This window comes from Musa acuminata, chromosome BXJ1-6, assembly GCF_036884655.1.
Source record: "Musa acuminata AAA Group cultivar baxijiao chromosome BXJ1-6, Cavendish_Baxijiao_AAA, whole genome shotgun sequence".
Taxonomy (NCBI): Eukaryota; Viridiplantae; Streptophyta; class Magnoliopsida; order Zingiberales; family Musaceae; genus Musa; species Musa acuminata.
Window position 1 is genome coordinate 28,329,232 of NC_088332.1, and position 72,089 is coordinate 28,401,320.

At 38.6% G+C, this 72,089-nt stretch overlaps 1 long non-coding RNA gene across 1 annotated transcript; it reads right to left on the reverse strand.

Annotated features, from left to right (window-relative positions):
- Positions 1–19,654: 19,654 nt before the first annotated feature.
- LOC135676659 (uncharacterized) lies at positions 19,655–29,835 on the reverse strand. The gene is made up of 3 exons (XR_010514360.1): positions 28,014–29,835; positions 22,009–25,959; positions 19,655–19,955 (listed from the first exon to the last, which is right to left on the reverse strand). It is a non-coding gene; the product is annotated as an uncharacterized LOC135676659 (long non-coding RNA).
- Positions 29,836–72,089: the final 42,254 nt, after the last annotated feature.

Here is a 72,089-nt window from a genome sequence, read left to right on the forward strand (position 1 = left end):
CCTTAGGTAATTTAAGTTTGTACGCCACGGCTCCAATGTTAGGATCGGAGCGGCACTAAGAGGGGGGGTGAATTAGTGCAGCGAATTAAAATTTTGGTTTCGACAAATCTTTTGATACAATAAAAATCGAACTTGAAAAGCTTAACTTGAACGCGTGTTCGTAAAGGTATGTAGCAAAGGTAATGAGGAAATAAAGCAGGTAAGAAGGTTTGCAGTGATGTAAATAGCAATAATGAAATGCAAACCGGAAATCACGCCGATTTTAAAGTGGTTCGGTCAAATGACCTACATCCACTTGCGAGGCCCTCTTCGATGAGGCTCCCACCTTCCACTAGCAAATCTTTTGAAAGGGAAGGGCAAATACCCCTCTTACAACTTTTTACAAGCGGTTCATACTCTTACAAATTTCCAACAAGAAGGAAGGAGGTGAACACTCTAGCAAACTGAAAACAAGACTTGCTAAGACTTTTCTAAGACCTTTCTCTCAATCAATTGCTTCTCAAAAAGTTGTAATCTCAGTTGAGAATTGAGGGGTATTTATAGGCCTCAAGAGGATTCAAATTTGGGCTCCAAAATTTGAATTCTCTTTGGTTCCCGATGCTAGCGGTGCCACCGCCTGTCAATGTCTGACATTGATAGTGTACTGGTGGTGCCACCGCCCAGCCAAGCGGTGCCACCGCCTGGCTCTCGGGTGCTGGAGGGTGCCACCGCCCAATCAAGTGGTGCCACCGCTTGGTTCTCGGGTTCTAGGCGGTGTCACCACCTACACTATTTCAGCTCACTGGTTGGGCTCCAAACTTGGCCCAAACCAGTCCGAACTCGGGCCCGATTGGCTCCTACTTGAGTTATAGGATTAACACCTAATCTTAACCCTAATTAACGTGCTAACTACGAATTCAAAGACATTTTCTAAGCTATTACAAGGTCCGCAAGTCAAGACTTTTTTCGGCGAGCTTCCGGCGAACTTCCGACGGTCTTCCGACGAACTCTCAGAAACCATTCTACAGACTCCCGGTAAGCTCCTAGACTTCACGATTTGATCTTGGCGAGTTCTAATGAGCTTCTTCGGCAAGCTCTGATCTTTCTTGGCGAGCTCCGCGAACTTCCAACGAACCTTCCGGCGAGCTTCCGAAAAACCCTTCGGCAAGCTCCCTACTCATTCTCGGCTAGTTCCGGCAGCATTCCCGACGAACCTTTGGACTTTCTTCGAACTCTCGAACTCACAACAAATCCATCGCGCTTGACTCCGACACTTTGTTTCGCTTTATGTCTTCGTCGTTATCATAGTTAATCCTGCACACACAAGCCAAAACTCCTACTCCGATCTAGACAATTATGACAACGCGAATTGACATTCTATTGCCCGGCACGTCATTGGTTGGCGCTTCGTCCGATTCTTTAGCGCATCGTCCTCTCTTACGGCTTGTTGCCCAATTGGCGGTTGACCTCCGCAACCCCGATATCCTTGGCGCAATTTCGCTCTTGGCCCAATGCCCGACGTCCGAAGCCTTTTGCCATCCAATATCCTAACGTGATCTCCTCCGGCGCAACGTCAATTCCTCCTGCGTTAACTATCTAATCCTGATCGAGTAGACCTGCATCACTCAAAATGCAGTTAAATATATAAACACAATCAATTAGTTTCATCATCAAAATCCGAGATTCAACAATCTCCCCATTTTTGGTGATGACAACTAATTGATGACTAACGGAGTTAACCTTAACTCCCCGGAGTTTAACCAAACTCCCCCTATCAATATGCCATTGATAGAATACTTGGATTATCCCAAATCCAAGTAACATTCATCACATGTTATGAAAAACATTTAAACTATCATGCAAATATATATAAAATATTTAATTTAATACATGAAGTCATCAATATACTTCTCTCCCTATGTCATCAACAAAAAGGAGAAGTAGCTCTAGCTATTTTAAAATATATTCAAGTTTTTATAACATGAAGCTAGATTTTCATCACATAATATAAGCACAAAAGCATACCAAGATTCTTAAGTTCAATCATGGCAATTCAACACTTGAATTTTTGTGCAAGATTACACTTTGCTTTTCTTTGCAAGTAACAATATTTATGATGTTTGATATAGCAAATTTCTTCATTCAAGTGTGCAAGCTAGCAATAACTTTCTCCCCATTTGTCAATATCAAAAAGAAGGAGAGGATTCAATGATTTAGACTTTTACATCAACTTTGCATCAATCAATATTTCAATCATTACATGATGCATACAAGACAATAATGCAAAGAAATCATTTCATAATGGATATCAATGTGAAAATTCACCAAGGATCACATGATACAATCGCAAATCATGATATCATTATGCGATGCATCATGAGATTGATAATTTATCATATCAATGAAAGATATCAATTGTTAAACATGATATGATAATAGTTTCAAAAATTTCAATTTGCGATACATGTGATACATTGCAATACACTAAAAAATTTAATGCGATGATTTTAAGGATATCAACCTATTTTTTATACAAAGCATGGTAAGAGCAATTATATTGCAAGTTTTCTAAGTTTTACATTTTTTGCTTCTTTCGAGATAGCAATTCTTTGCTTCTCTTTAGATTGCAAGATTTGCAATTCATTGGTAGCGTTCATGATAGCAAGTTCTTTCAATGAAATGATCGAGCTAACAAATTTTCTTTCCTTTGAAATATGCAGGCTAGTAAACTAACTCCTCCTTTATCATTATCAAAAAGAAGGGAGAAACCAATGGCTAAAAAATTTAATCATTATACAAGCCATATTATAAAATCATGTCATGATATCAAGAAAATTCAAGGACATGATTCATTCGATAAATCTTTTTAATAGAGCAAAAGAATTATACAACCAAGGATCATGATTAAAATATATCAATATCATAGATCAAGTCATGATTCATGATTCATCATAAAGCAAATTAATTTTCAATCATCACATAAGGCATTTAAAGAATTTTTGAAACATAGGAGAATGATTAATTTAAGCATGCAATGTTTCAATCAAATTCAAGTCATGAATACCAATACTTTCATATTGTGAGTATCAATTCATGAATACCAAAAGATATTATTTGTGATTCCAATTTTGCAAGATCAAGATTATGATTTAGATAAAACTCATTCAAATCAAATCGTTAACTTGAAATTTATAATCAAGTCATCAAAATCAATTTCGAGATTCACAAAATATTATGAAATCATTAATCTCGATCATATGGGAAAAGCATTTTTTGAAGTGATTCTTTTTTATCTAAGCATGCCTTAGTCATTATATGCCAAATCAAGATAAGCATGAAAGTTCAAGACGTAAAGGCAAAATATTATAAAACAACTCATCAAGCAAGATTTTAAACATCTATTTTCAACCCAAAGTAAGTCAAGGATTAAATTATCTCATATCATGAATTCCAATAGGCATCTCAAATTATCAACATCACATTAAAAAGATATTTCAAAAAGACATATCGATAAGTGATTCATTTGTATCATTTCATTTTCGGAAGATTCTCCTCTTTGGTAAATAAATATAGGAGAACAAAATGAATTAAGGGAGATATAATATGATTAAAGCATTGAACATGATTCATATTTAAAATGTGTCTCATGTCATAAGTATGAATCAAGAATTTGTGAAATCCGAAATCATCCTCAAAATCATATTCAATAAATTCATACATGACAAGCATAGATTTATTGAAAAGTCGATAAGATAGAGGATCGTATTTTGTTTTTATAAATTTCTATTCATGTGATTTGCTTCTTATAAGCATGCCTTTACCTTTAATAAAACAAGTGTCAACATTTAAGGCGGAAAGGTAAATTTCATAAAACAAATCATCAAGCATGATTCCCTGATAACATCCTTTTAATATCTTGATATTCATCATCAAGTATGATTTCAAAAAATATGTTTAAGAGAAATCATTAAGACCAAATACTTGATACACTCATTTATTTTTAAAATATTCATCATGTTTATTTTCATGAAATTCACAAGATTAGTAAAATAAATTCATTAATTTCAATAGGATAGAAAATTCATTTCCATTTCATACAATTGATTTCATGTGAGGGTATTCAAGTCTTTTGTGAAAATATGTATCATTTTAAAATCAAAATATAAGTTTCGTCATGAAGCCGTCAAGACCAAACACATCATAATATCACATCTATCATCAAAAAATTATCAAGAAATTCATACATAGATGTACATGCACTATGTCATCTTAATATATCATGAGAATGTCATCTTAATTTATCATAAAAATGATTAGACCAAAAATAAGTTAATCTAAAATGAGAGTTTCAAATCAACATTTACTTCAAAAACTCATGCATGACATAAAATCATCAAGATACACATGCATAGATTAATCCTAAGCATTATCACATATCATATAATTATCATCCCTAATGTTTGTTGGGAAATCATGGGGGGCGACATCATATGCGCAGCGGAAGAACAAGAAAACAAAAATCCCCGATTCCCAAAAAGATGTTCGTCGTCGTGCGAAGATTGGTGCGCAAAAATCCGCAAAAACACAAAACTGCGTATAGAGATTGTGTTACCTAGGGAGATCGTATATCCCTGTTTCCTTGCAGATCCTTAGGAGAGGGTGAAGGAGGTCAAGCGTCCTCCTCTCTAGCGGTGATCCACACAGCAGGGTTGCGACGACGCTCCTCAAAACTCCAGGCCTACTCTGAGGTGGAGAGGGAGAGGAGAATAGGAAAGGCAAGCAAAGACTCTAGCCTATGAGGCTGTGAATCCCTCCTATTTATAGAGATCCCGTGTCAAAACCCTAATGGGTCCTTTCCCTAGTGGGTATTGGATCTGCATCCAATAAGACAAGGGCTCCGTCGGATATCTCATATCCGAACCTCTACTCATCGCAATGCCTACCATATGTGTGTGACCCTCTAGGCCCAATATCGAGCTGGCCGTGAGTCATACCTGTCAGAACTCCTTCTAACTTAGTGAATTATTATCTCTGTAATAATTCACTCGACTCATCGACTACGGAAGTACTAGGCCACTACGCCGTAGTCCCCAGACGATACAGGGGAATCCAATCCATTGGACCTGTCTGTCCTCAGTTACCATGTACCTATAGTCCCTCATCCATCTAATATCCCAGAGACCGTATATCGAGCATGGTGCTGTCAGACCCATACGGTTTCTACTCGAGTCTCGCTCTAATCGGATTCTCCCGGAGAACTCTTTCTCTCTCAACCCGAATGACCCTGGCCAGGGATTTGTCTGAGCAAGAACACATAGGATATTCCTCTCATGACGCCGAGAGTGGATGATCCTCTGTCGACACTCAATAGCCCTCGTAAGGTCGACTACCACTCCCAATGACCAGCTGTACTAGATCTGAGAACAGTCAAACCTATAAGTCTGGTATCAAAGAGTGGAGCACTCATACAGGACATCCTTGGTGTCTCAAGTCTAAGGACCAGATACACCACTAGGACTATGGAATCGCTGTCTGACAATAAGGCATCATCAACCATCCAGCATTCCGTAAGCGGATCAATCAGTGAACTCATTCTCCAATGAGCACCTGTACTGTATCCCTAGTGTCCCTACACGAGCAGCTATGAGACCAGCTGCATCCATCATATGGACGGGTATACAGCACACCAGTCTATCCGGTTATCACGATGTCCCTCTCGAGTAACCTATGACCGGGATTATTTAGGATATGTATTTAAAGGTGAATCGATCTCATTATCGTGATCTCATCACGATCCGATTCCCATTGCACAAATCCAAGGACATCACAATATATATGCATTTATGCAATAGTTATAAAGTGATATACGCCAAAATATAATAAGCAAAAAGATTCTGTATCAAGTCACACGTGCCATCACTCACGTGATTGGCTTGCTGGGCACCTATGACTAGCAATGTTGCATACATCATTCAATATTTCAAAACATAGCATGCAAGAAACCTTACCAATATACTTTTCATGATCAATTTTTTAATTTTTCAAAGATGCTAAAAAGAAAAACATGATATAATTTTTGAAACATAATTTTTTATTAACTATTCCTACTATCTAAATTAAGCACTCATGAAAAACTTCAAGTAATTTCAAAATAATTCAAGAGCGTTGAGTTACTTACCTTGTAGTTGAAGCCCAACAAAGCCCAATTCACTGTTTCGCCTATGGAAGTTTTTGATTCATCCTTGGTTGCCTTCCTCTTATTTGGCCTCTTCCGCCATTCAAGTTCATTGTTTATTTTAGATTTTTGTTTAATGAACTAATTAAGATTTAGTGTTCGAAGTTCAAATTCATCGTTGTCCTCATCACTTGAGTCATTGCTCAAGTGGTATTCATTTGTCCAGAGTTCCAAATCCTTCCTGTTCTTTGGAAGGTGATTTTGATCATCATGTTCATCATGTGTTTTGTATACCATTTCATATGTCATCAACAAACCAATTAGTTCTTCAAGTGGAAAAATATTTAAATATTTTGTTTCTTGCATTGCGGTTATTTTAGGATCCCACCTTTTTGGAAGGGATCTTAAGATCTTGCTTACGAGATCAAAATTCGAAAAAGATTTACCAAGAACTCTTAGATTATTGACGACATCCGTGAAATGGGTATACATGTCGCCTATAGTCTCGCTTGGTTGCATTCGAAAAAGCTCAAAATCATGTAATAAAATGTTAACTTTCGAGTCTTTGACTTTACTATTTCCCTCGTGCGTGATTTTAAGTGTTCGCCAAATATCAAAAGTCGTTTCATACGTTGAAATCCGATTGAACTCATTTTTGTCCAAAGCGCAAAATAAGGCATTCAAAGCCTTTGCGTTTAAAGAAAAATACTTCTTCTCCAAATCCGACCATTCGTTCATCGGTTTAGTGGGAAGTTGAAAACCATTTTCAACTATATTCCATAAATCCAAATTCATAGAAATCAAGAAAACTCTCATTCGAGTTTTCCAATAAGTGTAGTCCAATCCGTTAAACAACGGTGGACGAACAACCGATAAGCCCTCTTGAAAGCCATAAAGAGCCATTTCTCTCGGGTGTAAATTCGAAATGAGAAATACCGGGCTCTGATACCAATTGTTAGGATCGGAGCGGCACTAAGAGGGGGGGGGTGAATTAGTGCAACGGATTAAAATTTTGGTTTCGACAAATCTTTTGATACAATAAAAATCGAACTTGAAAAGCTTAACTTGAACGCGTGTTCGTAAAGGTATGCAGCAAAGGTAATGAGGAAATAAAGCACGTAAGAAGGTTTGTAGTAATGTAAATAGTAATAATGACCAACACTCACTTGCGAGGCCCTCTTCGATGAGGCTCCCACCTTCCACTAGCAAATCTCTTGAAAGGGAAGGGCAAATACCCCTCTTACAACTTTTTACAAGCAGTTCACACTCTTACAAATTTTCAGCAAGAAGGAAGGTGAACACTCTAGCAAATTGAAAACAAGACTTGCTAAGACTTTTCTAAGACCTTTCTCTCAATCAATTACTTCTCAAAAAGTTGTAATCTCAGCTGAGAATTGAGGGGTATTTATAGGCCTCAAGAGGATTCAAATTTGGGCTCCAAAATTTGAATTCTCTTTGGTTCCCGATGTTGGCAGTGCCACCGCCTGTCAGTGTCTGACACTGACAGTGTACTGGCGATGCCACCGCTTGGCTCTCGGGTGCTGGGCAGTGCCACCGCACAACCAAGCGGTGCCACCGCTTGGTTCTCGGGTTCTAGGTGGTGCCACTGCCTAATTTGGCGGTGCCACCGCCTACACTATTTAAGCTTAATGGTTGGGCTCCAAACTTGGCCCAAACCAGTCTGAACTCGGGCCCAATTGGCCCCTACTTGAGTTATAGGATTAACACCTAATCCTAACCCTAATTAACATGCTAACTACTAATTTAAAGACGTTTTCTAAGCTATTACAAGGTCCGTAAGTCAAGACTTTTTCCAGCGAGCTTTTGGCGAACTTCCGACGGTCTTCCGACGAACTCTCGAAAACCATTCTACGGACTCCCGGCAAGCTCCTAGACTTCACGATTTGATCTTGGCAAGTTCTAATGAGCTTCTTCGGCAAGCTCCGATCTTTCTCGGTGAGTTCCGTGAACTTCCAACGAACCTTCCGGCAAGCTTCCGAAAAACCCTTCGGCAAGCTCCCTACTCATTCTCGGCTAGTTCCAGCAGCATTCCCGACGAACCTTCGGACTTTCGTCGAACTCTCGAACTCACAACAAATCCTTCACGCTTGACTCCAACACTTTGTTTCGCTTTATGTCTTCATCGTTATCGTAGTTAATCCTGCACACACAAGCCAAAACTCTACTCCGATCTAGACAATTATTACAACGCGAATTGACATTCCGTTGCTTGGCACGTCATTGGTTGGCACTTCATCCGATTCTTCAGCGCATCGTCCTCTCTTGCAGCTTGTTGCCCAATCGGCAGTTGACCTCCGCAACCCCGATATCCTTGGCGCAATTCCGCTCTTGGCCCGATGCCCGATGTCCAAAGCCTTCTGCCATCCAATATCCTAACGTGATCTCCTCCGGCGCAACGTCAATTCCTCCAGCGTTAACTATCTAATCCTGATCGAGTAGACCTGCATCACTCAAAATGCAGTTAAACATATAAACACAATCAATTAGTTTCATCATCAAAATCCGAGATTCAACATCCAATACGCTTTGTGATCTGATAGGGCCCATAAAAACGTGGGGATAGCTTCATGGAGGCTCGAGTGTTGATAGATAGTTGCTTGTATGGTTGTAGGCGAAGATAAACCCAATCTCCCACTGAAAATTCTCTTTCACTTCGTCGTGTGTCGGCTTGTTGCTTCATTCTGGCTTGAGCGGTAGAGAGATTATCTTTTAACAGTTGTAAGAGTTTGTCCCTATCAATCAATTCTTGGTCAACCTGATCTACCTTGGCGAGTGTTAGAACCCTTGCAGATTCTAAACTTGGGGTTGATCTCTTTAGGGGATCGGCCTCCTTGGAACTCTATAGGGGTTCCTCCCTCCAAGTTGCTGCTCAAAGGCTGCAGAAAAGATTCATCTATTGCCTATCAAAAGAGGAGGAATATATGGCTATTTATAGGGTTTCTAAACCCTAACTCTTAATCGGACTCCTACTTCTAACCAACTCCTAATAGGACTTCTACTCAAGACTCCTATTCCTTTATAACTCCTAATTTATCTCTAAGAAACGACCTCCTAACCCTAGCCGGCCTCTTCACCTCTTTAATAGGGGTCGGCTTAGGTAGGTTTTACATGAATGTCCCTCTCAATTAGGACTCTCCTAGCTGGAGTCCTAACAGACCCGCCCTCTTTAAATCAGCCTTGTCCTCAAGGTTGACGATTCATGAATTTTGGGAATTTGATCTTCAAGTCGTCATAGTTCTCCTTAGTGACATCTTCTGTTGGTAGGTTCACCCATTGTATTAGCACTTTAGAAGTGGGTTGTCGTCGTCGAGTCACGATCCGTCGATCAATAAGGGCACTTGGCCAGGTCTGGAGTTCTCCTTGGATAGTCATATTTGGTGGGTGGCTTTGGGCTATCTCCAAGTGTAACATCCCTCATTTCTGAATTTTCGTATAAGTTTATAATTGTAATGTAAGTATCTATTTTAAGTTTGATAAAATTTCAAAGTATGAATCTGAGAACTTATTCATAAGAGTTGGAGGATTTGTTAAAGAAAAATCTGAGGACCTATATGTAAACCCTGAGGACCTAATCGAAAATATAATAAATACAAGGACTAAATTATAAAATGTACAAAATGATAAATCCCACCGTTTAAGCCTCTCTGCCTTCGTTCTTAAGGAAGCAGAGAAGGCAGCTGCGTGGATGATCAGGGAAAGAAAGAAAGAAGAAGAAGAAGAAGAAGAAGAAGAAAAGAAAAAGAAGAAAAAATTGGGGCTTTAAGGGTTCTTGCTCAAATCTTCTCATTTAGGGCTATAATTCTCAAGGCAAGTGTTCTAACCCCATCCTACAGAATTATTAGCCTTTGATCTCATATTTGTTCTGAATTATTCGAAAGATTTCAGCCTAGAACCGGATATTTCTCTTGTTGGATACAAAAATCATGGATCTGAAATTTTTCGATAAACTGACCCCTATACATTGTTCCAGTCATAGTTTTCAGTATCGAACATGGATTTAGGCAGGACCTTATTTATTTGAAAGTATACTCTTATATCTTCCTTTTGACACTGATTTTGAAAAATTTGGAATTCAAAGGCCTATCCTGCTATCCGTTGATTCCGCCCTATAGATTCAGCAAAACAGTGATTTAGTCTTTGACTTTTGGTCACTAAATCCATGGTAACTCCTTGTTGGAAACCTCGATTCGTATGAAACTTATTTCATCAGAAAATGGATTGATATATCTTTCAACAGTAGTTTTCTTATGGGTATTGGAGTATAATTGATATTCTGAAGTATTTGTTCTATGTACCACTTGAATTCTGTCAGAATTCGAGCTTTGGTCGATTTCGCGTATTCTATTCCATTCCTTTGGATATTGAATTCATCTAACCTTCTTCTTTGAATTAAGCTAAATATGATTGCTTGGAATCCCTGTATACCCTTGCTTTCATTTCATTCCAAATATGAATACATTGGTGGGAGATTTGTTCCTTGCATCGTATTGTCTCGAAAAGGCACATGTACGTTTTGTTGTTCCGCGTGTGCTTCCGATATATGCTACTTATTGTTAAAACTGTCCTCTTGTACTCTGGTGTTTGTGGGATTGTCTGGACCTTTGCCAGAAATGGTAAAGGGTATGTGTTTAGAGCCTGTGATGCTCTGCCGGCCCCCTCTGGCTTCACCTAGACGTGGGAGACTTCTATCTGGTGGTCATTCAGAAATGGATGAATCACGTTCTGTCTGAGGTCCCACTACACATTATGTATGTTTGATATGATATCCAGAGCTTTGGTTATGTGTTTCGGTACATGCTTTGGATAAGAATGATATGAATGCAACGTCAAAGACGACGTTTGAGCTTCTGTACGGTATTCGTTATTGATATGCTTCGAAATATTCCATACGCCATTGATATGCTCCGGAACCTTTCATATGCCATTGATAAGCTCCTATATGTTTCATTTGTTATTGATATGCTCCAAAACGTTTCATTCGTTGCTGTTATGCTCCAATTACTCTATGCCCCATCTGTTATGAAACAATTATGTATGATTGAAATGACAATTATGATTCTGCACCTAATGATATTACGTCTATGAATTCGTATATTCTGCCTTGCATTTTGAAACTTTATCTCTTTGGAAATTGCCCTATTTTGATATGGATATGTTAGTCACTTGCTGAGCTCTATATGCTCACCCCGTTTGTTGATAAATTTTTCAGGATAGCGTATCGCTTGCTTAAATGTTAAGATTTGGGCTGAGGCAGTGGAAAGTTAGAAGGTTTTGGGCAGATCTTTATTAGCATATATGTATTTGTTGTATAAGCCACTCTGTATCTAATGAAATGTTGACGATAAATCTAAACCTGTGGATTTAGATTTTGGAATGTTAAGTTAATTTCATGTAATGATATGAACTTATGGTAATCGTTGGGATGGTGACTGCATAGACTTTCCCACTTGTGAATTTATGTTGTGGTTATTAATTTCATGTAATGAGTGATGTGTGGTATGTTTATGAACTGCACAGGGTTATAAATTTATAGACTATAGAGGTGAAATTTTGATCTGAATGTTTTCTTAGTGACCTCAATTGTGTATTTGGATCCTGGATTAGTTGTGATGAAAATTTTAATATTGTCGATATTTTGAGGTGCGTGAGACCAAGCACCTATTTATAACTTTTGTCTAGCCGTTGATTTGTGGGTGATATGTCGTACTCCTTTTCAATTTAGTACCCTGCATATGGAATAACTTTGTCCAAAATCTGCTCATGAAGATGCAAGTAGAATTTATCATAAGCACAATGCGTCCCTTATAGTGTAATTCTTTTGAGTCCCAATTGTAATGAGCCATGGAGCTTGGTGCTTCCTCCAATTTTTTTATAATCTTACTAGTCTCTAAATCTTCCTGTAATTCCATCTTAATATCCTCAAGGAAGTCGCTGGTCAGAAGTGAAATGGCCGAAACTTCAGCTTGCTCGGGTAGTTGTGAAAGCATATTTGCAAGAACATTCTCTTTCCCCTTTTTATAAGTTATTTTATAATCAAATCCAAGAAGTTTTGTTACCCATTTTTGCTGCTCAGGGGATGATATATTTCGCTCCAAAAAGTACTTGAGGCTTTTATGGTCGGTTTTAATTTGAAATCGTCGACCAATCAAGTAGGGTCTCCACCTCGTTGCTGCGCGCACAATGGCGAGCATCTCCTTATCATATGTTGACTTATTTTGATGGGAGGGAGATAATGCCTTGCTAGTGTATGCAAGTGGTCGACCATCTTGCATTAGAATGGCTCCAATTCCGACTCCAGATGCGTCAGCCTCAATAATGAAGGGTCGGTTGAAATCTAGTAGTGTTAGCACCGGCGTCATCGTCATGGCTGCCTTAAGTTTGTCGAAGGCAGCGGAGGCTCCGTCTAACCATTGGAAGACATCTTTTTCCAGTAAGAAAGTAAGTGGCGCATTGATATTTCCATAGTTTTTCACGAACTTACGATAGTAGGCCAGTTTTGCATTGCTTCAATTTTGAAGGGGTCCATTGTCACACCTTCCTCTGATATGATATGCCCAAGATATTCCACCTTCTGTTGAAGAAAGCAAAAATTCGTAGTCGTTGTTGTATGTTCAAAAGGTGGTTTTCGGTATGTCTTCTTAGCACACTCATATTTGATGATACCCGGATCAAAGGTTAGCTTTGTGAAGATTTGTGCTCCCTTTCATCTAGCAATTCATCTGCTATTGGAATAAGCTATTTGTCCTTAATGGTTATGCCATTGAGAGCTCGGTAATCAACGCATATTCGCCATTTTCCATCCTTCTTGCGTACAAGTAGCACCGGTGAAGAGTAGAGGTTGCAACTTGGCCGAATAACTCCAGTTTCAAGCATCTCTTTTACAATCCTTTCTATTTCATCCTTCTGGAGATGTAGATATTGATATGGCCGAGTATTTGCTAGAGGTTTGCCTGAAAGAATCGTTATATAATGATCATGCCGACGGGAAAGAGGTAGGTTGTACGGTTCGTCAAATATATATGAAAATTCAGCAAGGAAAGGAAGTAGGTTTGGATCTTCAAATTCTATTGGCTCTCCCTTAGTTTGCTGCTCAAGTTGTACCAAAAATCTGCTGCATGCTTTATGCAAAACCTTCTCCATTTGTTGTGTGCAAATCGTCGTTACGTCGCCCCCACGTTTCCCGTTCAATATCACCTGTTTCTCCTTACTGTAAAATTTCATAATTAGTTGCATAAAATTCCAAGAAATATCATCTAATGTCATCAACCATTTAATTATGAGCATGGCCTCATGATCATCAAGAGAGAGAAGGAAGAAATATGCAATTATCTCTTGGTAAGGCCTCATGATCATCAACAGTTTCACTTGTGGGCGCCTACGATCATACTTCAAAATCCATCCATCGGCGACCTTAACGTCAAACCTATTGCAATTCTCGATAGGTAAGGCAATCTGGATAGTAACATTACTATTTAGAAAGTTATTAGTACTGCCCGTGTCGATGAGAACAGCGATCGGTTATTGTTTGAGAAGGCCTCCAACTTCTGGATGTTCAATGACCTCTTCTTCTATTGGTTCAATCATAAGAAGTCTCCCTTTACTACAGCGATGCTCACGGCTCCACGGCTCGTCACAATGCCAACATAACCCCTTCGCATATCGCTCCCGAAGCTCTTCTCTTGTTAACCTCTTTGGTGTAGGGACTTGGTCGATAGTAGGGGGGGCTGAGGGCTTCAATATTACTAGTTGAGGAGCGACCCTAGTCCTCTGAGCTTCATTGTTCAATTGCACCTCTTGATGTCGTGCGAAAGAGATGGCTGCCATAAGCGTATATGGTTGTTGCGCTTTAACTTCTCGAATCTCCGGCTTCAAGCCCTCAATGATGGTCCTCAATAGCTGTTTTTGAGACCAATCATGAGTTTGATTAGATAACCTTTCAAACCTGGTTTGGTACTCCTGAATGGTAGAGGTTTGTCAGATCTTTGCTAGTTGTCCATCAATATTCTCGTAATCGGTTGGTTTGAAGTGGATCAGCAGTCCTTCTTTGAATTGTTGCCATGAAAGGACTCCATAAGTATGTTCAAACCAGTCAAACCACTGTATAGCATCCCTTTCAAGATGTATAGCTGCAATTTTCACCATAGATGCATCCCCGGTTTTATGGTCTAGGGAAGTCCACTCTGTTAGGATCGAGAGCACTAAGAGGGGGGGGGGTGGGGTGAATTAGTGCAGCGGAAAACTTTCTGCGATTAAAATCGAAAGCTGCGTTCGAACGATAAAAACAACTTCTGTATGAAAGTTGATACTAATCAAGGTTCAAGTCAAACTAAGTAGGCAATTTGCAGCTATGATGAAAACCAGAATATCGGCGCAAACTGAAATCCGACGTTCGTACGAAGAAGCTGATTTACGTCTAAATGCTGATTCGTAAATCACTTGATTAGATAAGACGCAGTTTAAGCAGGAGTATAAAGTCAGTGTGCAGTATTGGTAAAGCTCAAAACGTAAATGCAATCTGTAATATGATGATCATACGAAAAAGCAGATTTACGTCTAAACGCAGATTTACGTCTAAACGCAGATTTACGTCTAAACGTTGAAACTTGTTCGTAAAATCACAGAGGGCAGTGGCTATTGAGAAGTTTGCAGTGAAGGTAAAATGCTCAAAGGAAATGCAAACCGAGATTTAGAGTGGTTCGGTCAATCTTGACATACTCCACTTTTGGCTTCCTCCACCGACGAGGTCACCGACGTCAACTAGAGGCCTTCCTTCAATAGGCGAAGGCCAACCACCTTCTTACAGATTCACTCCTTTTGACGGGCTTAGGAGACAACCCTTACAGAAGTTTTCTCTCCTCTCTTTAAAACTCAAACTTTGAAGAACAGAAAGAGGAGAACTAGTAGTTTTGAGCTCTAAGAACCACAGAAAGATAGCAAGATTTCGAGTGTGTGTTCTGTGCTTTCAGTGCTGAATGGGTGGGGTATTTATAGGCCCCAACCCAGTTCAAATTTGGAGCTCAAATCTGTCAATTCCCGAAATTCCGGGATCAGGCGGTTGCACCTCCTGACTGGGGTGGTTGCACCGACTGGTAGAGCTCGAAGACTGAGCCTCTAGGCGGTGCCACCTCTGTCAGGGGCGGTTGCACCTCTTTGCCAGAGCTCGAAGACCGAGCTCAGGCGGTTGCACCGCCTGACTGGGGAGGTTGCACCGCCTGGCAGAGCTCGAAACTTGAGCTCTGGCGGTGCTACCTCTTGACAGAAGAGGTTACACCGCCCAATCTCGCTCGGAGACTGAGCCCGGGGCGGTGCCACCTCTTGGCTGGGGCGGTTGCACCGCCTAGTCTCGCTGGGAGACATAGTCGGGGCGGTGCTACCTCCTGGCTTGGGCGGTTGCACCTCCCACAGCAATCAGGGTCCGAATGGGTTAATCCATTCGGCCCAATTTGATTCTTTCAGGGGCCCAATTGCCCCAAGATTAAGCTAATGGGATCACCTCCCATTTCTAACTTAATCAATGTACTAACTATGATTATTTCCTAAGACATATTCTGCAGCTTGCTCCGGTGCGTCAATCGCTTCTTCCGGCGAGTTTCCGGCGAACTTCCGTCGATCATCCGACGAACCCTCGGTGATCCTCCTGCGGACTTCCGGCAAACTCCTGGACTTGTGACGATCCACTTGGCAAGTTCCGACGAGCTCCTTTGGCAAGCTTTTGGACTTCTCGGATTTGTTCCCGCAGAACCTCCGACGACTGTCCGAACTTCCGTCGAACTCTTGAACTCCCAACGTGATCATTGTCATGACTCCGACGCAACTCCTGCTGCATGTCTTACTTTCATCGTAGTTAATCCTGCACACTTATCTTAACACACAGATTAGACAAACAATTGACAATTGATTTCATCATCAAAATCCGAGATTCAACAATCTCCCCCTTTTTGATGATGACAATCAATTGATAATGGAGTTAACCTTAACTCCCCCTATCTATATGCCATACTTCTTAAATTTAAAAACTTTATAAATTCAAGAGACATATTCCCATCATGATTCCTATCATGATGTATCTCTTTGAAGATGATGTCAAGGCTTGACATTCATTTTCAAATATAACAAGTTTGAATGATGGTAATTGTAGCAATTCTTCATATTGTAAGATATCGACATGTAAAGCTGTGAAGCAAGATTTTGATATCATTACATGATATACACATTTTGAATATTTAGCAAGTGTAGCATTGCATCACATGGTAAGATATCAGTTCGTACGATGCAAATTTTTGTTTGATATCTTGATACAAGGAATATAGTAATGATAGCAATCATATATTTCTTGGTGATGCAAGTATAGCCTAATCATAGCAATGATAGCAATCATATTTTTCTTGGTGATGCAAGTATGGCCTAATCATAGCATCAGTGATAGCAACCATATCAACATCAGTGATAGCAAACATATCAGCATCAGTGATAGCAACCATATCAACATCAGTGATAGCATATCAGCATCAGTGATAGCAACCATATCAACATCAGTGATAGCAAACATATCAATTCATATATTTCTTCCCCTTTGTCATCAACAAAAATGCATGGTAGATGTGATTCCAGGAGAACAATATAAGCAGGTTATCAAGCATATAAAGGAAGGCATGACACATATAATGCTTTGAATACCTCTTCTCCTTGTATGTTATAATTCTTTGTGCATGAAAGAGGAAACTCATTTTTCCAAAAAAAATATATACATAAGAGTGTACAGGAAAATCCGATTTTTAGCATTCAAATTGTTAAGCAAATCTGAAAATGAAATGAACTTTTCCAAAACATAATTTCCAACATGTTATTTGATCAAGTGATACCAAAGCATGTAATACTAATCAAGTGATTTGATCATTCAATAAAGTCCGAAAAATAATTTTAGCTAGTTTAAGTATTCGGACACATCAACATTCCTAATTCTCTTCTTATAAAATCAAATTGTTCTTCACTTAGAGGTTTTGTAAAAATATCAGCTAGTTGATGTTTAGTATCAATGAACTCTATGATTACATCATGATTCGTAACATGATCTCGTATAAAGTGATGTCTAATATCAATATGTTTTGTTCTTGAGTGTTGTATAGGGTTCTTTGTTAAGCATATTGCACTTGTGTTATCACATTTAATTAGAATATTTTTAAGATGAACTTTATAATCTTCTAAGGTGTTTTTCATCCATACAACTTGTGCACAGCATGCACTTGCTGCAATATATTCAGCTTCGGTTGTTGATAGTGCAACCGAGTTTTGTTTCTTAGATGACCAGGAAACAAGGGCATGTCCTAAGAATTGACATGTTCCTGATGTGCTTTTTCTATCTAATCTACAGCCAGCAAAGTCCGCATCAACATAAGCAATTAACTCAAGATTCTCTTATTTTGGGTACCATAATCCTAGATTTGTGGTACCATTAAGATATCTGAGTATTCTTTTAACTGCTTTGAGATGAGATATCTTAGGGTTTGATTGAAATCTAGCACAAAGTCCTACACTGAACATGATGTCTGGTCTTGTTGCAGTGAGGTAAAGTAAACTTCCTATCATACCCCTATTAGTTTTTTGATCGAAGCTTTCTCCACTTTCGTCAATTTCTAACTTAGTGGAGGTGCTTATAGGAGTGTTAATGGCTTTTGAGTTCTTCATATTAAACTTCTTTAGTAAATTCATAGCATATTTAGTTTGACTAATAAAGATGCCATTGCTTAGTTGTTTGATTTGTAAACCTAAGAAGAATGTTAACTCTCCCATTAAACTCATTTCGAATTCAAGACTCATAGTTTTAGCAAAAGATTCACAGAGAGATTCATTCGTAGAACCAAAGATAATATCATCAACATAAATTTGAATAATGAGAAAATTATTTTCAAAATTCTTGATGAATAATGTAGTATCAACCTTGCCTTTTATGAAAATATTTTCAATAGAAAAGAACTAAGTCTCTCATACCAAGCCCTTGGAGCTTGTTTTAAACCATAGAGAGCTTTAGTTAATCTAAACACATGATTAGGGAGACTATTATTTTCAAATCTAGGAGGTTGTTCAACATAGACTTCTTCGGAAATAAAGCCATTAAGAAAAGCGCTTTTAATATCCATTTGAAACAACTTAAAATTATTACTACTAGCGTAGGCAAGGAGCATCCTTAAGGCTCCTAATCGAGCCACAAGAGCGAAGGTTTCTTCATAATCGATACCTTCTTCTTGGTTGAAACCTTTGGCCACTAATCTAGCCTTGTTTCTAACCACGATACCATTTTCATCTTGCTTGTTTCTAAAGACCCATTTAGTACCAATAACTAAATGGTCATTTGGCCTAGGAATAAGCGTCCACACCTCATTTCTCTCAAATTGATTCAATTCATCTTGCATTGCGATAATCCATGAATCATCTTTCATGGCTTCATCAACACATTTGGGTTCAATTTAAGAGAGAAAAGAGGCGTTGGCATAAAAATTTTTAAAAGAAGATCGTGTTTGAACCCCCTTTGATGTGTCCCCTAAGATTAGCTCCTTAGGATGAGCATCTACATACTTCCAATCCTTGGGTAAGGAAATCTAGGAAGTGGATGCATCCAAGTTGCCAGTTGGAGACGGGGTTTCATTTAAATTCAAGGAATCAAAATTAACATCATCATCAAGATCATTTTTCCTAATTTCGGAAATCTCATTGAAAACAACATGAATGGATTCTTCAATAATTAAAGTTCTTTTATTGAAGATACGAAAAGCTTTAGAAACCGAAGAATAACCAAGAAAGATTCCTTCATCGGATTTAGCATCAAATTTTCCTAAGTTATCTTTTTCATTCAAGATAAAAACACTTACACCCAAAGACTTTAAAGTATGAAACATTGGGTTTTTTGTTATTCCATAACTCATAAGTAGTTTTGGTGAGTAGGGGTCTTACTAGAACTCTATTCAAAATATAGCATACAGTGTTTACGGCTTCGGCCCAAAAATATTTGGGTAGGCTATGTTCATTCAACATGGTTCTTGCCATTTCTTGTAAATTTCGATTTTTTCTTTCTACTACCCCATTTTGTTGAGGATTTCTTGGAGTAGAGAAATTATGGTTGTATCCATTGAGTTTACAGAATTCTTGGAAATCATGGTTTTGAAATTCTCCACCATGATCACTTCTAATTGACGAAATCATAGAACCCTTCTCATTTTGAACAAGTTTACAAAACTTGGTAAAATATCTAAAGCATTCATTTTTCTAATTTAAGAAGTAGGTCCATGTATATCTGCTATTGTCACGCCCCTCAAAATATATCCATGATTTTTAAAACATTTATCACAGACCAATCCAGGATCCAAACTAACGTTTGAGGACACTGAAAAACATTCAATCAAATTCACATCCATAAAACCTGTGCATTTTAAAATCATATATCACATCACTCGATAATTCACATTTATGGCAACCCAAGCCAACTTGACAAACATGAACAACATTTATAAATCCACAAGCTAAATAAATTATACAATCAGAACTCCAACTATTCACCACAAGTTCATATCGTCATAAATTAGACTTAACATTCCGAAATTCCAAATAAGAGAGATCTTCTAACACTTTTACACAGTATATCCATTTCGATCATCAGAACAATTCATTACATACAAAATATGCTTATACAACAATAGCATAACAACCAACAGGACTTGCCCATAATTCTGAATAGCTATCCACTGCCTCAGCCCAAATCAAACATCTCGAAGAGTGACAAGCTGACCTGAAAGGTTTATATAACAACGGAGTGAGCCAAAAACGGCTCAGCAAGTGACAAAGCATATTCAGAACAAAAGGAACAGTTTGAAACGAGTAAAGTATCATAATGCAAGGCAGAATACCAGAATTCTCAAGGATACCATCTCAATAGATACCAAATCATACGTATCATGTCATTCATAACATATTTGATCCATAACGAATGGAGCATAGAGTAATTGGAACATATCAATGGCAGATAGGACATTTCAGAACAAATCAGCTCATAGCAAATGGAGCACAGAGTAATTTGGAGCATATCAATGGTAGATAGGACATTTCAGAACATATCAGTTCATAGCAAATGGAGCACAGAGTAATTGGAGCATATCAATGGCAAATAGGACATATAAGAACATATCAGTTCATAGCAAATGGAGCACAGCGTAATTGGAGCATATCAGAAGCAAAGGAAACATATCAAGCTTATCAATGGCATATAAAATGTTCCGAAGCATATCAACGGCATATGGAACATTTCGAAACAAAATCATCAGGAATGAAGCCTTTCAGAGCATATCGGTACACATATCGTACAAGAGCTCAAACGTCGTCCTTGACGTTGCAATCATATCAATCTTATCCAGAGTATGAACAGAAACAAACTCACCAAAACTCTGGATGTCATATCAAACACATAGAGGGTGTAGTGGGATCTCAGTTAGAATGTGATTCATCCATTTCTGAATGACCACCTGACAAAAGTCTCCCACGTCTGGGAGCTCCATCCACCCACGTCTAGGTGAAGTCAAAGGGGGCCGGCAGAGCATCGCAGGCTCTAATCACATACCCACGTAGCGGGCAACAAGCGCAAACAGAATATCCCTCATAGCGGGACCCCACATAGCGGGCAAATAGCGCATACCCTTTACCATTTCTGGCAAAGGTCCAGACAATCCCACACACCAGAGTACAAAAGGGCAGTTTCAACAATAAGTAGCATATATTGGAAGTACACGCGGAACAACAAAACGTACATGTGCCTTTACGAGTCAATCCGAAGTAAGCAATAATCTTTCACAAGTATATTCAGATTTGAAAGGAATTGAAAGCAAGGGCACAAATGGAATCCAAGAAATCACATATAACTCAATTCAATAAGAAGATTTGATGAATTCAATGTCCAAAGGAATGAAACTGGAATAGGCACATATCGAAAGCAAATGCGGAACAATAGGATATACATGTGCCTATATGAGTCAATACGATATAGCATAAACGTTACACAATAGTTTTCAAGAATGCAAATAATTTTAAGGACAAGAGCATACAAGAATTCAAAGCAGTAATATAAAGCTCAATTGAATAAGAAGGCTAAATGATATCAATCTCCAAAGGAATGAAACCAGAATATGAGAAATCGACCAAAGCTCGATTTCTGGCAGAATACAGAAGGCACATTGAACAAATGATTCAAACTATCAATCGTGCTCCAATTTACTCAAAAATAATCATTGGATAATACTTTCAGATAAGACAGGCTTCATATGAATTGAACTGTCCAACAGAGAGAGTTACAAATAATTTGGTAAGCAAGTGTCGTAGAACAAAATCTCTGTTGGCAGAATTCATAATGTCAGATTCAACAGACAACTGGACAGGTGTTTGGATTCCAAATCTTTCAATCCATATATCAAAGAAAGGTCTACGAGTCTAGTTTCCAATGAAATCAGTTTTGAACAAATCAGAGTTTCCAACAAAGACTTATAGGCAGCTCGGTATCAAAAGGTCAGAATATCAGAAGTTGCACAGATTCGAATTGTTACGTCTAAACAGGAGATATATCAAATGCAAGGCTAGAACAATTCAAAGTTCCTCATATTCAAAGCAAATGTAGAGATAAAATGGCAGTGAGGAACGATCAAGATACTTGCAATAGGAAAGATTAGAGCAATTATAGGAGGAACGATCAGGGAACTTGCAATAAGAAATATCAAAGCAATTATAGGAGAAACGATCAGGGAACTTGAAATAAGAAATATCAGAGCAATTATAGGAGAAACGATCAGGGAACTTGCCTTTCAAATATTTTGATCTGAATATCCAAGGAAGGTGCCAGTCCAATCTTTCTACTTTTCCTCCGTGTCCTCTCTCTGTTTCGTTTTATGCTCCCGTTTTCTTCCTTTCTTCGTAACTACATCACGTGTCGAACATCGAGGCACAGTCACCTGCTCTCTCTCTTACTCTCATTCCTTCTTTTTCTTTCCCAAACGCAGCTGCCACAGCCGCCGCCGCTGCCGCTGCCACAATCGCAACTGCGGTCACAACCGCAGCCCCCTTCCACTGCACTATTTCCATCTTCCCTTCTCTCGTTCCTACTCTTTCTCTTTCCCAAAAGCAGCTACTGCAGCTACTGCAGCCACCACCGCTGCCGTAGCTACCGCAGCCAACGTCGCAGCCACAGCCGGAGTCGCAGCCACGGCCGCAGCCACCACACTCGCAGCCTCTTCTTCCTCCCCTGCTCTATTTCCTCCTCCTCTTCCAGCTGCAGCTGCCACTGCCGCAGCTGCCACCCCTTCTCCTCTTCCTCTCTTCTTCCTCTCCTTCCCTTTCTCTTCTTCTTCCTTTCCTTCTCTTCTTTCCCAGCCACAGCTGCAGCTGCCATCGCCGCAGCCGCAGCCCCTTCTCCTCTTCCTCTCTTCTTCCTCTCCTTCCCTTTCTCTTCTTCTTCCTTTCCTTTTTCTCTTCCTCTTTCCCTGCCACAGCTGCAGCTGCCACAACCGCAGCCGCAGCTACTTCTTTCCCTTCTCCTCTTCCTTCTCCTTCCTTTCTTCTTCTTCTCTCCCCGCTGCAACTGCTGCAGTCGCGGCCGCAGCCACGGCCGCAACCTCTCCCTCCTCCCCTGCTCATCTTCCTCTTCTTCTTCTCTTCCAGCTGCAGCTGCCATCGCCGCAGCTGCAGCCCCCTTCTTCTCCCCGACGAACAGCACCTCCTTTCCTCTGTTTCCTCCTGCAGGAAACAGAGGTGCCGCCTCTTCACCCGCTTCTACTTCTTCTCTTCTTCCTCACCACCTCTTCCTCTCCTTCTCTTCCAGCTGCAGCTGCCACCGCCGCAGCCGCAGCTCCTCCTTTCCCTTCTCTTCTTCCTCTCCTTCCTTTCTTCTTCTTCTCTTCTTCTTCTTCCTCCCCTTCTTCTCCCCGACGTCACACACACCCTCTCCTCTGTTTCCTCTGCAGGAAACAGAGGTATCACAACCTCTTCTTCTGCTTCCTCTTCTTCTTCCTCTTCTCTTCCTTCTTCTTCTTCTTCTCCTCTTCGAACGCCCCACCTCTCCTCTGTTTCCACCTGCAGGAAACAGAGGTGCTGCAGCCCTAGCTGCTGCCACCTCTCGCTCCTCTCCCTCTTCCCTCTCTTTTCCCTCTTCTTCTCCTTCTTTTCTTCTCCTCTTCCCTTTTCCTCCCCAACCCCACACACCTCCTCGCTGCAGCCTTGCCGCAGCTATCATCCTCTCTTCTTCTTCTTCTTCTCTTCTCCCTCTTCTTCCTCTCTTCTTCTCCCCACGCCCCACAGCTTCTCGCTGCAGCCACCTCCTCTTCTTCTTCTTCTTCATCTTCTTCTCTTCTCCCTCTTCTTCCTCTCTTCTTCCTCCTCTCTTCTTTTCCCTCTTCTTCTTCTTTTCTTCAACCACTCTCCTTCTTCTCCTCACGCCCCACCGCTCTCTCTGTTTCTGGAAAGAAACAGAGTGCGTGGGAGGCGGTGGTATAATACCGAATTTTCGGTTTTTCCTTTTCTTTTTTTTTTTCTTTTTGCAACTTAGCAGTTTAGTCCTTGTAATTTCTATATTTACATATAGGTCCCCCAATTTACATATAAATCCTTATTAATACATTTTTAAAAGTGGGGGATATTACACTCTCCCCCCCTTAAAAGAAAATTTAGTCCTCTAAATTGGTCATAGCTCAATCGATGAAAAGATTTCTTTATGATTTCTTTATTTCCTCCTCCTACTCTTAAATAATTTCATCAATTCAATACAATTACACAATTTTCCAAGAGTGACCGAAATATTCTCCTTCTTGATTCTCAATAGATGGTAAACCCGACATTCAATCAATCTTTCAAAAATACTTGCGCACCTGTAATTAATCAAGCAAATCGTTACTTCAGAAAATACTCGTTTTTGATGATCACCTGATTCAACTATCCATAATCAATACAAAGCCTCCATGTTCCATCCATCTTTTTAACTAACACCATAGCACCCCATGATAAAATATTAAGCCAAATAAAATCCTCATTTAAGAATCCTTGTAGTTGTTTTTCTAATTCCACATGATATCATTCTGCAGAGAGGCTTAGATATAGGGATTGTCCCAAGGACCAAATCAAAAGCAAAATCACATTTGGAGGTAATCCAGGCAAGTCATCCTGGGATACATTAGGCAAGGAGATAAATAATGTCCAATACTCTCAAAATAAAAGATCGGCTGATCAAATATGCAAAAAGTGATCATTTGTTATATACCAATCCATACTGGTATGATAAGAAGATAGCCAATGCATACCAAGTATAATATCATAACTCCAAATCTCTAGGAGAACTAAATCAGCAAAAGTTCAAGTTCTCCAACAAAAATCAGACAAGAGGACCATATTCAAGTTCGTTATCAAAGAATCTCCAATGATTGTACTTACATATATCACATAATACAGTGGTCTAGGTTGAATACCCAAGTGATAGGCAATATGTTACGAATCAAATCGTAGATAGAACCCATGTTCAAACAAATATTTGCATTCTTTCATAAACATACATAATACCTTCGACCACTAATTCAGAAGTCTTAGAATCATATTCAGTGATAGCATACACTCTGACATGGGCTGATGATTTAGGAGGCAGTGACTCTTTCTTCTTGTTCAAAGGGCAAACTTTTATTTTATGATCCAACTTTCTACAAGCAAAATAGACTCCAATCACCCGAAAACACAAACTTGTTTCATAATTTAACTTGTAATTCACACATGATTAAGTCTTTGGTGGTGACTTTCCTTTTCAAATCCAAATGTCTTGACCCTCTTGTCATTACTTTCTGATTCATTTCCAATCATATTCTTATTGGTAAACTTGTCCTTATCATTCTTGTCACTGATCTCCAAAAATTCTTTTCATTGTTGCCAATAATAATCAGCCTCTACTTCCAATATAAGGTGGCAAAAGAAATCTTTTGATCATCAAAACAATTTTGTACATCAAATATCTTCTCTGTTTGCATCATTCATTTTTCTACCACCAATGAAATTAGGTCCACCATGCTTCCGCTGCGCCACTCAGATTCAATATCCCCAATCAATCCTTTCATTCCCCTTAATTAATCAGAAACAATGAAATAGGAGGACCAAATGTCCTCATCATCCCAGATTCCTAAAATACAACAAAGAAAATTTCCACCAATCACTATAGTTCATTAGACCTCAATATATTTTGCACGTCAACATATCAAATATTTCAGTAATCCTCAAACAATGCTCTGATACCACCTCTGTCACGCCCCTCAAAATATATCCATGATTTTTAAAACATTCATCACAGACCAATCCAGGATCCAAACTAACGTTTGAGGACACTGAAAAACATTCAATCAAATTCACATCCATAAAACCTGTGCATTTTAAAATCATATATCACATCACTCGATAATTCACATTTATGGCAACCCAAGCCAACTTGACAAACATGAACAACATTTATAAATCCAAAAGCTAAATAAATTATACAATCAGAACTCCAACTATTCACCACAAGTTCATATCGTCATAAATTAGACTTAACATTCCGAAATTCCAAATAAGAGAGATCTTCTAACACTTTTACACAGTATATCCATTTCGATCATCAGAACAATTCATTACATACAAAATATGCTTATACAACAATAGCATAACAACCAACAGGACTTGCCCATAATTCTGAATAGCTATCCACTGCCTCGGCCCAAATCAAACATCTCGAAGAGTGACAAGCTGACCTGAAAGGTTTATATAACAACGGAGTGAGCCAAAAACGGCTCAGCAAGTGACAAAGCATATTCAGAACAAAAGGAACAGTTTGAAACGAGTAAGGTATCATAATGCAAGGCAGAATACCAGAATTCTCAAGGATACCATCTCAATAGATACCAAATCATACGTATCATGTCATTCATAACATATTTGATCCATAACGAATGGAGCATAGAGTAATTGGAACATATCAATGGCAGATAGGACATTTCAGAACAAATCAGCTCATAGCAAATGGAGCACAGAGTAATTTGGAGCATATCAATGGTAGATAGGACATTTCAGAACATATCAGTTCATAGCAAATGGAGCACAGAGTAATTGGAGCATATCAATGGCAAATAGGACATATAAGAACATATCAGTTCATAGCAAATGGAGCACAGCATAATTGGAGCATATCAGAAGCAAAGGAAACATATCAAGCTTATCAATGGCATATAAAATGTTCCGAAGCATATCAACGGCATATGAAACATTTCGAAACAAAATCATCAGGGAATGAAGCCTTTCAAAGCATATCGGTACACATATCGTACAAGAGCTCAAACGTCGTCCTTGACGTTGCAATCATATCAATCTTATCCAGAGTATGAACAGAAACAAACTCACCAAAACTCTGGATGTCATATCAAACACATAGAGGGTGTAGTGGGATCTCAGTCAGAATGTGATTCATCCATTTCTGAATGACCACCTGACAAAAGTCTCCCACGTCTGGGAGCTCCATCCACTCACGTCTAGGTGAAGTCAAAGGGGGCCGGCAGAGCATCGCAGGCTCTAATCACATACCCACGTAGCGGGCAACAAGCGCAAACAGAATATCCCTCGTAGCGGGACCCCACATAGCGGGCAAATAGCACATACCCTTTACCATTTCTGGCAAAGGTCCAGACAATCCCACACACCAGAGTACAAAAGGGCAGTTTCAACAATAAGTAGCATATATTGGAAGCACACGCGGAACAACAAAACGTACATGTGCCTTTACGAGTCAATCCGAAGTAAGCAATAATCTTTCACAAGTATATTCAGATTTGAAAGGAATTGAAAGCAAGGCCACAAATGGAATCCAAGCAATCACATATAACTCAATTCAATAAGAAGATTTGATGAATTCAATGTCTAAAGGAATGAAACTGGAATAGGCACATATCGAAAGCAAATGCGGAACAATAGGATATACATGTGCCTATATGAGTCAATACGATATAGCATAAACGTTACACAATAGTTTTCAAGAATGCAAATAATTTTAAGGACAAGAGCATACAAGAATTCAAAGCAGTAATATAAAGCTCAATTGAATAAGAAGGCTAAATGATATCAATCTCCAAAGGAATGAAACCAGAATATGAGAAATCGACCAAAGCTCGATTTCTGGCAGAATACAGAAGGCACATTGAACAAATGATTCAAACTATCAATCGTGCTCCAATTTACTCAAAAATAATCATTGGATAATACTTTCAGATAAGACAGGCTTCATATGAATTGAACTGTCCAACAGAGAGAGTTACAAATAATTTGGTAAGCAAGTGTCGTAGAACAAAATCTCTGTTGGCAGAATTCATAATGTCAGATTCAACAGACAACTGGACAGGTGTTTGGATTCCAAATCTTTCAATCCATATATCAAAGAAAGGTCTACGAGTCTAGTTTCCAATGAAATCAGTTTTGAACAAATCAGAGTTTCCAACAAAGACTTATAGGCAGCTCGGTATCAAAAGGTCAGAATATCAGAAGTTGCACAGATTCGAATTGTTACGTCTAAACAGGAGATATATCAAATGCAAGGCTAGAACAATTCAAAGTTCCTCATATTCAAAGCAAATGTAGAGATAAAATGGCAGTGAGGAATGATCAAGATACTTGCAATAGGAAAGATTAGAGCAATTATAGGAGGAACGATCAGGGAACTTGCAATAAGAAATATCAGAGCAATTATAGGAGAAACGATCAGGGAACTTGAAATAAGAAATATCAGAGCAATTATAGGAGAAACGATCAGGGAACTTGCCTTTCAAATATTTTGATCTGAATATCCAAGGAAGGTGCCAGTCCAATCTTTCTACTTTTCCTCCGTGTCCTCTCTCTGTTTCGTTTTGTGCTCCCGTTTTCTTCCTTTCTTCGTAACTACATCACGTGTCGAACATCGAGGCACAGTCACCTGCTCTCTCTCTTACTCTCATTCCTTCTTTTTCTTTCCCAAACGCAGCTGCCACAGCCGCCGCCGCTGCCGCTGCCACAATCGCAACTGCGGTCACAACCGCAGCCCCCTTCCACTGCACTATTTCCATCTTCCCTTCTCTCGTTCCTACTCTTTCTCTTTCCCAAAAGCAGCTACTGCAGCTACTGCAGCCACCACCGCTGCCGCAGCTACCGCAGCCAACGTCGCAGCCGCAGCCGGAGTCGCAGCCACGGCCGCAGCCACCACACTCGCAGCCTCTTCTTCCTCCCCTGCTCTATTTCCTCCTCCTCTTCCAGCTGCAGCTGCCACTGCCGCAGCTGCCACCCCTTCTCCTCTTCCTCTCTTCTTCCTCTCCTTCCCTTTCTCTTCTTCTTCCTTTCCTTCTCTTCTTTCCCAGCCACAGCTGCAGCTGCCATCGCCGCAGCCGCAGCCCCTTCTCCTCTTCCTCTCTTCTTCCTCTCCTTCCCTTTCTCTTCTTCTTCCTTTCCTTTTTCTCTTCCTCTTTCCCTGCCACAGCTGCAGCTGCCACAACCGCAGCCGCAGCTACTTCTTTCCCTTCTCCTCTTCCTTCTCCTTCCTTTCTTCTTCTTCTCTCCCCGCTGCAACTGCTGCAGTCGCGGCCGCAGCCACGGCCGCAACCTCTCCCTCCTCCCCTGCTCATCTTCCTCTTCTTCTTCTCTTCCAGCTGCAGCTGCCATCGCTGCAGCTGCAGCCCCCTTCTTCTCCCCGACGAACAGCACCTCCTTTCCTCTGTTTCCTCCTGCAGGAAACAGAGGTGCCGCCTCTTCACCCGCTTCTACTTCTTCTCTTCTTCCTCACCATCTCTTCCTCTCCTTCTCTTCCAGCTGCAGCTGCCACCGCCGCAGCCGCAGCTCCTCCTTTCCCTTCTCTTCTTCCTCTCCTTCCTTTCTTCTTCTTCTCTTCTTCTTCTTCCTCCCCTTCTTCTCCCCGACGTCACACACACCCTCTCCTCTGTTTCCTCTGCAGGAAACAGAGGTATCACAACCTCTTCTCCTGCTTCCTCTTCCTCTTCCTCTTCTCTTCCTTCTTCTTCTTCTTCTCCTCTTCGAACGCCCCACCTCTCCTCTGTTTCCACCTGCAGGAAACAGAGGTGGCAGCAGCCCTAGCTGCTGCCACCTCTCGCTCCTCTCCCTCTTCCCTCTCTTTTCCCTCTTCTTCTCCTTCTTTTCTTCTCCTCTTCCCTTTTCCTCCCCAACCCCACACACCTCCTCGCTGCAGCCTTGCCGCAGCTATCATCCTCTCTTCTTCTTCTTCTTCTCTTCTCCCTCTTCTTCCTCTCTTCTTCTCCCCACGCCCCACAGCTTCTCGCTGCAGCCCTCGCTGCAGCCACCTCCTCTTCTTCTTCTTCTTCATCTTCTTCTCTTCTTCCTCTCTTCTTCCTCCTCTCTTCTTTTCCCTCTTCTTCTTCTTTTCTTCAACCACTCTCCTTCTTCTCCTCACGCCCCACCGCTCTCTCTGCGTGGGAGGCGGTGGGATAATACCGAATTTTCGGTTTTTCCTTTTCTTTTTTTTTTTCTTTTTGCAACTTAGCAGTTTAGTCCTTGTAATTTCTATATTTACATATAGGTCCCCCAATTTACATATAAATCCTTATTAATACATTTTTAAAAGTGGGGGATATTACAGCTATAGTCATCAACAATGACAAAGGCGTATTTGCTACCTCCTAGACTCGATGTAGAGATTGGTCCGAACAAGTCCATATAGATCAATTGTAAGGGCCTAGGGGTGCTTATTTGATTCTTAGTCTTGAAACTACCCTTAATTTGTTTACCTAATTGGCAAGCATCACATACATTATCTTTGATGAACTTGATATGAGGAATTCCTCTTACAAGTTCTTTAGATGATATTTGAGTGATTAGTTTCATGCTAGCATGACCTAATCTTGTATGCCATAGCCAAGCATCCTCATTCAAAACCGAAAAACACATTTCATTACACAAATCATTTATGTCAATAGTGTATACGTTATTTTGTTTTAATGCAATCATGGACATGTTTTTATGTGGTTTTTCAATGATGCAAGCATTAGATTCGAATTTGACAGTGTATCCTTTATCACATAATTGACTAATGCTCAAGAGGTTATGTTTTAAACCATCATCTAACAAAACATCTTCAATAAAGAAGTTGGATTTGTTACCTATGGTTCCTTTGCCAATGATTTTACCCTTGTTATCTCCGAAGGTGACATAGCCTTCGTCTATACTAGTGAGCTTAGAGAATTGAGATGGATCTCCGGTCATATGCCTTGAGCATCCACTATCAAGGTACCATCTCTTGCTCCTAGCTTGCGATGGTGTGGGTTTCTACAAGAAAGGATGATTTTTAGGTACCCATTTGCTTTTGGGTGCCTCAAAGATAGATCTACATTGTTTATCATGTTGCATAGAGTTTATCATGGTTCCTTTAGGAACCCAAGTCAGTTTGTTTGGACTTATTTTCTTAAATGGACAATAATGCGTCTTGTGTCCAAATTTGCAACAAAAGTTGCATTTGGTTTGGTGTTGAACATGTAAGATGGGGCCTTTTATGAAGGTGGTTGGATTTAGGTGAGGACTTCTCACAAATCCAATTCCACTCCTTTTTGGAACGTGACCCTTGTTTGCAAGGATCATGTTCAATGACTTGCTACCAACCTCGAATTTCTTCAAGGTGTCCTTAAGTAGCAGGTTTTCTTTTTGGAGAGTTTCTAGATCATGGCATTTGATACATGAATTTAAACTATCATGATATTCAGTTTTTAACTTATCAAAATCACAAGTAAGACTATCATGCTCCTTTTTTAGCAATTTGTATTTTCTATTGATAATCTTGCATTCATCAAATAAGTCATGGAAGGCATTTAATAATTCATCAAAAGATAAATCAGCATCTAATAAATTCGTTACCTCATCTCCGATGGCCATTAAGGCGTAATGAGCAACTTGCTCGGTGTTGGACTCCTCTTCTTCGGATGCGCTCGAATCATCCCATGTTGCTTTGAGCGCCTTCTTCTTTGTTGTTCTCTTTTTGGCTTGGGGACAATCACTCTTGTAGTGTCCCGGCTTTTTGCACTCATAGCAAATAACTTGGTCCTTCTTGGGTTCAAGTTTATTTTTAGTGTCATTCTTAAACTTGTTTCTTTTAATGAATTTTTTAAATTTTCTTGTTAGAAGTGCCAAGTCATCGTCACAGTCCTCATCACTTGAGTTTTCTTTCAAGTGGTCTTCCAAAGTTCTAAGTGTCATATCCTTCCTGTTCTTTGGAAAGATGTCTTCTTGCTCTTCATGAGCTTTGTAAGTCATCTCATAGGTCATTAATGACCCAATTAGTTCTTCAAGAGGGAAGTTGTTTAGATCTTTTGCCTCTTGAATAGTAGTAACTTTAGGATCCCAACTCTTAGGAAGGGATCTTAGAATCTTATTTACGAGCTCAAAATCCGAAAAACTTTTTCCGAGTCCTTTTAGACCGTTGACGACATCCGTGAAACGGGTAAACATGTCGCCAATAGTCTCACTCGGTTTCATTCGGAAAAGTTCGAAAGAGTGTAACAAAAGATTGATTTTTGACTCTTTCACTCTACTTGTGCCTTCATGAGTCACTTCGAGTGTGTGCCAAATATCGAATGCAGTTTCACAAATCGAAACACGATTAAACTCGTTTTTATCAAGTACGCAAAATAAGGCATTCATAGCCTTTCCATTGAGAGCGAAAGCCTTCTTCTCCAAATCATTCCAATCGATCATTGGAAGAGAAGACTTCGAAAAACCATTTTCGACAAGATTCCAAAGTTCAACATCCATAGAGATAAGAAAGATCCTCATTCGGGTCTTCCAATAGGTGTAGTCCGTCCCATTAAATATGGGTGGACGTGTAATAGAATGACCCTCTTGGTTTCTGGCGTAAGCCATCTCTCTTGGGTTTTAATCCATTTGAGAGTTAACCGGGCTCTGATACCAATTGTTAGGATCGAGAGCACTAAGAGGGGGGGGGGGGTGAATTAGTGCAGCGGAAAACTTTCTGCAATTAAAATCGAAAGCTGCGTTCGAACGATAAAAACAACTTTTGTATGAAAGTTGATACTAATCAAGGTTCATGTCAAACTAAGCAGGCAGTTTGCAGCTATGATAAAAACCAGAATATCGGCGCAAACTGAAATCCGACGTTCGTACGAAGAAACTGATTTACGTCTAAATGCTGATTCGTAAATCACTTGATTAGATAAGACGTAGTTTAAGCAGGAGTATAAAGGCAGTGTGCAGTATTGGTAAAGCTCAAAACGTAAATGCAATCTGCAATATGATGATCATACGAAAAAGCAGATTTATGTCTAAATGCGGATTTACGTCTAAACGTTGAAACTTGTTCGTAAAATCGCAGAGGGCAGTAGCTATTGAGAAGTTTCTAGTGAAGGTAAAATGCTCAAAGGAAATACAAACCGAGATTTAGAGTGGTTCGGTCAATCTTGACCTACTCCACTTTTGGCTTCCTCCACCGACGAGGTCACCGACGTCAACTAGAGGCCTTCCTTCAATAGGCGAAGGCCAACCACCTTCTTACAGATTCACTCCTTTTGACGGGCTTAGGAGACAACCCTTACAGAAGTTTTCTCTCCTCTCTTTACAACTCAAACTTTGAAGAACAGAAAGAGGAGAACTAGCAGTTTTGAGCTCTAAGAACCATAGAAAGACAGCAAGATTTCGAGTGTGTGTCCTGTGCTTTCAGTGCTAAATGGGTGGGGTATTTATAGGCCCCAACCCAGTTCAAATTTGGAGCTCAAATCTGTCAATTCCCGGAATTCCGAGATCAGGCGGTTGCACCTCCTAACTAGGGCGGTTGCACCGCCTGGCAGAGCTCGAAGACTGTGCCTCTGGGCGGTGCCACCTCTGTCGGGGCGGTTGCACCTCTATGCCAGAGCTCGAAGACGGAGTTCAGGCGGTTGCACCGCCTGACTGGGGAGGTTGCACCGCCTGGCAGAGCTCGAAACTTGAGCTCTCGCTCGGAGACATAGCCCGGGGCAGTGCGACTTCTTGGCTGAGGCGGTTGCACCGCCCAGACTCGCTGGGAGACATAGTCTGGGCGGTGCTACCTCCTGGCTTGGGCGGTTGCACCTCCCACAGCAATCAGGGTCCGAATGGGTTAATCCATTCGGCCCAATTTGATTCTTTCAGGGGCCCAATTGCCCCAAGATTAAGCTAATGGGATCACCTCCCATTTCTAACTTAATCAATGTGCTAACTACGATTATTTCCTAAGACATATTTGTTGAATCTCGTATTTTGATGATGAAACTACTTGATATATGTTTATGATTTAATCTGCGTTTTGAGTGACGCAGGGTGCTTCGATTAGGATGAGACAATTAAAGCAGGAACATCATGTTGTGCCGGAGGAACATGTCAGAAGATTGGACGTCGGGCCGGTGGATCGGTCGACGTATCGACAGAAGGCTTCGGGCCGTGGACTCGGGCATTGGGTTAAGAAGAGCAGGTATTGTGCCAAGGATATCGGAGTTGCGGAGTCAACTGGCCGATTGGGCAATAGGCTGCAGGAAAGGATGATGCGCCGAAGAATCGGACGAAGCGTCGAGGGACCAATGACATGCCGGACAACTTGGTTAATTACTTAGGATTAATTGTCTCGATCGAAGTTTTTGTTGAGATAAGTGTGCAGGATTAACTACGATGAAAGATAGACAAGCAGCAGGAGTTGCGCCGGAGTCAAGTTCATGATCACGTTGGAAGTTCGGATGGTCGTCGGAGGTTCTGCGAGAACAGATCCGAGAAGTCCAGAAGCTTGCCAAGCAAAGCTCGTCGGAACTCGCCAAGTGGATCGTCGCAAAGTCCAGGAGTTTGCCGGAAGTCCGCAGGAGCATCACCGAGGGTTCATCGGATGATCGATGGACGTTCGCCGGAAACTCGCCGGAAGAAGCGATTGACGCACCGACGCAAAGCTGCAGAAATTGTCTTAGATCTAATCGTAGTTAGCACATTGATTAAGTTGGAAAATGGGAGGTGATCCCATTAGCTTAATCTTGGGGCAATTGGGCCCCTGAAAGACTGAAATTGAGCCGAATGGAGCTAACCATTCGGACCCTGATTGCACCAGGAGGTGCAACCGCCTAGGCCAGGAGGTGGCACCGCCTGGGCTAAGCCTCCCAGCGAGACTGGGCGGTGCAACCGCCCCAGCCAGGAGGTGGCACCGCCTGAGCTCAGTCTTCGAGCTAGACTGGGCGGTGCAACCTCCCTGACAGAGAGGTGGCACCGCCTGAGCTCGGTCTTCGAGCTATGGCAGAGAGGTGCAACCGCCTCAGTCAAGAGGTGGCACCGCCTGGGGCTCAGTCTCCGAGCCACACTTAGGAGGTGCAACCACCCATGACACAGAGGTGCAACCGCTTGGGCTCAGTCTTCGAGCTCTGCCAGGCGGTGCAACCTCTCCAGTCAGGAGGTGCAACCGCCTGATCCCGGAATTCCGGGATTTGATCGTTTTGAGCTCCAAATTTGAATTGGGTTGGGGCCTATAAATACCCCACCCATTCAACACTGAAAAGATACAGACCTACACCGAATTCTTGATCTTTTCTGTGATTCTAAGAGCTCAAATTTGTGAAAAGTCCTAAAGTTCTCCTCTTTCTGTTCTTCAAGTCTTGAGTTGTAAAGAGAGGAGAGAAAGGTCCTGTAAGGGTTGTCTCCTGAGCCCATCAAAAGGAGTGAATCTGAAAAAGGGCAGTTGGCCTTCGCCTATTGAAGGAAGGCCTCTAGTTGACGTCGGTGACCTCGTCGGTGGAGGAAGCCAAAAGTGGAGTAGGTCAAGACTGACCGAACCACTCTAAATCTCTGGTTTGCATTTATTTTGAGCACTTTATCATTACTGCAAACCTCCTACATAGCTACTGCTCTCTGCGCCTTTACGAACAAGTTTCTAAGTGCTGATCTTTCCGAATATGTATTCAGACGTAAATCGGTGTTTTCATACATTACAGTTTACGTTTACGTTTTGATTCTGCAAAACTGTCTTCTGCGCTTTTACGAACGAAGTTTCTAAGTTCAGATCCCTTTAAAACTGCGTTTAGACGTAAACTGCACAAACTGTGTTTAGACGTAAAACTGTGTTTTAGACGTAAACTACTTTTAAACGTAAAACTACGTTTAGACGTAAAACTACGTTTAGACGCAAACTGCGTTTAGACGTAAAACTACGTTTAGATGTAAAACTGCGTTTAGACGCAAACTGCGTTTAGATGTAAAACTACGTTTAGACGTAAAACTGTGTTTAGACGTAAAACTGCGTTTAGACGCAAACTGCACTGCGCTCAGACGCAATCTGATCTTAGACGCAAACTGCGCTTAGACGCAAACTGCGCTTAGACGCAATCTGCATTTAGACACAAACTACATTTAGACGCAAACTGCGTAAACTGCGCGTAGACGCAAACTGTGTTTAGACATAAACTGCACTTAATCATAAGTATTCTTAGAATCGGCTTTTGCATCAAAATAGTTTTTATCAAACGAACGCAGCTTTCGTTTTTAATCGCTGAAAGATTTCCGCTGCACTAATTCACCCCCCCCCCCCTCTTAGTGCTCTCGATCCTAACAATTGGTATCAGAGCTGGGTATTTCTCATTTCGGATTTACACCCGAGAGAAATGGCTCTTCAAGAGGGCTTTTCGGTCTTTCGTCCATCGTTCTTTAACGGATTGGACTACACTTATTGGAAAACTCGAATGAGAGTTTTCTTGATTTCTCAAAATCTGGATTTATGGAATATCGTTGAAAACGGTTTTCAACTTCCCTTTAAACCGATGAACGAATGGTCGGATTTAGAGAAGTATTTTTCTTTAAACGCAAAGGCTATGAATGCCTTATTTTGCGCTTTGGACAAAAATGAGTTCAATCGGGTTTCTTTGTGCGAAACGGCTTTCGATATTTGGCGCACTCTTGAAATCACACACGAGGGAACTAGTAGAGTCAAAGACTCGAAAGTTAATATTTTACTGCATGATTTCGAGCTTTTTCATATGAAACCAAGCGAAACCGTTGTTGACATGTACACCCGTTTTACGGATGTCGTCAATGGTTTAAAATCACTTGGTAAAAGCTTTTCGGATTTTGAACTCGTTAACAAAGTTTTGCGCTCACTTTCTAAAACTTGGGAATCAAAAGTAACTGCTATTCAAGAATCGAAAAACTTGAACCAATTTCCACTTGAAGAACTAATTGGTTCATTGATCACAAATGAAATGACGTGCAATGCACGTGAAGAACTTGAGAACCACCTTCCAAAGAACAGGAAGGATTTGGGACATAGAACATTTGAAGACCACTCGAGCATAAGCTCAAGTGATGGTGAACTTAAACTACAAATGAAACAAAAATTAAAAAGTAAAAAGAACGGAACTACTTGCTTTGAACGCAAGAAGAAGAACAAAAACTGGGATGAATCGAGCTCCTCCGAAGACGAGGAGAAAATCAACAAAGGCGAGGTGGCAAACTACGCCTTTACGCCTTTCGACGCTGAGGTAATCAAAATGCCTTTAATTTATTTTGAAATTACATGATGCTTTTCATAAAGCATTTCTCCTTTTTTTAATTTTCTTGAAAATTGCATGATTAATAATTTTATAATGAAAATACAAACAATTAGGAATCATGCTTATCATTCTAGTAATTTTGAAAATAATCATGAAAATTGCATGTTTATGATAAACAAAATGATTTTGATTAAAAATACCTTATGAAATCATGCTATATGTGGTTGAGAAGTAATAATGTGTATCATGTTGATTTCCATTGTTATTCCTCGATTTTGAGTATATGAAATCATGTTTAATTTGAAGTTATGATTAATGAGTATATATTTTTGAAATTATGTATGATGATTCTTGATTATCGATTTTCATGATAATAACAGTGACTTTAAAAAAATTGATGCATGTTTTCATAAATGAAAAGGCATGTTAACATGAAATCGACCACTTAAAATGAAACACTTAAAAAGGGAAAAATATATTATCAATGAAATCATGAATCTATTTATGTTATAAATTTTGTGAGCCATAAAAATGATTTTGATGATTCAAATTTGAAATGAGTTTTATTAAAATCATGATCTTGATTTTTCTCTTGAATGATTGTGACTTGTATTCCTTGATATGATTTTTATGCAATTCTTTGTATTTATGAAATATTTATCTCATCACCCAATTATTTCCTTTTCAATATTCCTCAAGTGATGATATGAATGCATGAGATATTCATGAATTTATTTTGATGTATATAAATGAGAAGCTTCGATCATGCATGGTAGAATGCAATGTGACAAATTAATACCATGATGATTTAAAATATTTATGATTTGGAATGATGCATATGCTTTTTTTATGATGTGTATCATGAATGCTTTAAATGATAAATGTTTGGAATCATGATTAAAATGAAGTGATAAATACTTAAAAAATATTGATTTAATGTTCGGTATCATGAATACTTCATTATCATACATTAAAATAGTGATAAATATTTTGAAAATAAATGATTGTATCATGTTAAATGATTTTATATATTGTGCATGATAAGCTATAAGTGGTGATTGAAACAATGATTGAAATAATATGAACAATGATTTGGAATCATGCATATAATAATGAGTTTATATGTTTTGAAAATGTGCATGTTTTAATTTGAAATATAATGATGCACAAATGAGATTGATACTAACCTTTGTCATGATTTAAAAATTGATGTAAAGGGTTTTTCCCTTCTTTTTGACAATGACAAAAGGGGGGATAGCTAGCTTGCACAATTCAAGAAGAAAGCAAAAATTGCACTTCTCAAAAGAGAAGAAATTGCTATCTTGAACATCACCAAGAAGTGCTATCTTGCAAATCTCAAGACACACAAATGCAATCATGCAAAATTTGTAATTTTGCACATCATTAAAATTTATGATGCTTTGGTGATTATGCATGTTCTAAAATGTTATAAAATTCACTAGCTTGCATGATGTAGAACTTAGCTATATTGAACATCACCAAGGAATGCTATCTTGCCTATCTCAAGAAGCAAAAAGTTAATTTGCACATCTAGCAAAACTTATATTTCAAGAAGCAAGAGTTGCTTTCTTGAACATCTCAAAATTGCTAGCTTGCGGGCCTTAAAATGTAGAAATTTTTTGCTAGCTTGAATATGGTAAACTTGCAATCATACTACCATGATGATGAGCATACCTTATCTTCATGATTATATTTGAAAAACTATGGCAAAAATCTGTCCGAATGATTAAACCTGTTAAAATTATTTTTCGGACTTTTTTGATTAAATGATCAAATCACTTGATTTCCATAATGATTTTACACAATTACTTGCCATGATTACATGTTGGAAATTATGTGCTTGAATACAAAAATTTCCATGATAATAAGCATGTTTTACCTTCATAATTGTAATTGAATATCTCTAGTAAAACCCTGTCCGAATGTATGAAAGTGTCAAATTTCATTTTCGGATTTTCTTGATCCTAACAATTGGATTTTCTTGATACATTATCCTCTTCCGAATTTAACAAGCATATGTCATATCAAGTTTAATTCACATCATTGATTTTTGACATATAGAATCATCTAGCAAATGCACTTATCATGTGAAAAATATTTTTCGAGAAACATATTTGATGATTCCCTCTTATAAAAGGAAGATATTTTTACATACAAGGATTTGACTCACTTACATATCTTAATCCTTGCAAAAATGAAGTGTGCTTTAATATCTTATCAATTTAAACTTCATATATGGCTTTCCTCCTTCATGTAAAAAGATAACAAATAAAAAGGAAGAAGCAATAAAAGCTATCTCCATGTCATGTTTTCCTCGAGATGTTTGCATAATTGGTATCCTATCACTCACTGTTGGAAAATGACATGAACCAACTTATGGCATCGAACTTATATTTAAAATTTGCTTATATCGGTCTCCTTGTTGTTGATGACAAAGGGGGGAAATATATAAATTGATACTATGAGTGCCATATTTGAAGAATATGAATAGATGTTATGAATGCCATATTATGATGAGATATCAAAAGCAACATTCATATGAATAGGTGCTATGAATGTCATATCATGTTAAGATATCAAGAACTTAAATCGTAATTTTACATATTGATATCTTACCATTTAATAATAGCAAACTTGCATGATGGTAACAATAGATATTATGTTTTTCATGCAATGAGTTAAACTTACATCACAAACACTTGATTGTGGTACTTCTCCTTTTTGTTGATGACAAAGGGGGAGAAGTATGTTGATGACATCACATGTTATGTATAAGTTTATGATGACATGTTGCTTGGATTTTTGAATCCAAGAGTTTCTATCAATATGGCATATTGATAGGGGGAGTTTGTTTAAACTCTGGGAGTTAAGGTTAACTCCGTTTATGATGACATGTTGCTTAGATTTTTGAATCTAAGAGTTTCTATCAATTTGACATATTGATAGGGGGAGTTTGTTTAAACTTCGGGAGTTAAGATTAGCTCCGTCATCAAGTAGTTGTCATCATCAAAAAGGGGGAGATTGTTGAATCTCGTATTTTGATGATGAAACTACTTGATATATGTTTATGATTTAATCTGCGTTTTGAGTGACGTAGGGTGCTTGATTAGGATGAGACAATTAAAGCAGGAACATCATGTTGTGTCGGAGGAACATGTCAGAAGATTGGACGTCGGGCCGGTGGATCGGTCGACGTATCGACAGAAGGCTTCGGGCCGTGGACTCGGGCATTGGGCCAAGAAGAGCGGGTATTGTGCCAAGGATATCGGAGTTGCGGAGTCAACTGGCCGATTGGGCAATAGGCTGCAGGAAAGGATGATGCGCCGAAGAATCGGACAAAGCATCGAGGGACCAATGACATGCCGGACAACTTGGTTAATTGCTTAGGATTAATTGTCTCGATCGAAGTTTTTGTTGAGATAAGTGTGCAGGATTAACTACGATGAAAGATAGACAAGCAGCAGGAGTTGCGCCGGAGTCAAGTTCATGATCACGTTGGAAGTTCGGATGGTCGTCGGAGGTTCTGCGAGAACAGATCCGAGAAGTCCAGAAGCTTGCCAAGCAAAGCTCGTCGGAACTCGCCAAGTGGATCATCGCAAAGTCCAGGAGTTTGCCGGAAGTCCGCAGGAGCATCACCGAGGGTTCATCGGATGATCGACGGAAGTTCGCCGGAAACTCGCCGGAAGAAGCGATTGACGCACCGAAGCAAAGCTGCAGAAATTGTCTTAAATCTAATCGTAGTTAGCACATTGATTAAGTTGGAAAATGGGAGGTGATCCCATTAGCTTAATCTTGGGGCAATTGGGCCCCTGAAAGACTGAAATTGAGCCGAATGGAGCTAACCATTCGGACCCTGATTGCACCAGGAGGTGCAACCGCCAAGGGCAAGAGGTGGCACCGCCTGGGCTAAGCCTCCCAGCGAGACTGGGCGGTGCAACCGCCCTAGCCAGGAGGTGGCACCGCTTGAGCTCAGTCTTCGAGCTAGACTGGGCGGTGCAACCTCCCTGACAGAGAGGTGGCACCGCCTGAGCTCGGTCTTCGAGCTCTGGCAGAGAGGTGCAACCGCCTCAGTCAAGAGGTGGCACCGCCTGGGGCTCAGTCTCCGAGCCAGACTCAAGAGGTGCAACCGCCCCTGACAGAGAGGTGCAACCGCCTGGGCTCAGTCTTCGAGCTCTGCCAGGCGGTGCAACCTCTCCAGTTAGGAGGTGCAACCGCCTGATCCCGGAATTCGGAGATTTGATCGTTTTGAGCTCCAAATTTGAATTGGGTTGGGGCCTATAAATATCCCACCCATTCAACACTGAAAAGGTACAGACCTACACCGAATTCTTGATCTTTTCTGTGATTCTAAGAGCTCAAATTTGTGAAAAGTCCTAAAGTTCTCCTCTTTCTGTTCTTCAAGTCGTGAGTTGTAAAGAGATGAGAGAAAGGTCCTGTAAGGGTTGTCTCCTGAGCCCATCAAAAGGAGTGAATATGAAAAAGGGCAGATGGCCTTCGCCTATTGAAGGAAGGCCTCTAGTTGACGTCGGTGACCTCGTCGGTGGAGGAAGCCAAAAGTGGAGTAGGTCAAGACTGACCGGACCACTCTAAATCTCTGGTTTGCATTTATTTTGAGCACTTTATCATTACTGCAAACCTCCTACATAGCTACTGCTCTCTGCGCCTTTACGAACAAGTTTCTAAGTGCTGATCTTTCCGAATCTACATTCAGACGTAAATCGGTGTTTTCATACATTACAGTTTATGTTTACGTTTTGATTCTGCAAAACTGTCTTCTGCGCTTTTACGAACGAAGTTTCTAAGTTCAGATCCCTTTAAAACTGCATTTAGACGTAAACTGCACAAACTGTGTTTAGACGTAAAACTATGTTTTAGACGTAAACTACTTTTAAACGTAAAACTACGTTTAGACGTAAAACTGCGTTTAGACGCAAACTGCATTTAGACGTAAAACTACATTTAGACGTAAAACTGCGTTTAGACGCAAACTGCGTTTAGACGTAAAACTACGTTTAGACGTAAAACTATGTTTAGACGTAAAACTACGTTTCGACGTAAACTGCACTGCGCTTAGACGCAATCTACATTTAGACACAAACTGCATTTAGACGCAAACTGCAGAAACTGTGCTTAGACGCAAACTGTGTTTAGACATAAACTGCACTTAATCATAAGTATTCTTAGAATCGGCTTTTGCATCAAAATAGTTTTTATCAAACGAACGCAGCTTTCGTTTTTAATCACTGAAAGATTTCGGCTGCACTAATTCACCCCCCCCCTCTTAGTGCTCTCGATCCTAACAATATTCTGCAGCTTGCTCCGGTGCGTCAATCGCTTCTTCCGGCGAGTTTCTGACGAACTTCCGTCGATCATCCGACGAACCCTCGGTGATCCTCCTGCGGACTTCCGGCAAACTCCTGGACTTGCGACGATCCACTTGGCAAGTTCCGACGAGCTCCTTTGGCAAGCTTCTGGACTTCTCGGATTTGTTACCGCAGAACCTCCGACGATTGTCCGAACTTTCGTCGAGCTCTTGAACTCCCAACATGATCATTGTCATGACTCCGGCGCAACTCCTGCTGCATGTCTTACTTTCATCATAGTTAATCCTGCACACTTATCTCAACACACAGATTAGACAAACAATTGACAATTGATTTCATCATCAAAATCCGAGATTCAACACACTCTCATGCATGAATAGTTGGGGTTGGTCATAGAGCTTCTCCTCTCTTGGAAGTCATATCTTTGGGCTTGGTGCGATTGGGCAAAGCTCTCTCCTTGATGTGATTTCTTCGGGCTTAGTGGTCGGCCCAATCTGAGTTCGGTAAAGAGCGTTCGAATCTTATCCTCCATTCGCACCTCGAAGGCTTCAAATTTAGCATTGATTACCTCCTCAGATATCATAGTATATGCCACCAAATCTGTGTTGTTAAGATCTCTCTTTTGTTGTCGGGTTAAAGGCATGTATTGGTTGAGAGAGGTGATGGTCGAAAGGGTTGGTAGATTGGTGGATGTAGGCTACGGTTTAGGCCTATTTTGTGGCTATTTTGGATGTAGTTTGAGGGTGTTGTTTGGTGGAGATTTAGGGCTATAGATGAAATTTTTGGATCTATGGTAGATGGTAGCAAAGGTTTGATAGAAATAAGTGGAAGTTGCAGCAAGTATGTGCTGTCTTGTAAGAGTAGAATTGTCGTCGAAGAAACAATGGTTTCTCGACGTAATTTCCACCAAAAACTTGAGAGAATTGAGGAGGGAATTGATATAAAAATCACAGTTTATATGATAGCAAGGATATCTAATTTAATCAAGAAAATTTCGGTAGTATAACAACAAGGAAATTGGTGCAAATTGCGATTGCAGAATTCTCGTCGAGAAATTTCATTGGGTTACGACGAAAATTTGTAGCAACACAAAATCATTTTTAGAGATGAATTTCTTAATAGATCAATCTAGATGGAAACCAAGATGATCTATGAAGTGTATAAGAAATTTTATTAAAAAAACATTGTAAATAGATGGGTTAAGGCAATAATATGCGGCTGAAATTTTCTACAGCACAGATTTTTAAGTATAGCAGATTGGACGTAAAAGATCAGTGGTTTATATTGAGAATTTTTTTATGAAACTAAAGGGAATTCCACTGTTAGGAAGTGTCAAAGCTATCATAAAAATTTCGTAGTGATTAGGATAGAAACAATGTAGTATCAAGATCAAATAAATAGTGCTATGCGGCTGAAATTTTACGGTGCAGATTTTCAAGTATAGCAGATTAGACGTAAAATATCAATGGTTTATATTGAGAATTTTTTGACAAAACCAAATGAAATCTGCTGTTAGGAAATGTCAAAGATGTCATAAAAATTTCATAAAGATTTGGATAGAAAAAACACAGTAGCAAGATCAAACAAACGGTGCTATACGGTTGGAATTCTGCACTGTAACTTTCGTCGTAGAGATGAAAACTTTATGACGAAAAGTTTATGCAGCAATATATGAATAATTTTTTTGGGATTTTCAAATAAGGATAACTAAATTGCAGCAGCAGTAAGGCAGAAAACCAGAACCTGTTGCAATTCACGGGGAGATCAAAGGATGATCCGTGGTGGTGGAGATGACGGCGATATTTGGCAACGATCTCTTAAGCAATTGTGGGAATTGCTTTGGGCGGTTGTGGAGGGTTGATGGATGGCTATGGAAGGGCAGCAAGATGCTAAGAATGCTGCTCTGATACCAGGTATTAGAACCCTTACAGATTCTAAACTTGGTGTTGATCTCTTTAGGGGATCGGCCTCCTTGGAACTCTATGGGGGTTCCTCCCTCCAAGTTGCTGCTCAAAGGCTGCAGAAAAGATTCATCTATTGCCTATCAAAAAAGGAGGAATATATGGCTATTTATAGGATTTCTAAACCCTAACTCCTGATAGGACTCCTACTCAAGACTCCTACTTCTAACCAACTCATAATAGGACTTCTACTCAAGACTCCTATTCCTTTACAACTCCTAATTTATCTCTAAGAAACAACCTCCTAACCCTAGTCGGCCTCTTCACCTCTTTAATAGGGGTCGGCTTATGTAGGTTTTACATGAATGTCCCTCTCAGTTAGGACTCTCCTAGCTAGAGTCCTAACACCGAGCCAATTACATACTTTGGAATCCCAAGGGCTGGTCGACCATACAATGCTTCATGAGGGGCACATTTTGTAGATGAATGATATATAGTATTGTACCACCATTCTGACACGGACTTAGCTGGTTTTGCCTAAGTCGTGCGGCACCCTTGCGCGTCCGTCCGCAAAGGTCAGCCTCCCCGAAGCCTCCCATTGTCCTTTAGGACCAACAAAAGAGAGAACGGGTTAAAGAGAACGCATCAAACGGGATCCACAAGCAAACATGTCCGAAAAACACTTCATAGACAAAGCAAATTACAAACAGACTTTACAAGCTCTGAACAGTGGCACAACAAAGGGTAAAATGGTCCATTACAGACCGAAAAGCTCTCGCACGTGTCTACATGACACAACCTTTATTTACAAGCCTAAAGAGGCCACCAACCCAACTAAAATGGGACTATTAAGCCTTCGGCCGCCCCTTTACATGTTGTACAAGGCATGAACATGCCAATAGACACGGACAGATATAAGCATTACATCAAACACCTTGTTTAGAAATTTGTCCGTGACAATTCGGCCCAGGGAAGCCATTTCGCCCACTCTTTTGGTCGGTCGCAAGTGAAATACCGGAGGTACGTCTCTAAGCACCTATTTACCACCTCTGTTAGGCCGTTAGTTTGTGGATGATACGTTGCGCTCATCTTGAGTTTGGTGCCTTGTAACTGAAATAACTCGGTCCAAAATTTCCTAGTGAAGATCCTATCACGATCACTTACGATGGACCTTGGCATCCCATGCAGTTTAACAATATTTTCTATGAAAATCTGGGCAATACTAGTAGTAGTGTAGGGATTTCTCATAGCACAAAAATGAGCATATTTCGTAAGTCGATCAACCACCACGAGAATCATGCTTTTACCTTTGGAAGATGGCAGCCCTTCAATGAAGTCCATGGAGATATTAGTCCATACTGAGTCTGGTATGGGTAGTGGTTGTAACTTCCCTGGATTTGCCACAGTTTCACCCTTATACTGTTGACATACATCACATTATGCCACATATTCAGCAATAATTTTTTTCATCCCTTTCCAACAAAAATTTTGCTTCACTCTTTTGTAGGTTCTTAGGAATCCAGAGTGCCTTGCTGAAGGTATGGAGTGCAGGTGTTAGAACCCTTGCAGATTCTAAACTTGGGGTTGATCTATTTAGGGGATCGGCCTCCTTGGAACTCTATAGGGGTTCCGCCCTCCAAGTTGCTGCTCAAAGGCTGCAGAAAAGATTCATCTATTGCTTAAGAAAAGAGAAGGAATACATGGCTATTTATAGGGCTTCTAAACCCTAACTCCTAATAGGACTCCTACTTAAGACTCTTACTTCTAACCAACTCCTAATAGGACTCCTACTCGAGACTCTTATTCTCTTACAACTCCTAATTCTTCTCTAAGAAAAAAACCTCCTATATGAATGTCCCTCTCAATTAGGACTCTTTTAGCTAGAGTCCTAACAGAATGTCCCTCTCAATTATGACACTCCTAGCTAGAGTCCTAACAGTACCAAACTAGGTTTGAAAGGTTATCTAATCAAACTCGTGATTGGTCTCAAAAACAACTATTGAGGACCTTCATTGAGGGCTTGAAGCTGGAGATCCGAGAAGAACTTAAAGCACGATAACCATATATGCTAATGGCAGCCATCTCCTTCACACGACATCAAGAGGAGCAATTGAATCATGAAGCTCAGAGGACTAGGGTCGCTCTTCAACCAGTAATATTGAAGCCCTTAGCCCCCCCTACTATCAACCAAGTCCCTACACCAAAGAGGTTAATAAGAGAAGAGCTTCGGGAGCGATAAGCGAAGGAGTTATGTTGGTATTGTGACAAGCCGTGGAGCCGTGAGCATCGCTGTAGTAAAGGGAGACTTCTTATGATTGAACTAATAGAAGAAGAAGTCATTGAACATCTAGAAGAGAGCCTTGAACATGAAGAAGAAGATGCAGAAGAAGAGCCACAACCGACCGAAGTTACGGTATATACACTAGCCGGCTACTCAAACCCGCAAACGATGAAAGTTAGAGGCCTTCTCAAACAACAACCGATCACTGTTCTCATCGACACGGGCAGTACTAATAACTCTCTAAATAGTAAGGTTACTATCCAGATAGTCTTACCTATCGAGAATTGCAATAGGTTTGACATTAAGGTCGCCGATGGATGGATTTTGAAGTATGATCATAGGCGCCCGCAAGTGAAACTATTGCAGATCATGAGGCCTTACCAAGAGATAATTGCATATTTCTTCCTTCTCCCTCTTGATGATCATGAGGCCATGCTCATAATTAAATGATTGACGACATTAGGTGATATTTCTTTGAATTTTATGTAACTAATTATGAAATTTTACAGTAAGGAGAAACGGGTGATACTGAACGGGAAACGTGGGGGCGATGTAACGATGATTTGCAAACAACAAATGGAGAAGGGTTTGCTCAACAAGAACAAATGGAGAAGGTTTTGTATAAAGCATGCAGTAGAGTTTTGGTATAACTTGAGTAGCAAACTAAGGGAGAGCCAATAGAATTTGAAGATCCAAACCTACTTCTTTTGCTTACTGAATTTTCAGATATATTTGACGAACCGTACAACCTACCTCTTACCCGTCGGCATGATCATTATATAACGATTCTTTCAAGCAAACCTCCAGCAAATACTCGGCCATATCAATATCTACATCTCCAGAAGGATGAAATAGAAAGGATTGTAAAAAAGATGCTTGAAACAGGAGTTATTCGGCCAAGTTGCAACCTCTACTCTTCACCGGTGGTACTTGTACACAAGAAGGACGGAAAATGGCTAATATACGTTGATTACCGAGCTCTCAATGACATAACCATTAAAGAAAAATATCTTATTCCAATAGTAGATGAATTGCTAGATGAAAGGGAGCACAAATCTTCACAAAGTTGGACATTTGATTCGGGTATCATCAAATATGAGTGTGCGAAGAAGACATATCGAAAACCACCTTTTGAACACACAACAATGACTACGAATTTTTGCTTTCTTCAACAGAAGGTGGAATATCTTGGGCATATCATATCAGAGGAAGGTGTGATAGTGGACCCCTTCAAAATTGAAGCAATGCATGGCCAATAAATAAAATTTAAAGTCCAGATATGCCAAGATTTCCTATGGGTATAGCTTTTACCATCATGCCCAAGATCTTTAGCTAATAGAAAAATTGAATTTGATAAAAATATATTTTTCTCTTTGTGTAAGGTGCTCCATTGTGAGATCGTTCTCCATACATGATCTTGAATCTCTAATAATCTCTGTCAAGAGCTGAGCATTGTTTGTGTGTTGACACTCAAAGATTCTACTACATCTTTCCTTCCACATCCACCAAATATATAACCTTTGTCAATTGTGTAAGAGGCCCTTTTCTTGAAAAACATTGCATGAGGTCACCTAATTCTTGATGCAAGTTTGGTTGCGGCATTCTATTGAGTTCGAATCGTTGGAGAATCTCCTTCCATATCCATTTAGTATAGTCACAAGTAAAATAGAGCTGGTCAACAGTTTCTTCTTGTTGCATGTAAAGGGAGCATCAGTTAACATGATGGATACCTCTTCTTTTCATATTGTCTATTGTAGGTAGTTTATTCAGAAGGGCCTGCCATGTACATAAGGAATGTCTCTGTGATCCCGGTCGATCCCATGTCCAACTGCTTGGGAGCCACTTATTATTTCTTTGCCTAATTTGATTCTATGCGGATGTGGCACTAAATTTGCCATTGTCACGAAGCCAAGTAAGTACATCTGAAGGGTTATTCCTGATTGGAATAGCTGTGATAGTCGGCCAAAGTGAAAACATTTCAGGAGAAATAGGAGTAGGGAGACACCAGGTACCATTAGCAATGAACTCGGAAACCTTCCGATCTTTGGGAGCCCCAAGGTCTTTTCGTATTCTGTCACAATATAATTGAAATATACTTTTCCCATTCACCCAAAGATCGTACCACATAATAGTATTAGTTCCAGTAGAGATTGCGTAAGAAATGTGTTTGATTAGCCAATTCCTTGCTTTTAAAATTCCTTTCCAAGCTGTAGAGTGGTATGTTCTTGTTGAAATTTCCCAAATCGATTCCTTTGAAAGATACCTAGCAGAAACCCATTGTGACCATAAGGAACATTTGTTTCGTAAAAGGTCCCACAATTGCTTTACCAAATATGTTTTATTCCAATCTCTAGTATTTCTCAGGTTCAGCCCCCCATCATCTTTTGGTTTGCAGATGCTGTCCCAATTTACCATATGCATTGTCTTATCATTTGTGCCATTCCAGAAGAAGTTTATTAATAACCGTTCAATATCTTGGATAAGTCCAATAGGTAGAAGAAATGCATTAGACCAATATATAGAGTAAGAGTATAACACCGAACGCATGAGTTCAAGTCGTCTTTCTTTTGAAAGAAGCCTATTTTTCCAGGAGGAAATTTTATTCTTTATTTTTTGCAGGAAAGGCTGACAGTAGGTTTTGTGAATGCTAGTGGATATGAGTGGGAGACCAAGATATGTAACTGGCAGATTTCCCTCACTAACCCCTATGGTATGTGCAATAACATCTTTGTCCTCAATGCAAGGGTTCATGTATACTTTACTTTTTGTATGATTCGAGTGAAGGCCAGAAACTTTACCAAAATCATTCAGAATAGTAGCCAGGTTTCTTATTGAAGTTAAATCATTCTGAAGAAAGATAAGAAGATCATCTACAAAGATTATATGTGATATATGAATAGGGCCAGCATAGGGTACCTTAATACTGCCATCAGAGACCGTATATTCCAACATATAGCTAAGTCCTTCCATTGCAATAGTAAAGAGATATGGAGAGAGTGGATCGCCTTGTCGGATGTCATTCTTGCTCCCAAAAAAACCAATAGGTGAGCCATTAAAGAGTATTGAAAACTTTGGAGTTTCTAAGCATCATTGAATCCAATTAACCCATTGCTGAGGGAAGTTCATACCGTAGAGCATCTTATAGATAAAGTTCCTATTAACTAAGTCAAAGGCTTTTCATATATCAGCTTTAAACTAGATTTTTGTCCCTTTTGCTTTTGAGTGCAGATCCTTGACCAAGTCATTAGCAAGCAGAATATTATGATGTATACTTCTCCCTTTGATGAAAGCAGCCTGATTTGGACTAATTATCTTGTGTATTACCTTTTGCAATCTATCTGCTAACAGTTTGGAGATGATCTTGTAAATAAAGTTGCATAAAGATATGGGTCGATAGTTCTCTAGTGAATTAGCCCCTGCATTCTTGGGAATTAAAGAAATAAAAGTGGTATTTATCTCTCTAAGAATATGACATGAAGAGAAAAAGTGTTGGCAAGCTTTAATCACATCATTACCAATAATAGACCATGTAATTTGGTAAAATTCCGTAGGAAATCCGTTTGGACCAGGGCTTTTGTTCTTTGGTGACTTAAAGACAACTCTTACTATTTCGTCATCTGTAATTGGGGCATTGAGGATAGAAATAGCACTCAAATCAAGCTTTCTAGTTGGCTCCACATGAATATTATTAGGTTGCCTCGCTTGGTTGAGTAAGGAATAAAAAAATTGCTCAGTATATGCTTTAACCTCATCTAAATTCTCAATAAGATTGTTATCTTTGTCTCTGCATTTCCTGATGTGGTTAACGGCTCTTCGAGTAGCAATGGAAGCATAAAAAAACTTAGTATTGGAATCCCCTAAAGTATGCCAATGCTGTCGAGACTTCTGTTTTGCAAAACTTTCCTCCTACTTTAAGGCTTGCATGAAGTTATTTCTAGCTTCTGTCTCTTTTTCGATAAGATTCTCATCATGGGGCTGAAGTTGCAGCTCATGTTGCATTGCTATTAGTTCCTTTCTGCAAAATTGAACTCGGGTGGTAATATTGCCAAAGGTATTTGTATTCCACTCCTTAAGTGCTGCTTTGCAGGCTTTGAGTCTTTGACATAAGATGTAAGGGGGGGGGATCCATGCACATTAACATTCCAAGCTGATCTGATAACATCAAGGAACTGAGGATGAGTACTCCACATGTTAAAGAATCTAAACGGTTTCTTGCCTTTTGGTGTTGCTTTATCTACGTGTATGTACATTAAAGTATGATCAGAAAACAATGGTGCATCATACTCAAGAAGTGAATTAGGGTAAACTATTAACCATTCTTGATTAATCAGACATCTATCGAGTCGAGTCATTATTTTTCTGTTAGCAGCACCTTGATTACTCCAAGATAGCCAATTACCCACAGATTTCATATCAGTCAATGCAGTAGTATCTATGTAATCATTAAAACTCTGAAGTTGACTTTCTGAAAGCTGTCTGCCCCCCACTTTTTCATTTGTGTACCGAACAGTATTAAAATCACCAAGAATGATCCAAGGTACATTAAGACAGCCATCTGCAATGTTAGTTAGATCAGACCATAGTGTATTTCTTTCTTGCATACTGTTTGAAGCATATATACCAGTGAAATTGAATTGACAGCCATTCTTTTTGTCCTCTACCTTAAGATGTCTGAATTGATCAGTAGCAGAAATAAACCAAGCATTAATAGAGTTAGAATGCCAAAAGACCCATATTCTACCAAAAGTTTCATTTGAGTCATTTGAGTCGTAGGATGAATACCTTACCACCTTTTTCATTTGTTTATTACTGATGAAGATAACATGCTGGAATGTTCGTGGACATAATAAGCTTGAGAAATATCGGGAGCTCAATAGAATAATCAAATCTACCGCATGTGATATTGTTATTTTAGTGGAAAAGAAAATTAAACAATCGCGCGTTCAAGCTCAAAAGAATTTAATATGGCCGGAGCATTTTTAACTTCATGATTGAATTTTAAAATCTATAGCAAAACCATGTCCGAATGCATGAAAGTGTTAAATTTTATTTTTGGATTTTCTTGATCCTAACAATTCATTTTTGAGAATCAATTGATCTTGATGGTTTTATGATGAAATACATTTTTCTATCCTAAACGTTGATGCATGTTTTTATTTAACATAATGAAAAATCATGCTAACATGAAATCAATCACTTATGTTATCAATGAAATCATGAATCTACTTATGTTACGAATTTTGTGAACCATAAAAATGATTTTTAGTGATTTGAATTTGAATGAGTTTTATCCAAAATTATGATCTTGATTCCGTGATATTTACAAATTAAGATTTATTATGAATCAAGATTTTTTCATTAATCGATCTCCTAAGATTTTCTTTTGATTAATTATGAGTAGGTTTTTCAAAAAGAAATCATGTCTTTTGGTATTCACATGTTCTAATCTTTCATGATATGATTTTTATGCAATTCCTTGTATTCATGAAATGTGTATCGCATCATCCAATTATTTTCTTCTTGATATTCCTTATGTGGTAATATAAAATTATGCATGAAATACTCTTAATATTATTTTGATGCATACAAATGAAAAATTATGATTATGAATGGTAGGATGAAATTTGACAAGTTAATACCATCATGATTTGAAACATTTATGATTGGAAATTATGCATGCAATTGCTTTTTATTGTGATGATATATGCATATAATGTGTATCATGAATACTTTATTATCATACATGAAAATAGTGATAAATATTTTGAAAATAAATATTTGTATCATGTTAGATGATTTTATATTTTGTGCATGATGAGTTATAGTGATGATTGAAACACTGATTGAAATAATATGCTTGATGATTTATTTTACGAAATTTACCTTTTCATCTTAAATGTTGACACTTGTTTTATTAAAAGTAAAGACATACTTATAAGAAGCAAATCACATGAATAGAAACTTATAAAAATGAAATGTGATCCTCTATCTTATCGACTTTTCAATAAATCTATGCTTGTCATATATGAATTTATTGAATGTGACTTTGAGGATGATTTCAGATTTCACAAATGCTTGATTCATACTTATGATATGAGACACATTTTAAATATGAATCATGTTCAATGCTTCAATTATGTTATATCTCTCTTAATTCATTTTGTTTTGCTAAATTTATTTACCAAAGAGGAGAATTTTCCGAATGAACGAAATGATACAAATGAATCACTTATCGATATATCTTTTTGAAATATCTTTTTAATATGATATTGATAATTTGAGATGCCTGTTGGAATTCATGACATGAGATAATTGAATCCTTGACTTACTCTTTATATGGCTTGAAAATAGATGTTTAAAATCTTGCTTGATGAGTTGTTTTATAAGATTTTGCCTTTACGTCTTGAACTTTCATGCTTATCTTGATTTGGCATATAAAGACTAAGGCATGCTTAGATGAAGAAGAATCACTTAAAAAATGCTTTTCCTATTTGATCAAGGTTAATGATTTCATGATATTTTGTGAATCTCGAAATTGATTTTGATGACTTGATTATGAGTTTCAAGTTAACGATTTGATTTGAATGAATTTTATCTAAATCATAATTTTGATCTTGCAAAACTAGAATCATAAATAATATCTTTTGGTATTCATCAATTGATACTCACAATATGAAAGTATTGGTATTCATGACTTGAATTTGATTGAAACATTGCATCCTTAAATTAATCATTCTCCTATGTTTCAAAAATTCTTTAAATGCCATATGTGATGATTGAAAATTAATTTGCTTTATGATGAATCACGAATCATGACTTGATCTATGATATTGATATATTTTAATCATGATCCTTGGTTGTATAATTCTTTTGCTCTATTAAAAAGATTTGTCGAATGAATCATATCCTTCTTGAATTTTCTTGATATCATGACATGATTTTGAAATATGGCTTATATAATGATTAAAATTTTTTAGCCATTGATTTCTCCGTTCTTTTTTATAATGATAAAGGGGGAGTTAGTTTACTAACCTGCATATTTCAAAGGAAGGAAAATTTGCTAGCTCGATCATTTCATTGAAAGAACTTGCTATCATGAACACTACCAATGAATTGCAAATCCTGCAATCTAAAGAGAAGCAATGAATTGCTATCTCGAAAGAAACAAAAAATGCAAAACTTAGAAAACTTGTAATATAATTGCTCTTACCATGCTTTGTATCAAAAATAGGTTGACATCCTTAAAAGCATCGCATTAAATTTTTTAATGTATTGCAATGTATCACATGTATCGCAAATTGAAATTTTTGGGACTATTATCATATCATGTTTAACAATTGATATCTTTCATTGATATGATAAATTATCATCTCATGATGTGTCGTATAATGATATCATGATTTGCGATTGTATCATGTGATCCTTGGTGAATTTTCACATTGATATCCTTCATGAAATGATTTCTTTGCATTATTGTCTTGTATGCATCATGTGATGATTGAAATATTGATCGATGCAAAGTTGATGTAAAAGTCTAAATCATTGGTTCCTCCCCTTCTTTTTGACATTGATAAAGGGGGAGAAAGTTATTGCTATCTTGCACACTTGAATGAAGAATTTGCTAACTCGATCATTGTAATGAAGAAATTTGTATATTGTTACTTGCAAAGAAAAGCAAAGTGCAATCTTGCACAAAAATTCAAGTGTTGAATTGTCATGATTGAACTTAAAAATCTTGCTATGCTTTTGTGCTTATATGTTGTGATGAAAATCTAGCTTCATGTTACAAAAACTTGAATATCTTTTAAAATAGCTAGAGCTACTTCTCCTTTTTGTTGATGACATAGGGGGAGAAGTATATTGATGACTTCATGCATTGAATTGAATATTTTATATATATTTGCATGATGGTTTAAATGTTTTTCATAACGTGTGATGAATGTTACTTGGATTTGGGATAATCCAAGTATTCTATCAATGGCATATTGATAGGGGGAGTTTGGTTAAACTCCGGGGGGTTAAGGTTAATTCCGTTAGTCATCAATTAGTTGTCATCATCAAAAAGGGGGAGATTGTTGAATCTCGAATTTTGATGATGAAACTAATTGATTATGTTTAGATGTTTAACTACATTTTATGTGATGCAGGTTTACTTGATCAGGATTAAACAGTTAACGCAGGAGGAATTAACGTTGTGCTGGAGGAGATCACGTTAGGATATTGGATGGCAGAAGGCTTCGGACGTCGGGCATCGGGCCAAAAGCAAAATTGCGCTAAGAATATCGGGGTTGCGAAGGTCAACCGTCGATTGGGCAACAAGCCACAAGAGAGGACGATGCGCTGAAAAATCGGACGAAGCGCCAACCAATGACGTGCCAGGCAACAGAATGTCAATTCACGTTGTAATAATTGTCTAGATCAGAGTAGAGTTTTAGCTTGTGTGTGCAGGATTAACTATGATAACATTGAAGACATAAAGTGAAACAAAGTGTCAAAGTCAAGCACGAAGGATTTGTTGCGAGTTCGACGGAAGTCCGAAGGTTCGTCGGGAATGCTGCCGGAACTAGCCGAGAATGAGTAGGGAGCTTGCCGAAGGGGTTTTCGGAAGCTCGTCGAAAGGTTCGTTGGAAGTTCGCGGAGCTCGCCGAGAAAGATTGGAGCTTGCCGAAGAAGCTCGTTGGAACTCGCCAAGATCAAATCGTGAAGTCTAGGAGCTTGCCGGGAGTCCGTAGAATGGTTTCTGAGAGTTCATCGGAAGACCGTCGGAAGTTCGTCAGAAAAAGTCTTGACTTGTGGACTTTGTAATAGCTTAGGAAATGTATTTAAATTCGTAGTTAGCATATTAATTAGGGTTAAGATTAGGTGTTAATCCTATAACCCAAGTAGGGGCCAATTGGGCCCGAGTTCGGACTGGTTTGGGCCAAGTTTGGAGCCCAACTAGTGAGCTAAAATAGTGTAGGCGGTGGCACCGCCCAGAACCCGAGAACTCAGCGGTAGCATCGCTGGACTGAGCGGTGGCACCGCCCAGCACCCTAGAGGTCGGGCGGTGGCACCGCCAGCCTCGGGAACCCAAGAGAATTCAAAATTTGGAGCCCAAATTTGAATCCTCTTGGGGCCTATAAATACCCCTCAATTCTCAGCTGAGATTACAACCTTTGAGAAGCATTAGATTGAGACAAAAGCCTTTGTAATGTTTTTGGCAAGTCTTGTTTTCAATTGCTTGAGTGTTCACCTCCTTCCTTTTCGTTGAAGATTTATAAGAGTGTGAACCATTTGTAAAAAGGTTGTAAGAGGGGTATTTGTCCTTCTCCTTCAAAGTGATTTGCTAGTGGAAGTTGGGAGCCTCATTGAAGAAGGCTTTGCAAGTAGATGTAGGTCATTTTGACTGAACCACTTTAAATTAGTGCGTTCCTTGAATGTGTGAGTATTTACCTTCCTGAAATTGTCATCTACACTATTGCTAGCTTTCGGATTTCATTTTCTCATTTTACTCAAGTTACTATCAAAACAAAATCTCCTCATATTTATGAATTTGTTTTCAAACTTACGAGTTTTAATCCGCTGCACTAATTCACCCCCTCTCTTAGTGCCGCTCCGATCCTAACAGGTTTATTTACACTAAACACTACTCCACATATCGTGAATGTAAGTGTATCGAAGAGAAAATGAGATGGCGTGAACAATGCATACTCGTGGTATTCTAGGGTAGGTCACATCCATCAGGGAAGGATCCAAATGTTGCTAAAGGATGGATATCTAGATCCATTCGACTATGAGTCACATACAACTTGCGAGCCTTGCCTTCGTGGAAAACTAACCAACTCTCCTTTTAGTGGAACCGAAGAGAGAGCCACTGAGCTGCTAGAACTCATACATAGTGATGTATGTGGACCCATGTCAAGTCATGCTATAGGTGGTTACTCCTACTTTATTACTTTTTCTAATGATTTCTTAAGGTATAGACATGTGTATTTGATGAAGTATAAGTTCGAGGTCTTTTAGAAATTCAAAAAGTATAAGAATGAAGCGAAGAACTAGACTAGAAAGAGTATCAAGACTCTTCGATCAGATCGAGGAGATGAGTACTTGTGTATAGAGTTCACCCAATTCCTCAAAGACCATGGGATTCTATCCCAATGGACACCTCAGCTCAATGATGTATCTAAAAGGAGGAATCATACACGGTTAGATATGGTGCGGTACATGATGAGTTTCACCTACTTACCCATCTCATTCTAGGGATATGCCCTAGAGACCATAGCTTACCTTCTGAATAGAGTTCCAACTAAGTTGGTAGTGTTGAATCTCGTATTTTGATGATGAAACCACTTGATATGTGTTTATGATTTAATCTGCATTTTGAATGACGTAGGATGCTTCGATCAAGATGAGACAATTAAAGCAGGAAAATCATGTTGTGCCGGAGGAACATGTCAGAAGATTGGATGTCGGGCCGGTCGATCGGTCGACATATCGATAGAAGGCTTCGGGCTGTGGATTCGGGCATCAGGCCAAGAAGAGCGGGTACTGCACCAAGGATATCAAAGTTGCAGAGTCAACTGGCCGATTGGGCAATAGGCCGCAAGAGAGGATGATGTACCGAAGAATCGAACGAAGCGTCGAGGGACCAATGACATGCTGGACAAATTGATTAATTGCTTAGGATTAATTGTCTCGATCGAAGTTTTGTTTTACATGTGCAGGATTAACTGTGATAGCTTGAAGACATAAAGCAAGTCTACTGAGTCATGTTTGATTGGTGTTCGAAAGTCCAAAGATTCATCGGAGATGCTGTCAGAACCAACCGAGAGGAAATCAGGGACTTGTCAGAATTTTCGGAAGTCCGCCAAAGAGATCGTCGGAGGTTCACGGAGATCACCGAGAAGGCTCGGCTACTCGTTGAACTCGTCACAAGATCGAGAGCCTGTTGGGAGTCTACCAAAAGAAATCTGAGGCTGTATCGGAAGTCCGCCGGAAGATCGCCAGAAAGCTCGCCGGAAGGAAACTCGACATTGCCGGTTATGAGATATGCTTAGGACTATGTCTTAACTTCGTAGTTTGCATGTAATTAGGGTTTGGATTAAGAGTTAATCCTATAATCTGGTTAGGGGCCAATTGGGCCCGAATTTGGACTGGTTTGGGCCAAGTTTGGAGCCCAACCAGTGAGTTGGAACATTCTAAACGGTGGCACCATCCAGAACCTGAGGATCAGGCGGTGGTACCGTTGGACTAGGCGGCAGCACTGCCCAGCACCCGAGAGGTCAGGCAGTGGCACCGCCAATACACTGTCAGTGTCACACTGACAGGCGGTGGCACCGCCACTTCCAAGCGGTGGCATCGCCAACATCGAGAACTCAAGAGAATTCAAAATATGAAGCCCAAATTTGAATCCTCTTGGGGCCTATAAATACCCCTCAATTCTCAGTAGAGAACATAACCTTTGAGAAGCAATAGATTGGGAAAAAAGTCTTAGCAAAGTCTTTAGCAAGTCTTGTTTTCAATTGCTTGAGTGTTCACCTCCTTTCTCCTTGAAAATTTGTAAGAGTGTGAACCACTTGTAAAAGGTTGTCAGAGGGGTATTTGTCCTTCCCATTCAAAGTGATTTGCTAGTGGAAGTTGGGAGCCTCATCGAAGAAGGCTTCGCAAGTGGATGTAGGTCATTTTGACCGAACCACTTTAAATTGGTGTGTCCCTTGAATGTGTGAGTATTTATCTTTCTGAAACTATTATTACATAGCAACAAAGCTTTCGGTTTTTATCTTCTCACTGTACTCGAGCTACTTATTGTCGAATCGAAATCTCCTCACATTTACGAATTTAGTTTCAAACTTACAAGTTTTAATCCATTGCACTAATTCACCCCCCCTCTTAGTGCCGCTCTGATCCTAACAATTGGTATCAGAGCCTCGTTATTTCTCAATAGGTTTAACACCCAAGAGAAATGGCTCTTTACGGCCTTCAAGAGGGGCACTCTCTCATTCATCCTCCCTTTTATCAATGGGATGAACTACACTTATTGGAAAACTTGAATGAGAGTTTTCTTACTTTCGTTGGATTTGAATTTATGGTACAGAGTTGAAAATGGATTTGAAATGTCTTCTCGTCCAATGAACCATTGGAATGATTTGGAGAAGATGTTTTCTCTAAATGCAAAGGCTATGAATGCCTTATATTGTGCACTTGACAAATATGAATTTAATCACGTTTCGAATTGTGATTCAGCTTTTGATATTTGGAGAACACTTGTGGTCACTCATAAAGGCACTAGCCAAGTGAAAGAGTTCAAAATCAATATTCTTGTGCATTCTTATGAACTTTTCCAGATAAAACCAAGTGAGTCCATCGGAGACAATGACACCCGTTTCACGGATGTCATCAATGAACTCAAAACTCTTGGTAGAAGTTTTTCTAACTTTGAACTAGTAACTAAAATCTTAAGATCCCTTCCAAAAAGTTAGGATCCAAAAATTACGGTCATTCAAGAGGCCAAGGACATTAAAACATTTTCACTCGAAGAACTAATTGGGTCTTTAATGACCGACGAAATGAACAATGTGACAAAAAGGAAACTCGAGAACAACCTTCCAAAGGACAAGAAGGATTTTGGACATAGAACACATGAAGACCACTCGAGCATAAGCTCAAATGATGGTGAACTTAAACTATAAATGAAACAAAAATTAAAAAGCAAAAAGAACGGAACTACTTGCTTTGAACACAAGAAGAACAAAAATTGGGATGAATTGAGCTCCTCCGAAGACGAGGAGAAAATCAAGGCAAGGTGGCAAACTACGCTTTAACGGCTTTCAACGATGAGGTAATCGAAACCCCCTTAATTTATTTTGAAATTACTTGATGTTTTCCATGATGCATTTTTTTTTTTAGAATAATTATTTTTGAAAATTACATGTTTAAAAAAGTTTAAAATATAAAAATTAGGAATCATGCTTATCATTCTAGTAATTTTAAAAATAATAAAAAAATTTGCATATTTTATGTTAATGGAATAAAATGGTAGATTTAAATCTAATGATCATATGTATGTTGTTCTTAAAAAGAAAAAAAATGTGTATCTTGATGATTTCTGATTTTGATTGAAACAATGCTTGATGTATTAATGAAAATATTAAGAAGTTTAATATCATGCTTAATGAGTTTTCTTTCGAAATGATGCATAATGATTTTTATGATTTATGGATTATCGATTTATGGATTATCGATTTTCAGTTTAAAAAAAAATTGATGCATGTTTTGATTTGACATAAATGAAATAGGCATGCTTATATGAAATAGTATAAGTGTCATGCTTGACGATTATATACTTAATAATGCTTGATGTTGCAATGAAAATATTAAAATTTTGATACCATGATTGATAACTTTATGCATAATATTTTAAGGTAATACATAATGATTTTTATAATTTATTGGTCTTGATGGTTTTATGACGAAATTCATTTTTTGATCCTAAACGTTGATGCATGTTTGAAAAGCATGTTAACACAAAATCAATTACTTAAATTAAACACTTAAAAAAAAAAGGGAAAAATCTATTATCAATGAAATCATGAATCTACTTATGTTATGAATTTTGTGAACCATAAAAATGATTTTGATAATTTGAATTTGAAATGAGTTTTATCATAATATGATCTTGATTTTTTTTGGAATAATATTATATTTCCTTTTATGATCATTTTGATTATTTAAAAGGAGATTTATCGAAATAATTCATGGAATTTTGGATTCATGACTTGATCCTTCATTTGTTTATGAGGTGGTTGAAATCTTTGTACCTTTGAATTCTTCCTTTCTCCTTTCAATTTTTGAATCCATGCATGTTATATGTTGAAGATTTGAAACCATGTTTTGATATCATGCATACCCAAGAAATGTTGATTTGACAAATTGAATGATTTGAAAATGAATGATGATTTTTCTCTTGAATGTAACTTATGATATTCTTTATGAATCATCATCTTGATTTCTCGATATTTGATACATGAAATTTTATTGTGAATCAAGATCTTGTTCTTTGAACTTCCATGTTTCTTCTTATTATTTACTAAAGAAGAAAATTTCTGAAATGAATAATGATTTTTTTTTAATTATAATTTTTATGATTCATAAAGAATTGAGAGATTAAAAAATATATCTATGTTTTTCTTTTTATGAATCTCTTGAAAATGATTTTGATTTGACGATTTGAATTTGAATAAGACTTATCTTGATTTTTCGAAATTTATAACTTAAGACTTCTTATGCAAGAATCAAGGTACTATAACATTTGATCTCCTACATTTCTTTTTGACATTTATAAAAATAAAGGAGATCTGTTGAAATAAATCATGTCTTTTGGTATTCAAAAGGTCTTATCTTTGATGATATAATTTCTTTGTATCTATGATACAAAAGCCTTGATATGATTGAATCACTGTTGTAAAAGAAAAAGGAAATTGTTAGCTTGCTAATTGTAAAAATATATGCTAGCTTGAATAATAAAACATGAGATTGTCTGTAGTGCAAATTTATTATTATCATGATGTGTAGATTGAAATAATGATTAGAATATTGATGTAATTATAAATGATGATTTGGTATTATGCATAAAATACTCTTGATATTATTTTGATGCATACAAATGAAAAGTTATGAACATGCATGGTAGGATATAATTTGACAAAATTGTTACCATCATGATATGAAACATTTATGATTTACAATGATGCATGCAATACTTGTGCTTTTTAATTATGATGTGATGTATTACATATGATGTGAATCATGATTTAAAATGCTATGAATTGTTACAAAAATGATGTATCATAAATGTTGATTTAATGTTTTGTATCATGAATGCTCTAAATGATGAATGTTTGATATCATGATCAAAATGTTAATAAATAGTTAAAAATTTTAGTATCATTTATGATATGCTCATAATGTTGATTGATTTATTCAATATCGTGCATGAATGAAATATAAAGCTTTGAAATAGTGCACGTTTTAATTTGAAAATATAATGATGCATAAATAAGATTGATACTTACCTTTGTCATAGTTAATATAAAGGGTCTTTCATTCTTTTTGACAATGACAAAGAGGGAGATAGCTAGCTTGCACAAGATAAAAGAAGCAAAAAATTACAAACGTACACATCGCAAAAAGGGGAAAACTTATTAGCTTGCTCATCTCAAAAGCAAGAAATGCTATCTTGTAATCTCAAGCAAATGTGCTATCTTGCTTATCTCAAGAAGCAAAACTTGTAACATGCACATTGTAATAGGAAGCAAGAATCATGAACTTACACAAGAAATGCTATCTTGCATTTGCTTTTGAAATTTTTGCTAGCTTATATGCAGTAAAACTTGCATATCATAAAAACTGCTAGCTTGCATGTTCTAAAAGTGTTGTAAAATTTGCTAGCTTGTGTGTTGTAGTAATTGCTATCATACTACCTTGCATATCGATGATAATAGCAAAATTGCATGATGATAAAACTAGGAGACTATATTTTTTCTTGCAATGTATTGAACTTTATATCTCAAACACATAGAAAGTGACACTTCTCCTTTTTGTTGATGACAAAGGGGGAGAAGTATGATCATGTTATGCATGATGATGTGTTGTAAATATTAATGATGAATATTTGCAATGACTTGAATTCAAGGTTCTATCAATATGGCATATTGATAGGGAGAGTTTGTTTAAACTCCGGGAGTTAAGGTTAACTCCGTCATCAAGTGGTTGTCATCATCAAAAAAGGGAGAGATTGTTGAATCTCGTATTTTGATGATGAAACCACTTGATATGTGTTTATGATTTAATCTATGTTTTGAGTGACGCAGGATGCCTCGATCAGGATGAGACAATTAAAGTAAAAAAATCATGTTGTGCAGGAGGAACATGTCAGAAGATTGGACGTCGGGCCGGTTGATCGATCGACGTATCGACAGAAGGCTTCGAGCCGTGGATTCGGGCATCAGGCCAAGAAGAGGGGGTATTGCGCCAAGGATATCGGAGTTGCAGAGTCAACTGGCCGATTGGGCAATAGGCCGCAAGAGAGGACGATGCACCGAAGAATCAGACAAAGTGTCGAGGGACCAATGACATGTTGGACAAATTGATTAATTGCTTAGGATTAATTATCTCGATCGAAGTTTTGTTTTACATGTGCAGGATTAACTATGATAGCTTGAAGACATAAAGCAAGTCTACCGGAGTCAAGTTTGATGGGTGTTCGAAAGTCCGAAGATTCGTCGGCGATGCTGCCGGAACCAACCGAGAGGAAATCGGGGACTTGTCGGAATTTTCGAAAGTCCGCCGAAGAGATCGTCGGACGTTCGCGGAGATCACCGAGAGGGCTCGGCTACTCATTGAACTCACCACAAGATCGGGATCCTACTAGGAGTCCGCCGGAAGAAATCCGAGGGTGTATCAGAAGTCCGCCAGAAGATCGCCGGAAAGCTCACCGGAAGGAAACTCGATGTTATCGGTTATAAGATCTGCTTAGGACTATGTCTTAACTTCATAATTTACATGTAATTAGGGTTAGGATTAAGAGTTAATCCTATAATCTGGTTAGGGGCCAATTGGGCCCGAATTTGGACTGGTTTGGGCCATGTTTGGAGCCCAACCAGTGAGCTGGAACAGTCTAAGCGGTGGCACTACCCAGAACCCGAGGATCAGGCGGTGGTACTGCTGGACTAGGCGGTAGCACCGCCCAGCACTCGAGAGGTCAGGCGGTGGTACCGCCGGACTAGGCGATGGCACCGCCAATACATTGTCAGTGTCACACTGATAGGCGGTGGCACCGCCAACATCGGGAACCCAAGAGAATTCAAAATTTGAAGCTCAAATTTAAATCCTCTTGGGACCTATAAATACCCCTCAATTCTCAACAGAGAACATAACCTTTGAGAAGCAATAGATTGAGAAAAAAGCCTTAGCAAAGTCTTTAGCAAGTCTTATTTTCAATTGCTTGAGTATTCACCTCCTTGTTTCTCCTTGAAAATTTGTAAGTATGAACCACTTGTAAAAGGTTATAAGAGGGGTATTTGTCCTTCCACTTCAAAGTGATTTTCTAGTGGAAGTTGGGAGCCTCATCGAAGAAGGCTTCGCAAGTGTGTATAGGTCATTTTGACCGAACCACTTTAAATTGGTGTGTCCATTGAATTTGTGAGTATTTATCTTTCTGAAACTATTATTACATAGCAACAAAGCTTTCGATTTTCATCTTCTCACTTTACTCGAGCTACTTATTGTCAAATCGAAATCTCCTCGCATTTATGAATTCGGTTTCAAACTTACAAGTTTTAATCCGCTGCACTAATTCACCCCCCCCTCTTAGTGCCGCTCTGATCCGAACAGGTAGTGTCTACACCATATGAGATATGAAAAGGGAGAAAGCCTGATCTTAAGGTTGTTAAGATTTGGGGCTGCCTAGCCTATATTAAGACACAACCCGATTAAGTTAGAATCGATGACGGAGTAGTGCAAGTTCATGGGATACCACAAGGAAACTTATGGGTATTATATTTTTTTTTTTTAAGTAAAAGTAAATTGATTTTCTGTAAAGTTTCTACAAATAGCTTTGTCTATACAAGTTATAGACGAAGCTAGGTAACTCATAGAGTACTCATGCGGTAGTTATGACTACACATGCTATAGATTATAACTCTTAACTGTGGCCAACAAATAAAATTTAAAGTCCAGATATGCCCAAGATCTTTAGCTAATAGCAAAATTGAATTTGATAAAAATATCTTTTTCTCTCTATGTAAGGTGCTCCATTTTGAGATCGTTCTCCATACATGATCTTGAGTCTCTAATAATCTCTGTCAAGAGCTGAGCATTGTTTGTGTGTTGACACTCAAAGATTCTGCTACATCTTTCCTTCCACATCCACCAAATAGCGCATCTGAATATAACCTTTGTCAATTATGTAAGAGGCCCTTTTCTTGTAAAACATTGCATGAGGTTAGCTAATTCTTGATGCAAGTTTGGTTGCGGCATTCTATTGAGTTCGAATTACTAGAGAATCTCCTTCCATATCCATTTAGTATAGTCACAAGAAAAATAGAGATGGTCAACAGTTTCTTCTTGTTGCATGCAAAGGGAGCATCGGTTAACATGATGGATACCTCTTCTTTTCATATTATCTTTTGTAGGTAGTTTATTCAGAAGGGCCTGCCATGTACATAAGGAATATCTCTGTGATCCCGGTCGATCCCATGTCCAACTGCTTGGGAGCCACTTGTTATTTCTTTGCCTAATTTGATTCCATACGGATGTGACACTAAATTTACCATTGTCATGAAGCCAAATAAGTACATCTGAATGGGTTGTTCCTGATTGGAATAGCTGTGATAGTCGGCCAAAGTGATAACATTTCAAGAGAAATAGGAGTAGAGAGACACCAGGTACCATTAGCAATGAACTCGGAAACTTTCCAATCTTTGAGAGCCCCAAGGTCTTTTCGTATTCTTTCACCATATAATTGAAATATACTTTTCCCATTCACCCAAGGATCGAACCACATATTGGTATTAGTTCCAGTAGAGATTGCATAAGAAATGTGTTTGATTAGCCAATTCCTTGCCTTTAAAATTCCTTTCCAAGCTGTAGAGTGGTATATTCTTGTTGAAATTTCCCAAATCGATTCCTTTGAAAGATACCTAGCAGAAACCCATTATGACCATAAGGAACATTTGTTTTGCAAAAGGTCCCACAATTGCTTTACCAAACATGCTTTATTCCAATCTCTAGTATTTCTCAAGTTCAGCCCCCTTTCATCTTTCGGTTTGCAGATGCTGTCCCAATTTACCATATGCATTGTCTTATCATTTGTGACATTCCAGAAGAAGTTTATTAATAACCGTTCAATATCTTAGAGAAGTCCAATAGACAGAAGAAATGTATGAGACCAATATATAGAGTAAGAGTACAACACCGAACGGATGAGTTCAAGTCGTCCTGCTTTTGAAAGAAGCCTATTTTTCCAGGGGAAAATTCTATTCTTTATTTTTTGCATGATAGGCTGAAAGTGGGTTTTGTGCATGCTAGTGGATATGAGTGGGAGACCAAGATATGTAACTAGCAGATTTCCCTCACTAACCCCTAGGGTATGTGCAATAACATTTTTGTCCTCAATGCAAGAGCTCATGTAGACTTTACGTTTCGCATGATTTAACTGAAGGCCAGAAACTATACCAAAATCATTCAGAATAGTAGCCAGGTTTCTTACTGAAGTTAAATCATTCTGAAGAAAGATAAGAAGATTATCTGCAAAGATTATATGTGATATATGAATAGGGCCAGCATAGGGTACCTTAATACTGCCATTAGAGACTGCATATTCCAACATATAGCTAAGTCCTTCCATTGTAATAGTAAAGAGATATGGAGAGAGTGGATCGCCTTGTCGGATGCCATTCTTGCTCCCAAAAAAACCAATAGGTGAGCCGTTGAAGAGTATTGAAAACTTTAGAGTTTCTAAGCGGCATTGAATCCAATTAACCTATTGCTGAGGGAAGTTCATACCATGGAGCATCTTATAGATAAAGTTCCTACTAACTGAGTCAAAGGCTTTTCGTAGATCAGCTTTAAAATAGATTTTTGTCCCTTTTGCTTTTGAGTGCAGATCCTTGATCAAGTCATTAGCAAGCAGAATATTATGATGTATACTTCTCCCTTTGATGAAAGCAGCCTGATTTGGACTAATTATCTTATGTATTACCTTTTGCAATCTATCTGCTAACAGTTTGGAGATGATCTTGTAAATAAAATTGCATAAAGATATGGGTCGATAGTTCTCTAGTGAATCAGCCCCTGCATTCTTGGGAATTAAAGAATTAAATATGTAATTCATCTCTCTAAGAATATGACCAGAAGAGAAAAAATGTTGGCAAGCTTTAATCACTTCATTACCAATAATAGACCATGTAATTTGGTAAAATTCAATAGGAAATCCGTCTGGACTAGGGCTTTTGTGCTTTGGTGATTTAAAGACAACTCTTACTATATCATCATCTGTAATTGGGGCATTGAGGATAGAAATGGTACTCGAATCAAGCTTTCTAGTTGGCTCCACATGAATATTATTAGGTTGCCCCGCTTGGTTGAGTAAGGAATAAAAAAATTGCTCAGTGTATGCTTTAACCTCATCTAAATTCTCAATAAGATTGTTATCTTTGTCTCTGCATTTCCTGATGCGGTTAACGGCTCTTCGAGTAGCAATGGAAGCATAAAAAAACTTAGTATTGGAATCCTCTAAAGTAAGCCAATGCTATCGAGACTTCTGTTTTGCAAAACTTTCCTCCTTCTTTAAGGCGTGCATGAAGTTATTTATAGCGTCTATCTCTTTTTCGATAAGATTCTCATCATGGGGCTGAAGTTGCAGCTCATGTTGCATTGCTATTAGTTCCTTTCTGCAAAATTGAACTCGGGTGGTAATATTGCCAAATGTATTTGTATTCCACTCCTTAAGTGCTGCTTTGCAGGCTTTGAGTTTTTGACATAAGATGTAAGGGGGGGATCCATGCACATTAATATTCCAAGCTAATCTGATAACATCAAGGAACTAAGGATGAGTACTCCACATGTTGATGAATCTAAACTGTTTCTTACCTTTTGGTGTTGCTTTATCTACGTGTATGTACATTAAAGAATGATCAAAAAACAATGGAGCAACGACGATGACATTGTAGCGGCGACCAGATCAAGGGCGACGGTACTGTAGCGACGACGACACTGTAGCGACGACCAGATCTCCCTAGGGCGATCTGACTCCTGCAGCGTCGGGTTTCTCCCATGGGTGACGGGCGACGACACTGTAGCGGCGACCATATCTAGGGCGACGATACTATAGTGGCGACCAGATCTCCCTAGGGCGATCTGACTCTTGTAGCGTCAGCTTTCTCCCACGGGCGATGGGTGATGACACTGTAGCGGCGATTAGATCTCCCAAGGGCGACGGTACTATGGTGGCGGCGATTGTTGAATCTCGTATTTTGATGATGAAACCACTTGATATGTGTTTACAATTTAAATTGCATTTTGAGTGATGTAGGTCTACTCGATCAGGATTAGACAGTTAAACGCAGGAGGAATTAACGTTGCACCGGAGGAGATCACGTCAGGATATTGGACGGCAGAAGGCTTCGGACGTCGGGCATCAGGCCAAGGAGAACGGAATTACGCCAAGGATATCGGGGTTGCGGAGGTCAACCGTCGATTGGGCAATAAGCCGCAAGAGAGGACGATGCGCGGAAGAATCGGACGAAGCGCCAACCAATGATGTGCCGGGCAACAGAATGTCAATTCACGTTGTAATAATTATCTAGATTGGAGTAGAGTTTTTACTTGTGTGTGCAGGATTAACTACGATAACGATGAAGACATAAAGCAAAACAAAGTGTCGGAGTCAAGCGCGAAGGATTTGTTGCGAGTTTGAGATCTCGACGGAAGTCCGAAGGTTCGTCGAGAATGCTGCCGGAACTAGCCGAGAATGAGTAAGGAGCTTGTCGAAGGGTTTTTCGGAAGCTCGCCGGAAGGTTCGTTGGAAGTTCGCGGAGCTCACCGAGAAGGATCGGAGCTTTCCGAAGAAGCCCATCGGAACTCGCCAAGATCAAATCGTGAAGTCTAAGAGCTTGCCAGGAGTCTGTAGAATGGATTCTGAGAGTTTATCGAAAGACCGCCGGAAGTTTGCCGGAAGAAGTCCTGACTTACGAACTTTGTAATAGCTTAGAAAATGTCTTTAAATTCGTAGTTAGTACGTTAATTAGGGTTAGGATTAGGTGTTAATCCTATAACCCAAGTAGGGGCCAATTGGGCCCGAGTTCGGACTGGTTTGGGCCAAGTTTGGAGCCCAACCAGTGAGCTGAATTGGCCTAGGCGGTGGCACCACTTGGCTGGGCGGTGGCACCGCCAGTTCACTGTTAGTGTCAGACACTGACAGGCGGTGGCACCGCCACTGACAGGCGGTGGCACCGCCGGCCTCGGAAACCAAAGAGAATTCAAATTTTGGAGCCCAAATTTGAATTCTCTTGAGGCCTATAAATATCCCTCATTTCTCAGCAGAGAAAACAACCTTTTGAGAAGCTAGAAGTTGAGAAAAGCTTTAGGAAAAGTCTTGTTTTCAATAGCTTGAGTGTTCACCTCCTTTCTTTTCATTGAAATCTTTGTAAAAGGGTGAACCACTTGTAAGAGGTTGTAAGAGGGTTGTAAGAAGGAGGTTGATCTTCGCCTAGTAAAGGAAGTTCATTAGTGGATGCCGGTGGCATCGACGGAAGAGGAATCGGAGGAGTAGATGTAGGTCACGATTGACCAAACAACTATAAACTACCGTCTTCTCTGGTTTGCATTTTGTTCTTGCCATTTACATACTGCAAACTACTTTACTTAGTCACTACGCTTCTATTTTATTAAGCTTTTCAAGTTCGGTTTTTTTATCGTACGAAAGATTTTGTCAAAACCGACGTTTTAATCCGCTGCGCTAATTCACCCCCCCCCCCTCTCTTAGTGCCACTCCGATCCTAACAATTGGTATCAGAGCCTGGTATTTCTCATTTCAGATTTACACCCGAGAGAAATGGCTCTTCATGGCTTTCAAGAGGGCTTATCGGTTTTTCGTCCACAGTTGTTTTACGGATTGGACTACACTTATTGGAAAACTCGAATGAAAGTTTTCTTGATTTCTATGAATTTGGATTTGTGGAATATCGTCGAAAACGGTTTTCAACTTCCCTCTAAACCGATAAACGAATGGTCGGATTTGGAGAAGAAGTATTTTTCTTTAAACGCAAAGGCTATGAATGCCTTATTTTGTGCTTTGGACAAAAATGAGTTCAATCGGATTTCTATATGCGAAACTAGTAGAGTCAAAGACTCGAAAGTTAATATTTTAATGCATGATTTCGAGCTTTTTCGAATGAAGCCGAGCGAAACCATTGTTGACATGTACACCCGTTTTACGGATGTCGTCAATGGTTTACAATCTCTTGGCAAATGTTTCTCGAATTTTGAACTTGTTAGTAAAGTTTTACGATCACTTTCTAAAGCTTGGGAATCAAAAGTAACGGCAATATAAGAAACAAAAGATTTAAATATTTTTCCACTTGAAGAACTTATCGGCTGATTGATGACATATGAAATGGTGCGCAATGCACATGATGAACACAATGAACACTTGAACCACCTTCCAAAGAACATGAAGGATTTGGAACCCCGAACAAATGAATACTACTTGAGCGATGACTTAAGTGATGAGGACAATGATGAACTTGAACTTCGAACACTAAATCTTAATAAGTTTATTAAACAAAAATCTAAAATAAACAATGAACTTGAACGGAGGAAGAGGCCAAAGAAGAGGAAGGCAACCAAGGATGAATCAAGAACTTCCAAAGGTGAAACGGCGAATTGGGCTTTGACGGGCTTCAACTATAAGGTAAGTAACTCAACTCTCTTGAATTATTTTGAAATTACTTGAAGTTTTTCATGAGTTCTTAATTTAGATAGTAGGAATAGGAAATAAAAAATTATTTTTCAAAAATTATATCATGTTTTTCTTTTTAGCATCTTTTAAAAAAATTAAAAATTTGATCATGAAAAGTATATTGCTAAGGTTTCATGCATGTTCTGTTTTGAAATGTTGAATGATGTATGCAACATTATGGATGATAGTTATATGATATGTGATAATGCTTAGGATTAATCCATGCATGTGTATTTTGATGATTTTATGTCATGCATGAGTTTTTGAAGTAAATGTTGATTTGATACTCGCATTTTGGATTAACATGTTTTTGGTTTAATCATTTTTATGACGAATTAAGATGACATTCTCGTGACATATTAAGATGACATAGTGCATGTACATCTATGTATGAATTTCTTGATAGTCTTTTGATGATAGATGTGATATCATGATGTTTTATTTTTGATGTGTTTGGTCTTGACGGCTTTATGACGAAACTTATGTTTTGACTTTAAATGATGATACAATGTTTTCACAAAAAGACTTGAACACCCTCACATGAAATCAATTATATGAAATGGAAATGAATTTTATATCCTATTGAGATTAATGGATTTATTTTACCAATCTTGTGAATTTCATGAAAATAAACATAATGAATATTTTGAAAATAAATGAGTGTATCATGCATTTGGTCTTAATGATTTCTCTTGAACATACTTTTTGAAATCATACTTGATAATGAATATCAAGATATTAAAAGGATGTTATCATGGAATCATGCTTGATAATTTATTTTACGAAATTTACCTTTCTATCTTGAATGTTGACATTTTTTTTAAAGCAAAGGCATGCTCATAAGAAGTAAATCACATGAATAGAAATTTATAAAAATGAAATGTAATCCTCTATTTTATTGATTTTTCAATAAATCTATGCTTGTCATATATGAATTTATTGAATGTAATTTTGAGGATGATTTCAGATTTGACAAATGCTTCATTCGTATTTACGACATAAGATACATTTTAAATATGAATCATGCTTCAATAATGTTAAATACTTCAATCATTTTCTATCTCTAGAGTTCTCGATTTTGATGAAATACAAGTGATAAATTCATTTATGATATCTTGTAAATCACTTGAATTATAAATAAGTTTTTTTTTATGATGTGTTAAAAGAATCACTTAAAAAGAAAATGCTTTTCCCATCTTATCGAGATTAATGATTTCATGATATTGTGTGAATCTCAAAATTGAGTTTGATGAAATAGTAATAACGTTATTCATGTTATGAATCGTAAAAATGATGATTTGATTATGATTTTTTTTTAATTAACTTGAATGAAATTTTGTTTTAACCGAATCATGAACTTTCCCTTGACTTCTTGACTTAAGAATTTTGAAGAAACATGATGATTACTTGATATTTGATTCTTGAAATTTCTTGTAAAATGTGATGTTGATAAGAATGTTTCAATTTGCTCTTTGTGCTATATCTTTTCAAATGAATCATGAGCCTTGATATCATAATATAGAAATAACAAGATTTCTTTGCCTTGTATGTCTTGTGTGATGATTGTACATCAATTTGCTTTATTATGAATTATATGAATCTTGATCGTGAACTTGTTAAGAAGAATTTTAATGAACCATGGATCATATCTTTGGTATTCACGAATTGATCCTTATTGATATCTTTCATGAATTCTTTACATATTTGGCTTGTTGAATGGTTGAAATTTTTAGCCATTGAGTTCTCCCTTCTTTTCGATAATGATAAAGGGGGAGTTAGTTTACTAGCCTGCATATTTCAAAGGAAGAAAAATTTGCTAGCTCGATCATTTCATTAAAAGAACTTGCTATCATAAACACTACCAATGAATTACAAATCTTGCAATATAAAGAGAAGCAAAGAATTGCTATTTCGAAAGAAGCAAAAAAAAATGCAAAACATAGAAAACTTGCAATATAATTGCTCTTGCCATGCTTTGTATCAAAAATAGGTTGATATCCTTAAAAGCATCGCATTAAAGTTTTTAGTGTATCGCAATGTATCACATGTATCACAAATTGAAAATTTTGAGACTATTATCATATCATGTTTAACAATTGATATCTTTCATTGATATGATAAATTAGCATCTCATGATATATCGCATAATTATATCATGCTTTGCGATTGTATCATGTGATCTTTGCTGAATTTTCACATTGATATCCTTTATGACATGATTTCTTTGCATTATTGTCTTGTATGCTTCATGTGATAATATGAATACATGAAACACTTATGATATGATTTTTATATAATTCCGTGTAGTCATAAAATATTTATCTCATCACCCAATAACTCTT